The sequence below is a fragment of the Vipera berus genome (assembly GCF_964194415.1).
Source record: "Vipera berus genome assembly, chromosome: 5".
NCBI classification, from domain to species: domain Eukaryota; kingdom Metazoa; phylum Chordata; class Lepidosauria; order Squamata; family Viperidae; genus Vipera; species Vipera berus.
The window spans coordinates 52399024-52471112 of NC_138207.1; the positions used below are offsets into that span (position 1 = coordinate 52399024).

Sequence of the window (72089 nt, forward strand, 5' to 3'; positions counted from 1 at the left end):
TTGAAAGTCCCCCTAAAAAAATCAGCCAAATGGATTTTCATTTTAACTTGTTATCAGTTTATGCATTGTTATCTTAGCATGGATCAGATGTAATAATGTTAATTTGGAACAAGACAAGAAAAACAAAAGTGCATTTTCAGTCTTAGCAACTTGAAGGACACTTATTTTAATTCTTCTATTAAATTTGTTTCTAAGTAGGCATAGAGTCATTAAAACAACAAGTTAATTAAAATGTCAAAGATGAGTTCCTTTCATTTTCTTTGAAATTTTCTAATGCATTTCCTTTTTACTGCTATTGTAATTTCAGTTACATCTGGAAATCTCCCAGAGATATTGTGCTTATTTAAAACTTTTCTGCTTATGAAAAAGAGTGGCTCTTTCTGGGCTCTGAGAAAGTGTAAGGTATTGCCACTGTGGAATAACCAATTCTTCTGACATGGGGGTGACCCTATTGTCCTGTGCGCTCCCATAGGGAGGGCCTTCTCAGGGTGCCGGCGGTTAAGGAGTGCCGGCGGGTGATCCCCAGGGGGAGGGCATTCTCTGTGGGCGCGCCTGCCCTTTGGAATGATTTACCGGTGGAACTTCGGACCGCCCCCGATCTGCATTCATTTCACCAGGATCTGAAAACCTGGTTTTTTGATCTATCAGGCCTGGACTGAAGGGGTTTTAGCTTTTAATATTGTTTTAATTGTTGGGCTTAAGTAATTTAATCTATTTTAATTTATACTATTTTTATATTGTATTTTATGCTGCCCTGTAAACCGCCCTGAGTCCTTCGGGAATAGGGCGGTATAAAAATTTAATTAAATAAATAAATAAATATATTTTACATTAAAAAGAATGACTTAGATTTAGGGAAAGAAGTAGAAACTGTACATTTACAGATACAATAAGGTGGGGATAACTTTTATCTCCAACCAAACTTTGAGTTGAAATGCCCTCTGTTTTGTTCACTTCTAATTCCTTCTAGAGGGATGTTTGCAATAAGAATTATTTTTATCATCAGTCCAATTATATTTTTCATACAATGTGGCTGAACTCCTCTTAGCAAAGTATATTTACTCAGATAACACTCTTGGCTTTCATACTCCAAATCCAAGTTCAGATACTGTCACTCTCCTGTCCTGAAAAGTGATGCTTAATAAATCAATGTAGTCCCCTTCAAAATCGCTGCTATTCCTTTCTGCTTAAAATCATCCCTATGCTATTTAATGATCCTCTGGGAACATTAAGATGATCACCCAGAACAAGACTGGGACAAGATAAAGCGACATACAGATTAGTCCCATTTCTGGTTTTGATTAATTATTCTGACTGAGAATGCTTGCTTTATTCAGGGTATATTGTCATACGGTCTGGCTCACTGATATGAGACTAAACATGTAGTCTTACAAGCAGGGGAAGATATGATGTAGTGATCAGCAGGCCATGAAAAGTGGCAAAGAGGGACTCTGCTTCAAGGATTTCTGCAAAGTATCCCTTTGAAGCTGTCCCACTGGAACAATATGTCCTCTTGGGTTGTGTTGTTCACAGCCCTGATACTTCTAACAAGCAGAAGAGTTTTTTGCACATGTGCTGTGCATACAGAGTTGGATTTTTTCCCCAGTGGAAATAGTGAAAGCATTTGAAGAAGCTTGTGTAGATACTCAAGACTACATGCAAAAAGACTATTTGGCCCATCAAGAATACATCAGGCTGTCAGTTGAGGTAAAATAGTTCAACAACACATTCAACAAACTGCACTCCCTCCATGCTTACTGGTCGCATTGCGATAGAATTTAATGTTTTATTGTTGTTAGCATATTTTAGATTATGTTTGTTTGTATTTTTTATACCCTGTATTCAGCTCTGGGAAGTCGGGGAGGGGGGAGGGGAGGGGAGGGAGGGGTTGGGGAGAGGGGAGGGGGAGGGGGGGTTTTGTATTCAAAAATGTATTGTAAAACTTTTCAATAAAAAAAATAGTGAAAGCATTTGAAGAAGCTTGTGTAGATACTCAAGACTACATGCAAAAAGACTATTTGGCCCATCAAGAATACATCAGGCTGTCAGTTGAGGTAAAATAGTTCAACAACACATTCAACAAACTGCACTCCCTCCATGCTTACTGGTCGCATTGCTTCAGTGATGCAAAATGATTTTTTTGAAGTAATTACTGCCAACTTCACAAAATGCCTGGTGATTAGTGCATCAAGCTGTGAAGATCTTTCAGAGCTTCGTTAGTCATGTGCTTTTACGGCTTGACTCTTTCAGAGGAGCAGTGAAGAAAATGTGGAAGAATTTTCCCCAACAATTCTTTTGAGAAGAGTAGGAAAGCAGCATGAGAAATAAATGAACTTTCCCTTTAATGGTGCTTTTCTATTGTTAATGTGTGTCATATTTTTCACCATGCCTTTTTACAATAGTATATATTTCTGATACATTAAAGATATATAGGGATACAAACTCTTTAATGAAAAGGTTGTGAGCTTTCAAATTTATATTGGTGTTTGTTTACCTCATTTATTTATTTTATTTATTTATTTACTTTATTCATTCATTAAATTTGTTTGCCACTCATCTCACTACACAGCAATTCGTGCTTTGCTTTGAATGCATAGGTATTGGAATCAGATCAGGAAAGATAATTTTAGCCAGTGAAGTCAAACCACTGCTCAGTAAAGGAATTCAAATTATGCCTTCCTCAGTAAGGAATCCCTGACAGATGGCTGGTTAGTGAACGGAACCTAGTAAAGACCTAGTGAAGGGGGATTTATCATTTCTAATAATTAGTACCACTACTTGTTAGGAAATTTTTGCTATGAGTTGAAACTGATTCTAGTAACCTACATAGAAATACTTCTTACAATAGTCTCTTATATGTCTGTTAAATTTCAAATACCTCATGCTGGCATCCTCTAAGTCATCCCCTAAGTCATCACATTAACAAACTTGAACTATTTAGAATTTGTGTTTTTAATTAATTGATACACATGAATGTTAACACAGTCCTCCACAGAAAAGTGTGCTTTAAAACATGCACAAATTGTACTAGTGACCCTTCCCCAATCTGGAACACATAAAATGTGATAACTCTCATCATTTCCAGTATAGCCAAAAGAGTTCTGAGTTCTCTCTCAGGAACTATTTCTGCAGATCCAGGATGCTCTTAGCGCAGAGTTGCATACAGAGTAGCCGCAAAAGAACATGCACTAAGTTTTGCCCAGCTCCTTTCTCATGCTTTGAAACACCTGAAGAAAAGTATCATCTAATTTAATCAAAGAGATTTGACATTCTATTGACTCCCAAAGTTATCACAAAAATGTTGGACTAAACTTTTCAATAAGGTGTCAACACCTGAAGGTCCTTGGAGCTCTTGCAGACTAAAAAATAAAGCCCAGAAAGAATTTGTTCAAACATTCAAAAGATCCTTACATTTGCTGATACTATGTTTACTTATTACACACATTTAGAAACCAAATATATAGTCATGAGAAAATTTGGTTGTGTTATATTGCATGCTTCAGCAAGGTGGCTATTATCTCTGTCCAAAAGTTTCAGAATTTTTAATGTACTAAGAAAAAAGAAAAAATTACATCCCATTCCTTGGTATTACTCAGTTGCAGATTGCCCCATTTATTATTTATTGAAAATAAATTGCTAAGTTAGTTGAGATGGCATGAGGCTATCAAGACATATTCTGCTGAGGTTGCAGTCATGTTTTGGAATAAAAAAAAAACTGAATGCAATGGACTGTCCAGAGAAGACAGGCATAAGGATACAGCCTGCATGCACTGAATGGTATATGATCTGTGATGAATGCTTCAAAAATGCAATGTATTGTTTGGCACTTCCTTTATTGAAGGATAAAAATGCAATAACTAGTTGCCTTTCTGAAATGTGAGATGCAGCAAAGCCAGATGCTAAAATCTTTCAGGAATAATTATGAGAAATTCTATTTTTCAGGAAACCTATGCAGGCACTAATTTTAGCAGATATGTTTGCCTTTGATGCAATACCATTCCTCCTTAACATTTGAGAAAATTGCCACCAAGAGCCAACTTACCTTATGGCAGATTTTCTTACTTTCATTGTTTATATAAGCAAATTGAGCAATCTGATCCAGAGATTAGTTTCACAGCCCTGAGTTCTTTCCCACTAACCCATATCATTGTTTAAGACACAGATTTCACAGCTCTGAATTTAATTTTGTTCATTATCAAAAGAAAAAACAGAAAGAACATCACAGGGGAATAAATCCTTTCACCCTCTATCTTGCCCTTTGATCTTCTTCTATTTCTCTTGATTTATTATTCTTTTAAAAAATTCATGCCTCCCCCAAATCGTTATTGTAAAGCGAAAGCAGTCCTGAACATGGATTTTTAAAAAGGAATTACATCCAAAAATAGAAATACTCTATTAGTGTATTTTAGAGATTGGCTCTGTTTCTCTAATGAGCCACTGAAGGGCCTCATGTCTTCCTTGTTGTTCAAGTTCTGCCCCAATCACTTCTCTGCATTTTCTGTGGTAGTCATTCAGCCAGTCACACTAAAAGGAAGGAAAAAGAAAAAAACTGTCTTGAAAAAAGATTTAAAAATGGCAAACACAATGAAGGGAAGGGATTTCACTTCTCCTTCATCACAGGTTTGGGTGAAAAAAATGGTTCTTCACAGTCCTTCTAAACAACTGCAGAGGGGGGAGGAGCCAAATAGATCTAGGAGACAATCTTGTTTGACACAGGCACCACTACACAGAGAATTGTGGGGCAGGATATAATGTTAAGAAATCTGACAGAAATGTGAGTCTTCATTTATTGCATGTCACGCGATTTTGTCATCTATTTGTCTAGAGATGTATGTACACATTTGTTGATTCCATTTCCGATAGTCTATGATAGTAACAAAGATTTTATCTGATCCCATAAATTAGATGCATAATTTACATACTATGTATAGAAGACTGACTTATTTTATTTTGAGTTTGAGTTTTAAACTTGCCAAGGTTTACTATGAATAAATAGGAATTGTTCAGGCTCCTAATTACGGTACCTAGCCTTTCTTTCAAAAAATTCTGTTCTTATCCATTAAAAGCATTGCGTAATTTGCTGTTGTTTTGTTCACTGGATGCCTAATGCTCCCAGTAGTAGTAGTAATAATAGGCTTTTAGGGAGAGGGATCAAGATACAGTATATTTCATTATTAAAGGTTTCTATACTTCTGCAGGAAGTTTATAATATTTCTCTTTAACCTATGTCCTGATTACATGCTTAGGAAATCCAGGTCATTATAGTAAGATATAAGTGGAGCACATAATAATATTGTTAGCTCTAGTTAGGAATTGCATTCTTTTCTACTACATTACAATTCATAGCTTGCTAAAGTTTCAGTACTATTGGCAAACTTTCTGTGGCTGTTATTCATACATAAATCTACTCACATTGCATAAGCCCCTCCCCAAAGATGACTCTGCAGTTTCTCATTAAGATCTCCAAGTTTTTCCCAGCCTTTAGTAGGTATTAACAGCATCATTACAGTTGTCTAGCTCCTCCTTGGTAGTTCAGCAAGTGTATATATTGCATGATAGCTAAATTATGTTTGGTAACTTTTATAACTTGAACCTGAGTTTGGATAAAGTATCTCGAAACCACTACTATACAATAACCTCAGTAGCTAAAAAATACCTCATATAACTTGCAAATAAATTTAATAAATAATTTTAATCTTTGTTTTAAACTTTGTATATCTTTTGTTTGTTTTGGGTGCTTGCAGCATAGAAAAGCAGGGTAAATACCAATGTGTGATGTGGTTTCAGTAACATAAGGTGTGTGTCTGTGTGTGCGTGCACATGTTTTAAACCCCCTTAATTTCACTCAGAATAGATAATGGAGTTCTTATCTAATCTTCTTTGAATTGGTCATCTTAAAGTCAGGCCTGTCTTCCTTTATATTAAATGTAATACACTGTACTCCTGAACTCTTGGTGAATTAGGAAATTTTCCTATCCAACCACCTGATGTTATTGATTTCATCTTCATTTTATAACAGAAATGACTAAGATCAGTTTGGTTGTAAACAAGAGATAAATATGGTCATTTTGGCTTGATTTCAAAGTTCAGAATAAAAGCTTCCAAATAAACCACACTGCAATTTATTACTTCTCTTACCTCTTTTTGAGTCAGTAGATGAACAAGTATCATTTTAGTTTGGATTGGGACCAGGGTCAAGGGTTCAAAAGTCAAACTCCCTCTGTTGCTGAAGTTATACTGTGAAGAAGAAAAGGCTACTTGGTTATAGGAGGGGGTTTTTTCCCTGAAAACTTCACATCAAGAGGAGCAGATATATATGTATGGGTAATTGCCAGACTGTCTTGCCCTTTTCTAAAGAATACACTTTAAAACAAACATTAATAAAGTTTCCCACTTGTTAAAAAAATCCCACCAAGGAATCTAGTATGAAAGTATGTAGGCATAGTGAAATTAATATTTCTGTTCTGATCAAATGTAAAATGTATGGGTTTTGTCAGCAAATAGGTAAGTTGAATAGTCAAACTCTGTGAATTAGTGAGCATACAGGGTCATGTTAGAGTGCTCTGACAAAATGGTTATCATGCCAGCTTCAGAATCAGTTTTGATATTGTTTTTTATGACCTGCTTCAATCTCAGCTCAGCTTACTTTGCATGTTCTTAATGCATGGAACTATAATAGTTAGCCACCATATTACCTTCTGTGTAATGGCTTCCAATTTCCCACTAATTTTCTTAAATAAAAAGAATCAAACTTAACAGGCATCAAAGGAGATGTTCAAATGCAGTTGGTATCCAAAGCCTTCGTGCTGTGCATCCCAGAGGGAAGAACACATGAAAAGTAGAGTACATTCCCAAATCATGTTGTCTTCTGAGCCATGTGCTGGGAACTAAGTATACTGTTACATTAAAGCAGCAGCCCCCAACCTTTTGGACACTAGGGACTGGTTCTGTGGAGTGAGTTTTTTTTTCTGAAGACTGGAGTGGGCATGGTTTTGTGTGTGGCCTGCATCCTGTGAATGGGGTTTTGCTTGTTTGCACAGACCGGTTTCTGGCATGCTGTGGACCAGTGGCAGTCCACCGACTGGGGATTGGGGAACCCTGCAGTAAAAGGCTTATTTATTGTGATTAAACTTCTAAATAGACCATCAGGGAGGCATTGCACATTAAAATCATGTCCTGGAGATGCTGAAGGATCAATTACCTTTGTTTTAGCCGGAACAACAATGACAACATTTTCAATTCGGATCCCAAAAGAGCCATCTTCATAATAACCAGGTTCTATAGAGACACAATTAAGGGGGAAAAAACCCTTTAGAATAAAACTCTCACAAATAAGAGCAAAACTCTCATGAATAAGAAATATTCAAGTATTTATTGGCCAATAGCTCTTCAAATTTCATATAGTTGATTAAAAAAAGTTAAGTTTAATAAATACAGGATCACGTCAGGCCTCAGTGCATACAAGATGGGTAGACAAATCATTCCAGGGATAAACATGTGACCTAATCTAAGAAAACATCTTTGAGAACTCTTGTCAGAAACTGAATAATTGACTTTACAAACTATTTTACTGATTATTGTGATAAAGTGCATACAAAAAGTCTGAATATTTGAAATAAAAAATAATATAATTGCATTATTCATGTTTTTGGTATTTTTGAAAAAATACCACTGCATTCTTTTCCTTCCCTATAAAATATGTGGAACCAAAAAGTATGTAAGGGTTAAACATTCTTATACATATATTCCAAAAGTTAAAAAAAGGAGCAGAACACATTTGCCCAAAAGAGTCTGTACGTATTTTCATATAACAATCAACAGGGATACGTTACCATCAGAAACAATCATTCCAGCTTCCAGAGGTTCATCTGCAAATGTTTTGTAGCTAATGCCGCATGGACCTTCATGTACATTGAGGAAAGCACCAACTCCATGACCTGTACCATGCAAGTAATCTAAGCCTTGATCCCACAATGCAGAGCGAGCAAAGGAATCCAGGAGATGACCTACATATGAAGGCAAAAGTTACCAAGATACAAATATAACAACTCCAAGCTATCCTTTTTTCTAGTTATATTTTTACTCTATAATCAAGAAGATTGTAATAGGAAATGGTTTGGGGAACATTTTTTCTCCTCTGGCACCTGTTGATCTGGCCATTATGTCTACTGATTTTTCCCTAAATTAATTCTCTAAAGTAATTGGTGATGATCTGGTGATTTTTCTCTATATTAATTATCTGAACAGAATTTGTGATACTCTGAATTTAGTATCAGAGATGAAAGATGGCCATGTACCACGCCTAGCATCACAAATGATTTCTAGTTTAAAGAATTAAATTTGGAAAACTTGCCAGAATTGCATGATCCAGAGGAGAAACTAAATATTGTGGAATTCTTGGAAGTTCCAATCCTGCAATAGGAATTGCACATTGGTACAAAATAACAAAGACAAGAGTTTACTTTATTAAAATTTCAACGATAACATACTAAAAGTACAACACCCAATATACACACCAGCTAAAAGCTTCTGTAACAGTCTGGTGAGATGTTACTGTTTATAAACCCTAATTCATATTTTAATGCAGTTAATCAATTCTGGCCTAGGAAAAATATTGTTAATGGCTTAATACAATGAGTGAATGCACCATGAGACACAATAGGAGACCAAAGTCACCAAGTGAATCATTGAGAGCTGAGTCACTCAAAGCTACTCAGGAAACGAATTAAAATCTATTGACATATGTACACTTCCAATCTCTTGGACTGAATGCCCTGAATACCTTCTTTCAATTCCAACTAAATAATGAAAATGACATCACCACAGCTGCTGCTGATCACTTTAACAGAAGATACTGAAAAATAATTTTAAAAAACCTCAACCTTTGGTTCCATTAGGAAATATGGCCGCACTGACTGCTATGTGGCCCTTCAGTACGTAGGTAAAACACTCCTGCAAAAGAAAGAAAAAACAGTAAATAAATCAAATTAAAACAAATGTCTATTTGTGGCCCAGCCCATTTTATAAACTTTTCTGGGCTGATACCTGTCAATATATTTGAAGTTGCAGATATTTTTGATGTATAACAAACATCAAAACAACAGTACAATCCACAAATCTCTCTAAGACTAATAGGGATGGAGGTTGTGGACTAAAAGATCCAGCTTTTATACAATCAGTCCTTACATGGACTTTCCAAAAAAATGTTCTCCTTGGCTCTGCTATATATTTGTATTAAGAATTTCTGTCATTGACCAGAATAAAATTATTAAGTTATGCAAGTACACTGCATATACGTCTTGATTTTAGAGATATGGCAATGATGCATTGGTTTGTGAAGTGGGTGACTAAAGCCAAAGTACCTTGAAATGATTTGAGGATGCAGAGAGGATGAATGAGGTACAAATTGCAAAGAATGAATGGGTTGAGAGGAAGGGGGGAAACCAAGGCAGTCATGATTAGTTGGAGTTGATGAGTTCCTCAAAAAGAGAAATGAGACGTTTGCCGGCGGGTGACACCCAGGGATAGGGCCTTCTCAGTGGGAGCGCCTGCCCTCTGGAACCAGCTGCCGGTAGAGCTGAGTACTGCTCCCGACCTCCGATCATTCCGCCGGGGCCTGAAGACCTGGCTCTTTGAGCTCTCGGGCCCAGGCTGAGGAGAAAATTTTAACTGGGGTTTTAATGTACAGGGTGAATTTAATGCTTTTTAATTGGTTTTAACTTTTGTATGTTTTGATTTTTAATTCCCTGTAAACCGCCCTGAGTCCTCAGGGAAAGGGCGGTATACAAATGCAAATAAATAAATAAATAAATAAATAAGGTGCTATATGGATGCTGAGAAAGCAAGGATGATTTGCAATAGCTAAAAAGATACAGAGATATAATAAATTAAGTGTGTATAAACTAGTTTTAGATGTATTTTTTGTTACCTTCCTTCAATTTTCTTTTCTGACTACATACTTTTTCTTGATTTATATAATGTTGCTTGGACCAAAAGAATAGCACTGAATGTGTTAACAAAAATAAAAAAATAGGATTCAATAAATTATAAAAATGAAGCCCTATCTAACTTGCTGCATTTCTTCAAAGTAGGTGCAAAAATAATTAGCTTAATATCTACTGGAAAGTAGAAAAAACTGGAAACAAATTGATGTATGCTGATTTTGTTTTTAGAACATCATTTTTCCCCAACACCAAACTGTAGCTACATTGTTGGAAAAAATAGAATTTTCTCTTCATTTTCTTTCTTTTCTCTTCATCTTCAGTTATTTGTCCAAAGATTTGAGTTAACTTCAAAACAAATCATGGACCAATTGCACTGACAAGATCATTAATGTCAAACTGATCAAAATAAAAGGTAAATTGTAATGCCCTATGGATAAAAATGTTGTAGAGCTTATCTTCAGTAGTGCTGAAGAAGATCGAATAATAAACACACCACCTGGGCAACACAATAGCTAGGAATCTGTGAATCTACTACTGACATAGTCAGCCAATCAATTATATATACAGACAGAGCTGGGCTAATACAGAAATGCTGCAACAGGATGCACTTGTACATATGATTTGGAAAAATGTACAGTATACTTTGAGGATACATGATATAAGCTAGCTAGCTAGCTATAGGAGGACATGGGAGTGCATAAGATACCATCGTAACTCTGTTGAGTTACTTGTTTGCTGTTTCCCTAGTTTAATGGTTTCCATTCTCAAATATCTTTCAAAGAATCACTCCTTCCTTATGGAAGCTGGCATCCATGTTGGTCAATGGCCTTGGATGCCTAAGGTTGGTTATGTTACCTATAACATTTAAGGGTCAATTCATATTATCAGATTGGATTTTCAAATGGTTCCCTACGTTAAATGAAGGCAATCTAGCAAATTAGGGGAAAAAGTTTTTAATACCTTCTCATACATAGATGGGGTACCAAAATGCATGGTCCTTGTCACATCTGTAGTTCCATCCCTTCAATAAAAAAGAACAAAAAGAACTTCTAAAAAAGATGTTACCAATATTATAAGACTGAAAACCAGGTTCAAACTCTAATAACTAATAATACAGTAAAGGAAGAATATATTTTGTGGATGTTTTCAAACAGTTTTATAGAATGAATAAGATTCCACAAGAATAGTCACTACTTGCCCTGATCACTTATAAGAGGCCTTTTCATTACTGAGAAATAGTGCTATATAATGAAATTATCTCACAGAGACACTGAAAGACCACTGGCTCTCCTTCAGCATTTTAGAGTTTGAATAAGATTACTCATAAAGGAACTCTGTGCATCAGTCTTCCTTTGGAAACTAAAATGTAGAAATTGTCTACCAAATGGCAGAATAAATAAATAATCAATAGATACTGTCATGCTTATTTTTCTACTTTGCATTACTATTATTAACTTTATAATATTTTTATTTTTTCATATGGCTATGTTCCTATCTTTCACAAAATACAATTTGTTTTAATTGGACTTTGTTACCAGTCATGCAGCCTGGTTCAGGCAACATGCTAAACTATAACAGTCATTAGAAACAACAATGAATGGATGTTTGAAACATACTAAGCCAAAACAAACAAATAACATTATGGCTTAGCATACCATATTTTTCCATGTATAAGACACTATTTTTTCCTGCACACACCCTCTTCAACAATCTGTCTTATACACAGAAAAATAATGGTAACCTCCGCAGCCCAGGGCATGCCTGTGTGCGTTGCCATGCCACCTGGTGCAGGTATCAAGTCCCTGTGGGCTTGCCACTAATGACACGAAGAGCATCTTATAGAAGAGTGCATCTTATAGACGGAAAAATACAGTAATATGCAAATCTAGTCAATATACTTGAATTATTTTGATTTATAACTTGGAATATGCCTAACAGACCTTCAAGGTGGTCTAAAATGTAAACACAGAGGGTGGAATAGCAAAATAGAAAAAATAACTGCAGCAGTATTAATTTTCAACACATATTAGCAAATGATCTTCAAACTCCTGAACTACAATGTTCCTTCAGAATTCTGAGATGCCCTATCGATCCACAAATAGTTCAGCTACAAGATGATACTGAAAAAACTTTTAAAATTAATTTTAAACACATTTTAAAAATGTAATACTACAACTTCCAAAAAATTGTCTTCCTCCTCCCTTAAACTGGTATGCTCAAAAGTACCTCCTTATTAGCTTATCAGTATACTAGAACAAAATAAAAAAAGAAAGGAAATTCTATTCTAACCAATCTATTGCATAGCCCTCTGGCCTTTTTGGCATTGGCATCTTTCCTGCTCTCTGCCTATGGAACATTTCAGTCTGGAAAGCTGTCTGCATGTTCTTGTTGTTAGCCCAAAGCTGTTCAGAATGTTTAGGAGCAAGAGACTTGGCTTCAACACAAGAAGCTGTACTGAATGATTTAAGTTCTTCCTAATTCTGCAACGCACGCAAGGATGTCTCTTTATGTAAGACTACAGCAGCATTTCAGACCAGTTATACGATTTGGCACTCATAAAGTAACAGCTATACAATAAATTGCCTTGTGTTGAACTAATCAACACTGAAGAAACAAATCATGTTAACATAGTATAAAGGGAAAAACGTAGGGACGTCTGCTTCCACAGATCCCAAACTAAATGTGTAGGAATTATCTGTGATCCAAAGTGTTGATTTGATTTAATTACATTTACTGATTCTACTTGATTCAATTCCAAAAATCAACTGCTCAAATTCAAAAGTTTGATGGAATTCCACCAAATTCAATTTGGAAATTTAATCCAAATTATCAGTTCAAATTCAATAATTACATGCGACTTAATAAGATTACAAAGCCAGAAGAATCTAAGCAGAATTCTGATAATCTACAGCAGTAGGGGATATAAGTAGGTGTATAACAATCACCAGTAGCAAACAAAGTAGAAAGCAAATATTACATTTCTTCAGAATATATTGGATGTTTGGCAAACAGTAAAAAAGAAGTGGATGCAAACACTTGAACATCTGGATCCAGTGGGAGAAATTTTCAAAGTTCGGCTAATACTATTGTTTTGTCTACTTGCTGGATTATTCCTAGAAATAATAGAATCTTGCCTTAATCTTTATTTAGGAAACTAGCCTTGTAAAAGCAATCCTTTCATCTTTATGATTCCTCAGAAGCCTTTACTAATCTGGTATATTTTGTATGGCCTGAACAGCAGTTGTAAAACTCAGTGCGGATTCTAAGGACTGTTACCAACCTATTTGGGAAGTAAGATGTTAGGAAGGGCTCTTTTGTAGGTTATACACACTTTGGCAAAAAATGTGTGACCTTAAGTTAATTCAGTCCACTTAGCACTTCATCAGCATGGATGGACATTAGACTGAAGTAAGAATTTTTTCCAAGTTTGTTATATTCAGAGTTCCAGGAACTCTGCCTCACTCAGGTCATGACTTGACCTGAAAAGTCCTGCCATTAACTATGCAACCTCAGCTAGTTCAGTTCTGCTGTCCTTACAGCTTGGAAAATATTATGGATGGCTAACTCATTATTCTCAAGTGGCTGCTTCTCTTTGTAAATCTGAAGGAACCAATAATTAGACTGTCTGAGAAGAGAAAGATCCCATTGTATGTCTTATCAAAGAACATTCACACAGCTCCCATTCAAAGGCCTGCTAAGAATGTTGGCTAGCAAAAATGCCAAAATTCTGAAGAAACAATTTGCTCCTGAAGAGCAGGTCAGGTCTGCAACATTCTTCTTCAAACTTGAGTAAAACAGTTTAAATCTTTATTAAATCTTTCCAAAATACTCTAAGATAGTAGGCTACAATTCAAGTCATCCTCAGGTCAACTCTCATTCTGCCATGAACTCAGTAGATAGCCTTGGGAATGTTGGTCTCTTACCATCTCAGTTTCCCATATGCCATAACAAGAAGATTGTTTTTTGCAGGATTACAACTAGAAGATTGATGGTAAATACACTGAATGCTGAAATGCTACAAATGTTAAGCATTCTTCGTGAGCCATAGTGGCACAGTGGTTAAAATGCAGGATTGCAAGCTAATTCTGCTGACTGCCAGCAGTTTGATCCTGACCAGCTGAAGGTTGGCTCAGCCTTCCATCCTTTCAAGATCAATAAAATGAGGACCCAGATTGTTGGGGAAAATATGCTGACTCTAAACCACTTAGAGCAGACATGTCAAACACAAGGCCCGGGGGCCGGATCCGGCCCGCAAAGTGGTTTCATGTGGCCCGCGAAGCCATCCTGGAAACAGTGAGGGAACGGCCCCCACTGCCTTAGCCCTGGCCCAGAGACCCTCCTTCTGCCAGAGACCCTCAGATCTGTCCCACTCCTGCCCAGGGCCCCATAGGCACCCTTGATGCGAACGATGTAGAGCTGGCCACGCCCACCCAGTAGGCCATACACACTCTAGCCAAGCCCACCCAGTAGGCCACGCCCACCCTGGCCATACCCACCCGGCCCCCTGAGGGCAACCACAATGCTGATGCGGCCCTCAATGAAATTGAGTTTGACACCCCTGACTTAGAGAGAGCCATAAAGCACTGTGAAGTGGTATATAAGTCTAAGTGCTATTACTATTCTATCCTTAACCAATCTTTAACAAATTTATATTTCTCCATCAAACTAACATCATTAAAATCTCTGTATGTTATCCTAGGAACTAGGGTCCTTTTAACTGTAATATCTAAGCAGATGTTACTTCTATTTCAAACTTGATCCATCATAAGGAAAACAAAGCTAAAATAAAAACAAAATTTAAATTAAAAGGCTGCCATAAATTTCAATGGAAATTTATATTGTCTGCAAAGTTTGATTATGTCTTTCATTAAAATATCTCAGATGTTTCTCTACCATTTATAGCCTCACTCTACCTCTTAAGCATCCCTTAAGCTAAACTTAAGCAAATAATGTTAGTCTAATGTTTTGCCCACTGTGATATTTTATTATTCTTTATTTACAGGAAACATATGTTCAGGAAAAAAATGGTTTCTGATATTGCATCATTTTAGAAATATTCTAGTATGGCAAACATCAACATTTGCATTCCAACAAAATAAATCAAAAACAAAAAGTCTGCTAAAATATTAACTGCCCAGTCATTGGAGTTCAAGTCCAGCATCCATACAAAGAAGAAGTCATAATGGAATAGAAGATGAAATAAATTAATTACTAGTTTAAAAAAAAACCTTTCCTCACCTTTGTCAGAATAACAATAATTGAACTCATTATTTTTTCACTAAGTTGCTTCAGAACAAATCTGAGATTATTTAAAGAGTTCATACCTACTTAATATAGATCAGAAAAGGGACTTAATGTTGTAATAGGTTTATTGGTTTAAAATAGGAGCATAAGCTGTAAGAATAATAACCCACTTACTTGTACTGAGCACCAGAATCCAAGAGATAGATCTCATTCAAGGACAAAGTTCTATTTGTTTCAGGAGAAGGCCTAAATAATAATAACAACAACAACAAAATTTATTGTTTCAACGTTGTTTCAAGAATGCAGCTTGTGAACGTTATTGCTTAAATTATACAGTTAAATGATTAATTTTGCTATGCATGTATCATGCTTAGCATTAACACAGTTGGTTGGTATGTTACATATAATAGTCTAGGTATCTACAAAGTTCATGTATAACTAAGACCTGGATGGCTTGGAGGGACTGTTCTCTCTCATAAACCTGACATCAATCAAAAGTTCAGGGCACAGGTGGTGGAATAGCTACTATCATCTAGTACGCATCTGTTTCCTTGAGGAAGAAACTTGTCCTGTTGATGTTAAATAAAATAGTGGTTAGCACTTTCCTCAAGAAGCCATCATTGAACTCAACCATATTGGAAACTTCCATCTTGTTTCCAACTTTTTCTTTTGGGGAAAGGTAGCTGAGAAAATGATCGCCCTCAGTGGTGGGATTCAAATATGTGAACAACCAGTTCTCTGTGTGGATGCCACTTCTGGGAGTCCATTCTGGGCCTGGGCAACAAAAAATTAGCTACCAATTCTGCTGAAATGGTGCGAACTGGCTGAATCACACCACTGGTTGCCCTGTAGCTTCAGAGGACCCTGAAGGAAGTAAATTATCGGAACCCCTTTTAGTCAGGTTTCAGATCTTGCTGATTAAACAGCATTTGCTGCTCTTGTGGATAACATTTGGCAGGAACAAGATGGGTCTGGTGTATCTATCCTATTCTCCTTGATCTCTTCCTTCTAGGTGAGGTGCCTCAGAGTTCAGATGTCTCTCTTTTTCACTTTAAAACTATATAAAACTTCTGGGGGATTATCTAATGTCCCTGGTGAAATATGATAAGTATGCTGATGATACCCAGTTTTACATTTCTACCATAGGCAACCAAGTGAGGTTATGGATGTATTGTCTTGGTGTCTGGAAGCTGGGGTTGGGGAGGCAAATGGGGAACTGTAGGCTTTAGCTTAATCCGTAGCAAGACTGAGTGGCATTGTGTTTGAGGGTCCTTAGAAATGGTGATTTTCCACTTTGGATTCCTCCTTGACTTGCTCTTAAAGAAACGCATGGAAACTTTGGCTAGGAGAGTTTTAGCACTTCTTTTTCTGCACTAATTGAATTAAGAGGCACTAGTTAGTCAATCATGGCCTGGTCAAATTTATAGCTCTCCCAGGTAAACCAAATAAGAAATAAAATCAAGTGATGTAATTACATTTTATTCCCAGGCTACATTAACAGAATCTTACAAGTCTTTAAATTCAAATCTCCTGCCATCACTTTTAACAGTCTTATTAGGGAAGATACTTTTAAAGTTTCTTTGCCCATTAACCATTGAGAGCTCCTCCCCTTTTATCTGCTCAGGTCCTAGGCCAGTGATGGTGAACCTTTTAGAGACTGAGTGCCCAAAATCCACCCGGTCCCCCGCCCGCCACCACTCTGCCCCCTGCTCCACCCCCCTCTACCTGCCCGCAGGGCCACCCACCGCCTCCACGGCCTGCTACAGCAGATCGCCCAGACTGCCCTGCAGCGCCATGGCGACCACGCTCTCCACCTGCACCCCGTAACATCGTCTCCGTGCGACTGGGTGTCAGGGTGGAGTCTTCTCCTTGCTGCTCGACTGCCATGTCCTTGGCTGCGCTGCTTTGCATAGGCTGCACCCAGGGGCAACTCTCCTCTGGGGGGGCTGCTGGTGAGGAGGGGGCTGCAGGGGGAGGCAGGGCTCAGGCGATGGTGCGTTTGCCCACAGTGAGGGCTCTGAGTGCCGCCTCTGACATGCATGCCATAGATTCACCACCACTGTACTAGGCAGTGTCTTTTCCCCTTGTCCCTCAAAGTCATTCCATCATATAATTACAGAAGGCTGCCCACATGAGGCTGGCCTTGAACAACATCTGGGAGCTTCAACTGGTTCAGAATGCAATGGTGTGGGCAGCTATGGGCTCACTTTGATGTATCCATATTATACCTTCTGCACTGCTTCTGCGTCAACTCAAGATGATAGTTATCATTGGAATTGGAAACTTTACTATGTAATAGTGATGATCATAGTATTGTTAAGGTTTACAAAATGTTATTGAAATTGAATTTGGAAAGTGAACATGTAAAACATTGTATGATTCAGTGGGCTAGGAACTTGGGGTATAATGTGATGCTTGAACAATGGGAGAATATATGGACGAAAGGCTTAAAATTCACACTAAATTACAATTTAAAAGAAAATTTTTATAAGATAACGTATCATTGGTATTTAACACCAGATAAGGTATCTAGAATGTATGAAGATATCTCAAATGAATGTAAAGAAGGTGCTTTTTATCACTTATGGTGGACATGCGATAAAGCAAAGAAATATTGGAGTAGGATTCATATTCTAATACAGAAAATTCTTAAAGTGAATGTGAAGATAAAACCAGAAACTTATGGGCCTAATGGAAAAAGACTTGGGGGAAACAAATGGAATTCTGATTTTATATATGTTGACAGCAACAAGATTACTTTATGCACAAAAATGGGGAAAAAATGTTTCAATTCCCACCATGGATGAATGGCTACAAAAGTTGATGGAGTTAGCAGAGATGGCTAAATTGACTATTCTGATCAAAGAAAAGCATACAAGTACTTTTGCCTCTACTTGGAAGGCGCTTCTGAACTTTGTGCTTTGATTTTGGGTTTTACTGATTAGATTGATTTGTTGTTATAGAAATGGCTAGTTCAGGGATAGGCAACCTGGGCTCTTTTATGACTCGTGGACTTCAACTCCCAGAATTCCTGAGTCAGCATGGCTCAGCTTGGAAACCTCTCTCTTTCCCCTCAGCATGGCTGGCTCAGGAATTCTGGGAGATGAAGTCCACGAGTCATAAAAGAGCCAAGGTTGCCTACCCCTGGGCCAGTTTATACTATTATGGAAAAGTAAAAAGTTGAGGTTCGATGCTAATGCCTTATTTTACTGCAACAGAGGGAGTCGGAGGTCAATGCCTTTTTTTTTCTGTTTTCCCTCCTATTCCATAGTCTTTTTCCCTTCCCCTTCCCGTTGTTCCCTACTACCTGCTTTTGTGTTTTCGTATTTTATACTATAAGCTAATAAAAAATAAATATGTTGAAAGATGGTAGTTATCATTTTTAAGTTCTTTTGCAGCATGAAGCCAGATTATTAGTGCGCTGTTTTTTTGTTTATAAAATGTATAAGCCACACGGTAACTCCTCCTGATCTTTTCTACCAATCCCTTTCAATCAGGCAGGAAAGACATTCTGTGGCATTCTTTATCTTTTGGAAGAATATCATGTTGTGAGGCCCAGAAAGTGAGATTCTTCTGTCAGAGCACTTGCCCTTCAGAACATCTTATCTTCCAAGATTAGATTAGCCATGACTCTTGCAAGCCTTCCAAAAAGCTTTAAAAATTTGGATCTGTTTCCGGGCACTGGAGTTTAGGTTAGCTGGACTCTGTGAGATGTTCATAGTTTATCAGGTGTGTTTTTTTATCTCAGCACTTATTCTAAATTTTCTATATTTTTTATTTACGTAGTTCTTATTTTGTGAAGTGTTTTTACATGTTGTTCGCTACCCAGAATTGCTATGATGAGATGGGAGATGAGAGGCTGTAAACATGTAAATAAATAAATATTGACAACTTAATTCCTTGGATTGAACTGTCATGTAGTATATTGTATTTGCATACTTTGAAGAAATAGGTAAATAGAGAGTAAGCAGCCTAGGCATGGTAGTTCCTTTTCCTTCATCTTTAACCATCATCTAAATCTGTTTTAGTTTCTCTTCTAAAGCAAGCTCTCTGACCAAGACTCAGCTGTTCACTGAAACTATTTTTAAGCCTTCTTTTAAAAGGGCAGTTTTCCAAATTCTAAGTCACGCAGTCCTTGGCAACAGGGATAAGCCTTTTGGACTTCTATGGCAATAATCACAAGGATTCCATTTTGACAGTAATAATTTTGAACACACAAATAGCTAGAAGATAAAGCAACCAAATCTTAAAGCCAGCTTCTACCTCTACCTGATTATGGCACAAGTCAGATTCTTCTTTGCTATTTCTTCCACAAACAGGTATAAAGAAAGTCCAAGACAGCATGAAGATTCTAATTCAATAATCCCCACATAAACTAAATAGCCAGAAGTCTAGAATAAGGCTACCACTGATGGAGATTATCATTTCAGGTCTAAGAAGCCTCAAATGACATAAGGATTATATTTGATGAGATGGAATGTGAGGAAAAGGTTTGCTCATTGCAATCCAGTTATAGTAATCAATTTATCTCTTAATTTGAACTAAGCTGCTAGATACTATCATGCTAGCTGTCCTTTAGGTTATACAATCAGCAGTGAAGTGCAAGGACTTTTATTGTTCTTACTTGTAATGAATGATAGCACCATTTGGGCCTGTACTTGAAATGGTAGCAAAGCTCAAGTCAACGAAGTTCTCTTGCTGCCTGAAAAAGACATACATGTCATGAAAAAACCCAAATCTCTGGGAAAGGCCTCAGATTCTTCCTAGTCATATTTCCTTCAGCTGCCTCTTTTGTATCCTATTTGCCTGTTCTCTTTCCCCCTTAGCTGGGTGGGATTTGAAATGCTAAGAACTATTATAGGGAGAAGGTACACAATTATGAATACTAAGAAACCAAGGCCAACCAAAGTCTTCACCTTTCACTACTCCGGTTCAGTGAGGACAGTTTCCTGGAGATGTAGAACCTTACAACTTAGTCATACAGCTTATTTTAGAACAGTGGTTCTCAATATGTGGTCCACGGACTTCCAGGACAGGCCACAATGTCTTCATTGAGGTTGTGTGAAGGATTGAAGAAATGTTATGATTTAAGTCTTGGTGCTCCTTGGCCGTGGTCCAGGGCCACAAAAGGTATTTAAAGGGGGCCTGTGGTGAAGAAAAGGTTGAGAACCACTGTTCTAGATTAATAATAAGGTAGTAAATCAACCAAGATTTGGAAAGCTGAAATGAAGGGGGAATTAGGCACTAGATTAATGGTCCCTTTAGGGTCTCCATCCACTAACAACAGTTAAATGTTAGCTGGACTGTTTCAGAATAGGGTCTATACTCAAGTTTATTAATTTTGTCTTAAAAGTAGAGTTTACAGTCCACAAAACATTCTAACTTCTAAAATTAAAAATGGCTGAAATCTTGAAAGACCGCCAAATGGCACAATATATCTTCTCCCACAGGAAATCTCGTGAGATTTCGTGGCTTATTTTTAAAAGAACAATGTCATTTTTTTGGCATGTGCAAATGTTTTCATTTTTGGCATGTGAAATCATCTAATAGTCACTGCCACCTCTACAGTTGGCTGAACCTGGACTGCAGTAACCCAGGACATCCCACATGAGTCTTTTTCTTACCTACGAAATTCCTCTGCTTTATCTGCTGCTATGATTTCCGTAATGTTGTCTTTGGGAACCTGGCAAGGATCAGACAAAGTTGTATTAAATCAATATAACAGCATATCCTTAGTCAGACTTTTTTAATTTTTTACATACCTACATTTTTTCTGATATGCCACTGTTAGCTTCCCTCCATTACATACTAGTATTCAATATGTGAACTAATAATTACAAAATGTCTATGCATCAATTATTTATTTATTTATTTATTTATTTGTTTGTTTGTTTGTTTGTTTGTTTGTTTTTATATACCGCCCTTCTCCCGAGGGACTCGGGGCGGTGTACAGAGTAAGGTAGGTATACAGTTAAACAATAGTAAAAAACAATAGTAAAAAACAAATGAAACCCCAAGAGCTATCAGGCCAGGCCGGACTGCTGGAACAGGTAAGTTTTTAAGTCGCACCGGAAGGTGCGAAGGTCGGGGGCCATCCGGATTTCGGTAGGCAAGCAGTTCCAGAGGGTTGGCGCACCCACTGAGAATGCCCTCCCCCTGGGGGCCACCAGCCGGCATTCTTTGAGCGGTGGCACCCTGAGGAGGCCCTCTCTGTGGGAGCGCACAGGACGGAGGGGTGTTGATGTTGGCAGAAGGTGCTCCCGTAGGTAATCCGGACCCATGCTATGTAGGGCTTTGTATGTCATTGTTAGCACCTTGAATTTCACTCGGAAGGCAACCGGAAGCCAGTGCAGCTCACGGAGGAGAGGTGTGATATGGGAGTATCGGGAGGCCCCCAAAAGTGTTTGTGCAGCTGCACTCTGCACCAGTTGAAGCTTCCGAGTGGCTCTCAAGGGCAGCCCCATGTAGAGAGCGTTACAGTAGTCAAGGCGGGAGGTCACAAGTGCATGGGTGACTGTACGTAAGGCATCCAGGTCCAGATAAGGTCGTAGTTGGCGCACCAGTCGAACCCGAGTGAAGGCCCCCTTGGTCACAGCTCCTATGTGATCTTCCAAGGATAGCTGTGAGTCTAGGAGGACACCCAGGTTGCGGGCCCTATCAACAGGGGGTAATAACTCATCCCCGATGTTAAGGGATGGAATGTTCTGAGTATCCTGGCATGCCGGTATGTACAGCCATTCGGTCTTGTCCGGGTTGAGTTGAAGCCTGTTCCTCCCCATCCATTCCCGGACCGCTTCCAGGCAACGGGACATCACGTCGAGGGCATCACTGATGCTGTTTGGAGTTGAGATGAAAAGCTGGGTGTCATCAGCATACTGATGGTACCCTACTCCAAAACTACGAATGATCTCACCTAGCGGTTTCATGTAGATGTTGAACAGGAGAGGCGAGAGAACCGACCCCTGAGGGACTCCGCAAACGAGAGGCCTCGGAGTCGACCTCTGTCCTCCTGCCAACACTGACTGCGAGCGTCCCAGGAGAAAGGAGGAGAACCACCGCAGTACCGTGCCTCCCACTCCCAATCCCCTGAGGCGCCGCAGCAAGATACCATGGTCGATGGTATCGAAAGCCGCCGAAAGGTCTAATAAGACTAGGACAGAGGAATGGCCCCTGTCCCGGGCCCTCCAGAGATCATTCATCAGAGCGACCAATGCCGTCTCCGTGCTGTAGCCCGGCCTGAAGCCCGATTGGCACGGGTCTAGATAATCCGCTTCCTCCAGGACCTGAGGAAGCTGATGCGCCACCACACTCTCAACAACCTTCGCAAGGAAGCGAAGGTTGGAGACTGGACGAAAGTTATTCAATGAAGCTGGGTCTAAGGTGGGCTTCTTGAGGAGAGGTCTCACCACCGCCTCCTTCAAGGAGGCGGGGAAGTGACCCTCACTCAGAGAAGCAGAGATGACCGCCTGAAACCAGCCTCGTGTCCCCTCTCGAGCTGCATAAGCCAGCCAGGAAGGGCACGGGTCCAGTAAGCATGTGGAGGAGCTCAACCTCCTCATAATCCTGTCCACTTCCTTTGGAGTCACAGGATCAAATTCCTCCCAGATGACGTCGACAAGACTGTCCATGTCCTGTTCCTCAGACTCTGCCCAGTTGGAGTCCAGGCCGGTTCGAATCCGAGCGATTTTATCCAACAGATATTGACCGAATTCCTCGGCTCGACCCTGTAAGGGTTCCTCCCTCACCTCTTGGTTCAGAAGGGAGCGAGTCACTCTGAACAGGGCAGCCGGGCTATTATCTGCGGACGCGATGAGGGTGGAAAAATAATTGGATCTCGCCACCCTTATCGCTGCGAGATAAGACCTGGTGAGGATTCTTAGTCGCAACCGGTCGGATTCGGATCGACTGGATCTCCAACGGCTCTCTAGGCCCCGTCTCCGACGCTTCATCTCCCGGAGCTCCGCAGTGAACCATGGGGCTCGCTGGGATCTGCGCCGGGTCAGGGGCCGCAGGGGTACAACTCGGTCAAGTGCCTCCATGGCTGCCCTTTCCCAGGCTTCCACTAAGGCGTCCGCCGAGCTGTGAGCAGAGAGTGCAGGTGGGTTCTCAAGCGCTGCCTGGAACCTATCCGGGTCCATTAGGCATCTGGGGCGGTACCATCTGGCTGGTTCCGCGCACCCACGGCGGGGCGGGGCAAAGCGGAAGTCTAGCCGTAGGAGGTGGTGGTCGGTCCATGACAGGGGCATAATGGTTGGGGAGCCCCCAACGAGATCATCACGCCACCGTCCAGATAAGAAAACCAAGTCGGGGGTGTGGCCTCCCTCATGAGTCGGTCCTGAAATTATTTGCGACAGGTCCATGGCCGTCATGGAAGCCATGAACTCCCGAGCTAGTTCGGACGATCCTCCTAGGGACGGTAGGTTGAAGTCGCCCAAAACCATGAGTTTGGGGAATTCAACCACCAACCCTGAGAGGACATCGAGTAGCTTAGGCAGGGCTGCCGCTGCGCGATTAGGTGGAAGGTACGCCAGCAGCAGGCTCAACTGCGCCCCCGGACCGTATCTCAGAAAGAGAGACTCACACCCGACTATCTGAGGGACGGTGGTCTCCCACGGGCTAAGGGTCTCCATGATGATTACTGCCACTCCTCCGCCCCTACCATGGGCCCGAGGCTGGTGCAGCACCTGGAAACCAGGCGGGCAGAGGTCAACCAGAGGGACACCACCCTCTGGGCCCAGCCAGGTTTCCGTGATGCAAGCCAGGTCCGCGCGCTCCCTCTCCACTAGGTCTCGAACAAGGGGAGCCTTGTTAGCAACGGACCTGGCATTTAGGTAGACCAGCCTGAGCTCAGGAGGCTGCACATCTTCGCTCCCGGGTCCTTGGGGGAAGTACAGAGGGTCGGAGCATCTCACCGCTTGTAGAGAGCGGAGATGACCCTCCCGGTGTCGATACGGCCCTCTGCTTGTGCACCTTCTGCCGTTCCCCACCATCCTGGGAATTGGTTGTCCGTCAGCTCGCCACTGGGCTTTGTCGGCGACTGGACCCTGTTCCTCACCTTTGTGAACGGTCGTAGGCCTGGCCTGCGCTATGGTTGATGGAAGGCCCCCCTTCGCCGAACCACCATAGTCTTTTCCCACCCCCCTCCCTAACCCGACAAAGAACTTAATTAAGAACTTAACCAGGGGCCTCTTGGTCTTATGCTGGAGGCCCCTGATCCTGCCCGGCCATCTCTCAGAGGCCCAATGGTCGGGCCCATCATCGAGATTGGATGTAGCGTAGGCGGGTCGCACCCAGGAGAGGGGGGAACCCCTGAGGGCGTGCAGGTCTGTGCTGGAGTATTGGAGGAGCATAGAGTCACAAGGGTTTTGGGAAGGCAGTCCCCTGGATGGAGAATTAGCAGGAGGGTCTAGTCGGGTAGGTGGGTATCTGGACCGTCACCCAGCCACTGCCACTTGGCTGGGTGAACCCCAGAAGCAGGCCACTCCCCATCCTCTCACGATGGGTTGTGACTCTGCTTCCGGAGGTGGTCCAGAACCCACTCTGGGTGAAGCATACCCCATAGAGCTCTCACCTCTATGGGGCTGCAGGTGTAAGGTCAAGCCACTCTGCCACCGTGGCTTGTACCCAGGCCCATCATGTCCTGTGGGGAGAGGGTGGGCAGGGAAGGTTGAGAGTTGGTAGAGGCAAGGTGGTGTCGGCTTCGGTGGTCCAGTCGCCGCTGTCTCCACTGATCAGCTGGACCGTGGCGTCTTTTTTGGTTGAAGATTATGAAGAATATATCTCAATGACATAATTGGGAATATTCCGTATTGGACATGGAATGAAAATTGCATTGGTTGTTCTTATGGATGACTTGTGGCAGGGCTTGGAGAGAGGATTGTGACTATTTTTATCCTGTTGGACATTCACTACTACTAATACTAATAGAACAGCCTTCAACACTATTGACCACACTATCCTTTGGCACCACCTGGGAGAGTTGGAATTTGGAAGCACCATTTTACAGTCCTGTTCTTTCCTGAATTGCAAATTCTGTTCATCATGAAAGGAGGGGAGAGGACAGTTCCTTATTCATTTTCTTGTGTCCCAGAGTTTGGTATTTTCTCAACTCTTAACATCTGCATAGCTGGATATAAAGACTGGAAGTGTCACCCAACATTTCAGAATGAGGTATCATCAATATGCAAGTGATACCCAGTACCTCACTGTGTGCCAAATGAAAGATGGCAGAACACACAATGCCTGGAACCCTTCAGGATATGAATGGGGAGAAATAGGTATAGCTTCAACCCAAACAAGACAGAATGGCTATTTATTAAGAAACTTACTGATTGCAGGATAATAGGTTGTACTCCCCCAGAATGTAGGCCCATAACTTGATGCCCCTTCTAGACTCAGAGAACACATTACACCTCTGTTCAGGACCCACATTAGTCATTACCCATAAAGGCCTACATGGCTCAAAGTTGGTTATGTCTTTCCTAGACCCAAGATACTGTTGTGCTATTTATGTAAGCGTTCACTCCAAGTAATACTCCTGTCATAACAAAAGTCCACAAAACCGTACCTCCTTCTCCAGCCAATTAAACAGCTCACACAATGCAACAGCATCTTTAATCTGTTATTAAAAGAATGAGAAATAAAACAGTTAAAATTGTACAAGAATTTGGAAAAATCCACCCAGTGGTTACCACATATTTTCAGCAATCAATTGCAATCAAAGCAATTCTTCCCACAATATCTCATTATTTCAGCTTTTTGCACCGAAGGCTGTTGCTTTGGGAAACTGGGAAGATCACTTACATGAGCTTTCCTCATGCCTTCCGCTTCTGTCACATTCTTCACAGCTTTTGCTATACAGATGGGAGTATAGGGGGTGAGGTAGCGGTGATCCTGAAACATGGACAAAACAAAGCAGAGTTTGGTCAGGCCTCTTCCTAATAGTCCAAGTGTGGCATGGTATGGTCACTACAGTAAGCTACATTTTCTTCAACACCATATCTGTGCTTGGATCAAAAACTGGTAATTTACTCATTCCTAGACTCTTATCTGTTTTGCATTTATATCCTTCTTGAGCAAATCTCAAGAGCATCAAAATGCTAAAAGAAAAGAAACAAAAGGGTGGAGTTTTTAAAGTATTTTGGTGCATTTTTCTCCCATGTGTAAGAGGTAAATGTAAACAGCAGAATAAAACAGGAATATTAAGGCTTGAAATTGAAAGACATGATCATGGAATAAATCTTTAATCAAAAATAATTTAAATTCCCAAGGTCAGAAGAACTGCATAATACGCTGCTGTAGGAACTTGCTAATGGCTTCACCAAATCTTTATGTATCATTTGCAAAAATCCTGGAGAATTGGCAGACAACTAAAGGAGAGCAAATGTTGTTCCTATATTCAATAAGGGGGAAAAGAAAGATCCAAGGAATTATGAATCTAGAACATACCACAAATTAATTTGCATACATCTTGAAAACTATGTGGTAATTGCCAGATGCCAACATAGTTTAATCAATGAGGATTACCAGGTCAATTTTACCTTGTTTCTTTTTTCAAAAAGTCAGATAACTTTTGTTGAAATTCTGCAAATATAATTAATTTCAGGAAGGTATTAAATACAGTTCTTCATGATGTTCTGATAAGCGAACTAGTTAAATGTAAGCATTAATTAATTAATTAATTGTAAGCATTTCAATTAAGAAGAAACAGGTTCAGGCCTTGGTCATGTAACATTTTTTTTATTAATGACTTAGTGAAAAAGGAGGAGATGCTTCTTCCATCTGCGAATGGTAGAAGTTGGGTAAAAAACAGGTAAAGAGGGAATCAAAATCATCTTCATAGATTAGAGGAAAGAGCTGAAGGTAAGAGAATGACATTTGAGACACAAAATTCCAGACTAAGGAAATCAAGTGCACCAAGAATTTGATAAGAATGTTTGTAAAAAGGGTTTGGGAAGTAGAATATGGCGACAAAAGCAGACAAAAACTCTTTTCTCTCCCTTTGTGTCTGTCTCCATCTCTCTCTGTGTGTGTGTGTGTTTTAGATGCTGATAATCTCATCTGCCCATCTTTTTCTAATCCAACACACTTCTTCGATAAATTATTTTAATTTATTAGTCACGTCATCCATCCATCCAAAAAGCCTTAGCAGCTTCTGAAATCTTGGCTTCAGACATAAATTGCCTGTTAGCAGGGCTTTTTTTCCTCATAGAATGCTCAGAACGGAGTTCCGGCACCTTTTTTGGATGGAACCTTGTAGGGTAGGCAAGGCGGGTTGTATGACATGTGTGAGTTCCGGCACCTTTTTCTTTTACAAAAAAAGCACTGCCTGTTAGTATGTACACACCTTGGGAATGGCCTGAGTCAGAGCATAACTGGCTTTATCACTGAGCCAAACTTTCTCATATGGAGAGAGAGATTCACAAATTGATTTCAGAACGGTTAGGACGGAATCGTATGGCAGAACTTGTATGTGTAATTCAGGGTCCTGAGCGGAATCCAGAAACAGATGCTCTCTCATATTTGAATCTATTAAGCGATTGCCACCAATAAACAACCTAAAAGAGAAGAGAAAAGAAGCAAAAGATGATATTTCTGGGATAATCTACCCCTTTAATACAGGGGAGACAACTGTGTCTTTACATTTATGGAAGGTCACTGAGAAAGTCTTAAAAGAGTTTGATGTCATTTATTCATAAATTACTATATTACCTTTAAGATAATAACTCTCATAAAAGTAAATTTAAGAAATATTAATTAGGGATGATATTCAAATCAGAATCTATTCAGAGTACAGTTTAACCTTTGTTCAAACTTTAAGTTTCATACCGTACATAGCATTCTGTTCAACTCGCCCTAAAGCACACTTCTTAAAAAGCAAGCGATATAATGTTGTATGGTAATTTTCTACATAAACAACGTTTGAGTAAAAAGTGGTGAAGTCTACCAAGCGCTGGAGAGTATTACTGTTAATGAAAGCTAAGTCAAACATGAAGCAGAAATTAGTACAGAAAATCAATCAAGAGCTTCAAAGAATAAAATAAAATTGCTTAATGGGCTTTAAAGGCATCATATATTATATCCATTAATACTGATTTAGATATACATATGCCTGTTAATAGGAACACTTTGTTTTTAAAGATTTTATGCACATTTTAAAAATAAAACACCACTCAGTATTAGTAAAATTACTGAGAAAGCTGTAATTCTTCTTACCTGATAGTGTCTATCCCTATGATAGCATAAGCAAAGAACACTGGACTGTATTCCACATCAGACCCTCTAAGATTAAACAGCCCTGCATCACAATAAAAAAGGTAGCGTTACAGCCTTGATTAACATCCAACCAGCCTTTTAACCAACATCCTGATCCAAATAAAATTTCTGGATCCTTTCAGAGCTTCTCCCACAAGATGGCACTATCAGGCTGCACTGAAAACTGCTTTCAAGTTGTGTTTAGCACAAAAAAACCCACCATCCAAGGTTGAAATGCTTTTGCTCGACTCAAAATTAAAATGAGATGGCATCATACTTAGTTTTGTTACTGACCAGCTAGATTTTCATACCGTACTAAGTCACAGTGTGGTTCATTAGATCTAGAATGATGATGTTATGGAAAGACAGCTATGTGATTTATAAATCTTGGTTTTAGGCAACACTATATTCCAGCTTCTGCCAACCTAGCAGTTCGAAAGCACGTAAAAAATGCAAGTAGAAAAATAGGGACCACTACGGTGGGAAGGAAACAGCGTTCCGTGCGCCTTTGGCATCTAGTCATGCCGGCCACATGACCACGGAGACGTCCTCGGACAAGCGCTGGCTCTTCGGCTTTGAAACGGAGATGAGCACCGGCCCCTAGAGTTGAAAACGACTAGCACGCATGTGCGGGGGAACCTTTACCTTTACCTTTTTTTTATATTTTATGAGTTCAGCCTATTATGTGTTTTTTTTTCCAACAAGTATGAGTCGGCAAACTATGGTCTAAGAAAAAAAATGGAGTTGTAGTCCGGACATATTGCTGGACATATTTTCACTGCCACTGCACAGAAATTACTCAACAGCAATAAAATAATGCCGAATGTCCCCGTACTGATACTCACAAGCCACATCATCCAAAGCTGTCACAACAAACCAGAGAGCCTTCCTCTCGGCCATTTTGCCCCGCAGAGCTGTAATCTTTTCTTTCCAACCGATTCCTGTAACATGCAACTGAAATTAGTACTCAGCCAAACTGGAATTCAGAACAACAACAAAGGACTTCTTGCTGCAAATGGACAGCGTTACCTATATTTCACAGCTATTTTTAAATGAGTTAGCAAATATTAAGGTCACAACAGTGTCTTCAAAATCTCATGCTGCCCCCATCCCATTTCCTGTGCTTCTGAAGGTCAAGATAGAATTAAAAAGGAGCCTGTTGACCGGATGCCTGCCAGATGTTGGCTTAAAAAAAAATCAGAAAATTTGGAGGGTGTCATATTAGAAAACCATGTTCAATGCTGTATCTGCAAACATAATTAGGTTCCCCTTACCTGTGAAGCTAAGATCTAGTGTCATCAGAGGCTTACAAGGTCGTGGTGGCCGATCTGCCCATATGGCATCAATCAAATTATCTTTCACTGGCACAAGAACATGGCCAGCACATTTCAGAACTTTGTTCATCCTCTTCCACTGGTCTGAAAAATGCAGATAAAAAAAATCTGTTATGTAATGCATTCTTGCCATACGTATACATAATCTCTATCTAAACCTGCTGTTATACAAACTGCATTGGTCGCCAGTTTTCTTCTATCACCTATAGAGCCCTCCATGGCATGAGACCAGACTACCTGAGGAACCATCTCAAACCAATGGGATTGGCCCACCCAACTCGCTCCAGCAGATGGGGCATGCTACGGAACCCATCCTGCCAGAAAACTGTGCTCTGCTGTCCATCGGCCAAAAAGAAAATTACCGTATATACTTGAGTATAAGCCGACTCGAGTATAAGCCGAGACCCCCAATTTCACCCCCCAAAACTGGAAAAAGTTATTGACTCGAGTATAAGCCGATCCGCCGTTCTGCAAGCCTGAATACACAGGAATACCCTGTGTGGCCGCGGCTCGTCGGCAGGTCTCCGTTCCTCCTGCCGACCTTTGGGGAGGTTTGGGCGCCTCCCCAAACCTCCCCAAACGTCGGCAGGTCTCCGTTCCTCCTGCCGACCTTTGGGGAGGTTTGGGCGCCTCCCCAAACCTCCCCAAACCTCGGCAGGTCTCCGTTCCTCCTGCCGACCTTTGGGGAGGTTTGGGCGCCTCCCCAAACCTCCCCAAACCTCGGCAAGTCTCCGTTCCTCCTGCCGACCTTTGGGGAGGTTTGGGCGCCTCCCCAAACCTCGGCAGGTCTCCGTTCCTCCGCGCAGACCTGCCGACCTTTGGGGAGGTTTGGGCGCCTCCCCAAACGTCCCCAAACCTCGGCAGGTCTCCGTTCCTCCTGCCGACCTTTGGGGAGGTTTGGGCGCCTCCCCAAACCTCGGCAGGTCTCCGTTCCTCCGCGCAGACCTGCCGACCTTTGGGGAGGTTTGGGCGCCTCCCCAAACCTCCCCAAACCTCGGCAGGTCTCCGTTCCTCCTGCCGACCTTTGGGGAGGTTTGGGCGCCTCCCCAAACCTCCCCAAACCTCGGCAAGTCTCCGTTCCTCCTGCCGACCTTTGGGGAGGTTTGGGCGCCTCCCCAAACCTCGGCAGGTCTCCGTTCCTCCGCGCAGACCTGCCGACCTTTGGGGAGGTTTGGGCGCCTCCCCAAACGTCCCCAAACCTCGGCAGGTCTCCGTTCCTGTTTGGGGAGGTTTGGGCGCCTCCCCAAACCTCCCCAAACCTCGGCAGGTCTCCGTTCCTCCGCGCAGACCTGCCGACGTTTGGGGAGGTTTGGGCGCCTCCCCAAACCTCCCCAAACCTCGGCAGGTCTCCGTTCCTGTTTGGGGAGGTTTGGGCGCCTCCCCAAACCTCCCCAAACCTCGGCAGGTCTCCGTTCCTCCGCGCAGACCTGCCGACCTTTGGGGAGGTTTGGGCGCCTCCCCAAACGTCCCCAAACCTCGGCAGGTCTCCGTTCCTGTTTGGGGAGGTTTGGGCGCCTCCCCAAACCTCCCCAAACCTCGGCAGGTCTCCGTTCCTCCGCGCAGACCTGCCGACCTTTGGGGAGGTTTGGGCGCCTCCCCAAACGTCCCCAAACCTCGGCAGGTCTCCGTTCCTGTTTGGGGAGGTTTGGGCGCCTCCCCAAACCTCCCCAAACCTTGGCAGGTCTCCGTTCCTCCGCGCAGACCTGCCGACCTTTGGGGAGGTTTGGGCGCCTCCCCAAACGTCCCCAAACCTCGGCAGGTCTCCGTTCCTGTTTGGGGAGGTTTGGGCGCCTCCCCAAACCTCCCCAAACCTCGGCAGGTCTCCGTTCCTCCGCGCAGACCTGCCGACCTTTGGGGAGGTTTGGGCGCCTCCCCAAACGTCCCCAAACCTCGGCAGGTCTCCGTTCCTGTTTGGGGAGGTTTGGGCGCCTCCCCAAACCTCCCCAAACCTCGGCAGGTCTCCGTTCCTCCGCGCAGACCTGCCGACGTTTGGGGAGGTTTGGGCGCCTCCCCAAACCTCCCCAAACCTCGGCAGGTCTCCGTTCCTGTTTGGGGAGGTTTGGGCGCCTCCCCAAACCTCCCCAAACCTCGGCAGGTCTCCGTTCCTCCGCGCAGACCTGCCGACGTTTGGGGAGGTTTGGGGAGGCGCCCAAACCTCCCCAAAGGTCGGCAGGAAGAACGGAGACCTGCCGAGGTTTGGGGACGTTTGGGGAGGCGCCCAAACCTCCCTAAAGGTCGGCAGGTCTGCGCGGAGGAACGGAGACCTGCCGAGGTTTGGGGAGGCGCCCAAACCTCCCCAAACAGGAACGGAGACCTGCCGAGGTTTGGGGACGTTTGGGGAGGCGCCCAAACCTCCCCAAAGGTCGGCAGGTCTGCGCGGAGGAACGGAGACCTGCCGAGGTTTGGGGAGGTTTGGGGAGGCGCCCAAACCTCCCCAAACAGGAACGGAGACCTGCCGAGGTTTGGGGACGTTTGGGGAGGCGCCCAAACCTCCCCAAAGGTCGGCAGGTCTGCGCGGAGGAACGGAGACCTGCCGAGGTTTGGGGAGGCGCCCAAACCTCCCCAAACAGGAACGGAGACCTGCCGAGGTTTGGGGAGGCGCCCAAACCTCCCCAAAGGTCGGCAGGTCTGCGCGGAGGAACGGAGACCTGCCGAGGTTTGGGGAGGTTTGGGGAGGCGCCCAAACCTCCCCAAACAGGAACGGAGACCTGCCGAGGTTTGGGGACGTTTGGGGAGGCGCCCAAACCTCCCCAAAGGTCGGCAGGTCTGCGCGGAGGAACGGAGACCTGCCGAGGTTTGGGGAGGTTTGGGGAGGCGCCCAAACCTCCCCAAACAGGAACGGAGACCTGCCGAGGTTTGGGGACGTTTGGGGAGGCGCCCAAACCTCCCCAAAGGTCGGCAGGTCTGCGCGGAGGAACGGAGACCTGCCGAGGTTTGGGGAGGTTTGGGGAGGCGCCCAAACCTCCCCAAAGGTCGGCAGGAGGAACGGAGACCTGCCGAGGTTTGGGGAGGCGCCCAAACCTCCCCAAAGGTCGGCAGGAGGAACGGAGACCTGGGGAGGTTTGGGGAGGCGCCCAAACCTCCCCAAAGGTCGGCAGGAGGAACGGAGACCTGCCGAGGTTTGGGGAGGTTTGGGGAGGCGCCCAAACCTCCCCAAACAGGAACGGAGACCTGCCGAGGTTTGGGGAGGCGCCCAAACCTCCCCAAAGGTCGGCAGGTCTGCGCGGAGGAACGGAGACCTGCCGAGGTTTGGGGAGGTTTGGGGAGGCGCCCAAACCTCCCCAAACAGGAACGGAGACCTGCCGAGGTTTGGGGACGTTTGGGGAGGCGCCCAAACCTCCCCAAAGGTCGGCAGGTCTGCGCGGAGGAACGGAGACCTGCCGAGGTTTGGGGAGGTTTGGGGAGGCGCCCAAACCTCCCCAAACAGGAACGGAGACCTGCCGAGGTTTGGGGACGTTTGGGGAGGCGCCCAAACCTCCCCAAAGGTCGGCAGGTCTGCGCGGAGGAACGGAGACCTGCCGAGGTTTGGGGAGGTTTGGGGAGGCGCCCAAACCTCCCCAAAGGTCGGCAGGAGGAACGGAGACCTGCCGAGGTTTGGGGAGGCGCCCAAACCTCCCCAAAGGTCGGCAGGAGGAACGGAGACCTGGGGAGGTTTGGGGAGGCGCCCAAACCTCCCCAAAGGTCGGCAGGAGGAACGGAGACCTGCCGAGGTTTGGGGAGGCGCCCAAACCTCCCCAAAGGTCGGCAGGAGGAACGGAGACCTGCCGAGGTTTGGGGAGGCGCCCAAACCTCCCCAAAGGTCGGCAGGAGGAACGGAGACCTGCCGACGTTTGGGGAGGTTTGGGGAGGCGCCCAAACCTCCCCAAACGTCGGCAGGTCTGCGCGGAGGAACGGAGACCTGCCGAGGTTTGGGGAGGCGCCCAAACCTCCCCAAACGTCGGCAAGTCTCCGTTCCTCCGCGCCCTGCCTGCCTGCTTCTTTCCGCTGCGGAAAGAAGCAGGCAGGCAAGGCGCGGAGTTTGGGGAGGTGCGCGCGCACCTCCCCAAACCTCCCCAAACTTCGGCAGGTCTCGGACGGCGGTGGCTTGGGAGAGGTGCGGGCGATCCCGGAAGCACCAAAGCCTCGGCCGCGCACAAGTCCTCGGTAAGTTTTTTTTGTTGACTGGAGTATAAGCCGAAGTGGAATTTTTCAGCCCAAAAAGTGGGCTGAAAAATTCGGCTTATACTCAAGTATATATGGTAGCAATACTTTAAATAGGACCCAGACTGTTGGGGGCAGTATGCTGACTCTGTAAACCACTTAGTGCTGAGTTTAAAGCACTATGAAGCAGCATATAAGTCTATGTTCTATTGCTTTTGCTCTATACCACTAACTGCAGACGAACAAAGTTGATTGGGGTCCCCCTGAAGGTGAATAGCAGATTGGGGCAAGGTGGAAAAATTTAACCCTTTACACTTAGATGAAAGCACTTGTTCAAACTCACCAGCAGGAATAATAGAAGGATCCACTCCAACTTTGGAACCGTGAGGAAGTACACTTACAAGCCAGTCCTCTTGAGTTGGAGTGTCTTTCAGTCCTAAGGAAAGGAAAACCCCAAAGACAAGATTGGAAATATTAAAACAAGGCCAGCTCAAAGCAAGAGAAACTGGATAAGATAATTGCACTGCTTCCTACAAGGAAATCATTACATTCTCTTGGATGGACAAAAGTGACCTGAGAAAGAAAAACGCAAGCCCTATTTCTGTAACATTCACATGAACTAGCAGTGTCAACATTCTGTTTTAAATATGATGATGATGATGATGATGATGATGATGATGATGATGATGATGATGATGAATATTAATTTGACTTACTTTATTCTGATTTCTGCCTGCAGGCCACTCAGCATGACAAAACTGGAATTACATGTTGTCAACTAATAACAAATGCAACTCATTAACTGAAGAACTTACGTTTACATAATGTAAAATACTGTTTCAAACAAAGCAGGTATTCATTAAATTAGGTTTAAGGCCTTCACTGGTCTTGTAGCATGTCAGAGAATAACTTTACAAAAAAACAGGTAGCACTAAGTTAAAAGTCTAATTTCACTTACATGAATTCTATTACTTAAATAGAATGTATTCTATCCTTAATAATTATTCCCTTTTCTCGTGTTACATATTAGAGTTTGATAAATAATAGTTTGATGGCGTGCCAATAGAGGTTTCTCAGTATGACCCTGTTGGGCACTCCTCAGCTAAAATAATTTTCTGGGTAAGATGAAATAAAACCCTGGTTTGGGCTCACACACACCCATCTTCATGAGTGTCCAATTGGAATCCATTTGTTGAGATGCCTGAAGGAAATAGCGTCCATCCGTCCACATGGCTGCATGTTGCTCTGTTATAATGGCAGTTCCTGTCAGAAAGAAGAGAAGATAGCAGAACTGAAACTACAGATACAATGGCAGACATTGCTCTCATTTAATAAATCCAGGAGAAGAAAATATTAATCAGATGTTAACACAAAACATCTCAAGCCCAGATGGAGTTTTGGAGTTCTTGTTGAAAAAAAGCTTAAGAAGGAAGCTATTTCTCTTAGCCTGCTAAGCCAAACCAGTGACGACACCAACCATGAATGCCTGGCAGTATTAAAAAAAGAAATAGTTGAAATCATTTTTTTCTAAATCAATGGAATATTGGGTATATGAAAAAAAGAAATGCTTATCCTGTAAAACAAAGTTCTTTGTGCCAGGTAGAAGAAAAGGCTGGAAATAAAAGATAATTAAGGCTGGAAATAAAAAATAATAATTAAAAGTATCTGAATGGTCACTGGAGATCAAACCATTAAAATATTTCACTTCAGCAAAGTAAGGGGAAAATACCATTGTGAGAGCATTGTGAGAGGCACTTTGCTCTATGACTGAAGGATAGGAATCTATTGGATGATTTGATTTCTTATAATTAGAGGTCCACCAGAGCTATATATACCTGACTTGTTAATATGTTAATCTTATTTTGCTTAGCAGGCAAACAGGAAGCCCAAAGAAAAGGTGACTTGACAACGTTAGCACTGCCTGTTAATCAGTGGCACAGCTTGAAACTAAACCCAGATCTTAAGGCTACATTGCAATGCTTGAAGCCACAGGAAATGTTGCTAAACTGAACATGCTGTTCTGATGCAAGACTCACTCTCTCACACGCACACAAACACAGAGAGAGAAAGAAAGTGTGTGTGTGTGTGTGTGTGTGTGTCTGTGAGTGAGTGAGTGAGTGAGTGAGAGAGAGAGGGAGGGAGGGAGGGAGGGAGGGGGAGAGAGAGAGAGAGAGAGAGAGAGAGAGAGCATTAGTGTTCAATGCCCAGTAATTTCAGATGCAGAAAATGTTTTTTAGGGAAACTAAACTTGGCTAACTGATATTGTTTACTGCAAATCCCTGAGTACAAGTATCCTATTTTCATAGGCCTTGGACAGAGAAAAAGGAAAGCTGCAAGTACTCTATGAAATAGCCAACAGGATTTTTGTTTTATTGGAGAGTCATCTAAGGGTCAGCAAAAGCTCATTACTACTCTGGTATTACATCACCAGTCCAGCTGGTGTGCACGCTGAAAGGGGAAGCAACAATTCAAATCTTTCAAAACTTTTTCTGCCCAGCATGTAAACTCCAAAACCAAACAGTTCTTCAGAAATGAGCTACTCATTGTTTTTCTCTTGTATGCATAGATACAAATTATTATCAATAGTGTTGTAATTTCTCCTTCTCAATATACACAGGGAAAAGGGAAAAGTGGAAAGGGGGAAGGAAAGGTCTCTAACTACCGTATATACTTGAGTATAAGCCGACTCGAGTATAAGCCGAGACCCCCAATTTTACCCCCAAAAACTGGAAAAAGTTATTGACTCGAGTATAAGCCGAGGCTGGGAAATGCAGCAGCTGGAGGCTGGATCCCCCGAAAGACGTCTCTGCTGAGATGAGAGAACGGGGTGGCAAGCCGCCGAGAGAATGGGGCGGTGGAGTGCTCCGCTGAGAGAATGGGGCGGCTTGCTGTTCTCTCGGTGCAGCACGGAAGAGGCTGGATCTCGCGAAAGAAGTCTCCACTGAGCGAGAGAATGAGGCGTCTCAGCGCCCATTTTCTCGGCGAAGACTTCTTTCGGGGGATGCAGCTTCTGCCGCCCCTTTCTCTCAGCTGCCCAGTGGAACAGCTTGCCACCAGAAATCAAGAGTGCTCCATCACTGGAGGTTTTTAAGAAGAGACTGGACATTCACCTGTCTGAGATGGTATCGGTCAGTGGTGGCGAAACTTTTAGAGACCGAGTGCCCAAACCGCAAGCCAAAACCCACTTGTTTATCACAAAGTGCCAAGGCAGCATCGGCATTCTGGTGCCCTCGGGGGAGGGGACAGGGAGGCGCCTCTGAGTGCCGCCTCTGGCACGAAAAAAAAGGGGGAGCAAAAAATGGGCCACTGTACCGCAAGGCACAAAAACGCCAACCGCCGCGCCGCAGGGTGCAGATACAAGGCACCGCACCACGTGAGAACGGGGCTGGGCTAGTGAGTATCACGCAGGCACTAGCCCCGCCCCCTTTGCAGCATGTGCCTGCTCGTGGCCCCGTGCACGCATGCACGCATGTAAAATGCTTCCCCCTCCCTTTTCTTCCAGTCCACCAACCGACAAGGACCTGCTGCTGGCAGCGGTGGTGGCGCACGTGCCAACAGAGAGGGCTCTGAGTGCCACCTCTGGCAGGCGTGCCATAGGTTCACCACCACTGGTATAGGTCCTCCTGCTTGAGCAAGGGGCTGGACTAGAAGACCTCCAAGGTCCCTTCCAGCTCTATTCTATTCTATTCTATTCTATTCTATTCTATTCTATTCTATTCACTTTCTATATTTCTATTCTATTCTATTCTATTCTATTCTATTCTATTCTATTCTATTCTATTCACTTTCTATATTTCTATTCTATTCTATTCTATTCTATTCTATTCCATTCACTTTCTATATTTCTATTCTATTCTATTCTATTCTATTCTATTCTATTCTATTCTATTCTATTCTATTCCATTCCATTCCATTCCATTCCATTCTTATTACCATTCTCTATTCTATTCTATTCTATTCTATTCTATTCTATTCTATTCACTTTCTATATTTCTATTCTATTCTATTCTATTCCATTCACTTTCTATATTTCTATTCTATTCTATTCTATTCTATTCTATTCTATTCTATTCTATTCACTTTCTATATTTCTTTTCTTTTCTATTCTATTCTATTCTATTCTATTCTATTCTATTCTATTCTATTCACTTTCTATATTTCTATTCTATTCTATTCTATTCTATTCTATTCTATTCTATTCTATTCTATTCTGTTCTGTTCTACGTTCTGTTCCAATCCATTCCATATTTTCTATTCCATTCTGTTCCACTGTCAGAGCCCATCGGAGGCAACCCAGTCAGCCCACACAGGAGTTACACTAAGGCTACGCAGCCTCTCCTCTCAACCTGAACCCCTCCTTACCTTTCCTTTTATCTGCATCCTATTTTTAACTGCCGGCTCTGCCCAGCCCTATTTTGTCCTTGAGCACTCGTGAGCTCATCAAGAACAGAAGGTAACCGTGGGGGGAAAGGCAGGGCAAGATCTGCAAGATCCCCATTTGCATTTGACTTTGCCATCCCATCTGGTTCGAGATAACACACCACAGAGAGAGAGAGAGAGAGAGAGAGAGAGAGAGAGAGAGAGAGAGAGAGAGAGAGAGAGAGAGAGAGAGAGACGCACACCTCAGCAAAAAAGAAAGAAAGAAAAAGAAGTAGTAGAAGAGGCAGAGAGCCCCTGTGGGTAGGAGTGAGGATGGGGAGAAACAGCAAGAAGACCGGGTGGGGTGGGTTAATCACTAAACCTTCCAGTGTTTAACCAAAGCAGCTTTTGCATTTGTCAAGCTCTGCTAGCAGGGCACTGGACGGGCCTGGCGGAGCTGCTGAAGGTGAACGGGAGAAGGTGAGTCTTCGCCGAGAAAATCTCAGCGCCCATTTTCTCGGCGAAGACTTCTTTCGGGGGATGCAGCTTCTGCCGCCCCTTTCTGTCAGCTGCCCAGTGACAGAGGCTGGATCCCCCGAAACAAGTCTCCGCTGAGACGAGAGAACAAGGCGTTTCTCTCTCCCCCCCCGCTTTTGCCGCTTGTGTGTGTGTGTGTGTGTGTGTGTGACAGAGGCTGGATCCCCCGAAACAAGTCTCCGCTGAGACGAGAGAACAAGGCGTTTCTCTCTCCCCCCCCCCGCTTTTGCCGCTTGTGTGTGTGTGTGTGTGTGTGTGACAGAGGCTGGATCCCCCGAAACAAGTCTCCGCTGAGACGAGAGAACAAGGCGTTTCTCTCTCCCCCCCCCCCGCTTTTGCCGCTTGTGTGTGTGTGAGTGTGACAGAGGCTGGATCCCCCGAAACAAGTCTCCGCTGAGACGAGAGAACAAGGCGTTTCTCTCTCCCCCCCCGCTTTTGCCGCTTGTGTGTGTGTGTGTGTGTGTGTGTGACAGAGGCTGGATCCCCCGAAACAAGTCTCCGCTGAGACGAGAGAACAAGGCGTTTCTCTCTCTCCCCCCCCCCACTTTTGCCGCTTGTGTGTGTGTGTGTGTGTGTGTGTGTGTGTGTGACAGAGGCTGGATCCCCCGAAACAAGTCTGCAAGCCTCTGCCGGCTGGATCCGCGCCCTGCCGCCGGCAGAGGCTTGCAGAGCGCGGATCCACCCTCCGCCGGCATGCAGGCAAATCCTGCTAAAGGGCTTTTCCCCCCCAATGGATCCGCGCTCCGCAAGCCTCTGCCGGCGGCAGGGCGCGGATCCAGCCGGCGGCAGAGGCTTGCGGAGCGCGGATCCACCCTCCGCCGGCATGCAGGCAAATCCTGCTAAAGGGCTTTTCCCCCCCCACTGGATCCGCGCTCCGCAAGCCTCTGCCGCCGGCTGGATCCGTGCCCTGCCGCCGGCAGAGGCTTGCGGAGCGCGGATCCACCCGCTTTGTGTTACCTGCCATGAAACCAGTCCTTGCAGGCGTCGCACTCTATCATGAAGCGGGTTACATCGTAGGGCAGCCAGGCAGCGGAAAGAAGCAGGCAGGCAGGGCGCGGAGGTCTGGAGACCTGCCGACGTTTGGGGAGGTTTGGGGAGGTGCGCGCGCACCTCCCCAAACCTCCCCAAACTTCGGCAGGTCTCCGGACGGCGGCGGCTTGGGAGAGGTGCGCGCGATCCCGGAAGCACCGAAGCCTCGGCCGCGCGCAAGTCCTCGGTAAGTTCTTTTTTTTGTTCACTGGAGTATAAGCCGAAGTGGATTTTTTCAGCCCAAAAAGTGGGCTGAAAAATTCGGCTTATACTCAAGTATATACGGTATATCTAAGTGTTCAGTCTGACGTGTACTTACGCATTCTGGATAGACATTCTGGATAGAATTGTACAATCTCATTCACACTTCTTTAGTAATAATCCCAGTTAGAGATTATTTTGAATAAATATACATAGAATTTTATTTGAGCAAAAGAAAAAAGAAAGCAAGATTGTTGGAGACGCATATGAATGTGGCCTGGAAGATTTGAGTGTAATATATCCAGATATGCAATGGATACACAATCTGAAGCCCAGATGTGATAATCCTTAGGTCATCTGGCCTATTTGGTCCAACACACTGAAAACAAGAGTGATCTAGAAAGATTTCGAAAGTGTGATGTGTTTCTTGTCTGATTACCTGTTTTCTATCAGGAATCAAAAAGAAAAAAGAAATGGGTGTGGGTATGGTTAGAAACAAAGAAAACAGATGGTCCTACAGGCAATCCTACTTATAGGATGTCCATCATGAAGAGTCAGAAGTGAAAAAACTCCCCATCTTTCATCCTGTTTTTGTCTGCAGCCTGTCCATCATTGGCCCATGGCCTTAACAGATTATCTATTATATGTGACCCACAAAAATATTGAAAGATTGCAATCTATCATCATATTCTTCAAGCAGGAAGCTCACATCTGGTATTCAAGAATGTTCTCTATTTACTTCAATCACTGAATACGGAATTAATACAACATCAAAGTCTCTGAAAGAACTTTAAATAGTCAACTTGTATGGATAATTCTCTATGATCAGCAGAGATTTTATTGTAATAAAAATAAAATAAAAATAACAAAAAAAACCTCTATCCGATTTGATGTATAACTTAACATTTTCCCAGTGAGCACATGGGATTGCCAAATGTTAAAAACAGATGACTAGAATTTTCGCTTAATGCATCTAATGTATCTATATCACTCCACACATAACTAAATACATGTCAATGTCTCAGTCCATACCAGTGGCAGCATAAATAACATTTATGTATTTTATTCTATTCCACTGAGTATAGAACAGTTTATGCAGAGAGCATGCAAACTTTTGATTTTCTCACTTTAGTCAAAACTGAAATTAACCCAAAAAGAAAAATAAAACATTTGGGATGCATGTTCTTTTTTTTTTAATGCTGATATTTTGGGGACCATATTTTACAGGTGTCTGTCTGAACATCTATATGTAAAAACAGACAAAGGAAAGGATATTCAAAAGAAAAGAAAAATACTGAAGTTTAGCTTGTCTCTATAATTTAATGAGAAACACAAAGGTTCCCATTAAGGGCTCCATTCATAGGAAGAAAGATTTGGCGCTGGATACTACAGAGCTACCAACTTTAATAGAGTGGACACAGTTCTAGAAACGTACCTGCAGAGCCATTAAAGCCACAAATGAATTCCCTACGGCAGTCACAAGGTGCAATGTATTCACTCTGAGGAAGATAAAAATAAAAAACAAAAATGATGATGATCAAAAGGATGCAAAGTAATAGAAAAACAAATAAATTAGCCTTGATTTCCAGCTGTTATTCTTTCAGTCTTGAAATATGCACAGAAAGACCTTGGCATATTCCTCATCAGATGTCTTGTATCATTAAGAATATGGTTGAACAACACCAAAAAGAATACAGTACTTCCATTGGGTTGGATCTGTCTCCAACTTTCCCTTTTTCTTTCAATGTCAATTAACCATGTAGCATTACAGTTGATCCCTATATGGTAATTAATCTTAACTATGATGATCTGAAACATATTTATATCATTTTTAAAAAGTTATTTTTACCAGCAATGATTAAGATGTAGAATTCCCTACGTTGCTAGTGCTGGAAAACCTTAGCTTGCGTTGCTTTGACAACAGATCTGGAGTAGCCCAGAGTTCATGGCTGCAATGATAACCATAAACCTGATCCAACTTATTGTGTTCTGCTTTCCATTGAAGAACTGTTCATCTGCAAGGACAATGTAACTGTATGCAGTGAGGAAGTCTTTGCAAGCTTGAATACCAGTCATGTGATACCTGACATTGCATGGAAGCTTCAAATTTAGAATTCTATGTCAAAAGGCTACCTCACTGAAATTGTACCTTGTTAATGATCACTGATATCACAGCACAATTTACAATTGGGAACCCTGTTCATTGCAGTCTGTTTGGTGAGAATCACAGTTTTTTTTTCTATTGTCTGAATTACTTTAGTGTTTCTGAATGGTATTTCTCAAGCAGAAGACAATCCAATACCTGATGAGCATCTCCTGAGGGCACAATGTAAGCTTGAATGGGTTCAGAAACATATTTGGAATTTTTCATCACTTGCCGAAGGTGCTTCAGCAGTTCTGTAGTTATTTTCGGAAACATGGTCCTACTAAAAAAACAACAAGTTAAGAACTGATTTGATTTTCTACTGAAGATTTAAAATTCCAGAAAATTATCAAGTAGAAATTTTTTTCAATTGAAATCACTTGATTCTATATTTATAGCCCTTCCCAACCTTGCATACAGTACAGATCGGATGAAATAGCAGCCTATGGAATTACCACTCCTTGTGGTCTTGACTTGCCTTTGAAAAGACTTTGTGCGTGTGCGTATGCCTTTGTGTCAATCTTGATTCCAGGTGTCCGAAGTTTTGACAAGTCCCTGCAGTTTTCCTGGTAAGATTTCAAAACCAGTTTGGCATTGTCTTCTGCCTAGTGCTGAGAGGAAGTGACTGGCCCAAAGTTACCCACCGGGCTTTGCGCCTAGGACAAGACTAGAACTCAGGATTTCCCAGTTTCAAGAGTAGTGCCTTAACCACTAACCCAAACTGCAGATAAGAAAGAGAGTTCTTAGAAACACATTCTATATATTTGGGGCACAATAGAAAAGGCATCAAGCTTCTCCAATCAGTAGAAATCTTTGGGTTTTAAAATTCCACTGAATGCCCAGTCATAGAAACAATGGTGTGGTTCATCATGGACCAAGGCTGGTTGCACAATTACTTCCTTGATAAGCTCTCATGGATCTTACATTAATCATCTTGAATTATTTGGCAGTGGATAGCTGAAAGGGGGCAGCCTGGAAGAAGCTATATGTAAGGAAACATTTGGAGTTAAAAAGCAGCAGATGCTTTGAGATATGAGAGAAGGGCAAGGACGCAGAACAGGAAGGAAATAATTCACAAGCTGCTGCTGTTTTCAGTCATAGGGAAAGTTCTGAGAGCCATCACCTCTTCCATGTTACTACGTTTCCTTGCCAGGAATAAACAACAAGCTCTACCAGCCAGGATTGTTCAAGGATTATTCTCCATGGTAGGGGTGAATATTTCTTTGTTCTGAAAGTTTCAATCTAGCATTGTTAGCCATATTACATTACACAATCTCTTCCAAATTCAAGACAGCATAGATTAGTACTTAACGTGCTGATCAGCAACAATCAGGTGAACAGTTTGCTATATTAAATACCATTGACATATTTTAAGACATATCTGCTGTGCATTCTCAAATGATTCCATTGCCTAAATGGTATAGATTTCACTGGACAATCAAGTGAAATGTTTGCTACATTAAATACTATTGACATATTTTAAGATTAATTGAGGTTTGTATCAGAACAATTAATTTGGCAGGTGGTTGATACTTCTTCTAAAAGCAGAAGACAGGGAAATCTGCCATAAACAACTTAGTACTCACACATTTATTGTCCCTGAATAAACCTCTGCAAAGTCACTGTGTTTTCCCTACCACGGTGCATTAACTAGACGGCATTTTTTCCCCTAATTTAATAATTTTTTTATCACATCAAGATAATTATAAGACAACTTTTCTGTCCCTTGCAAAACTATGATGTTGTAAAGTAGGCTTGGAAATGGTTAGAGGGTGTTACTCTAATAATGCAAAAAAAGAAACTGCCAGACCAAATTCATTCTTCTTCAGACCATTTAAAAGAGATTCTGGAAAATAAACTTCTAACAATATTTTTCATTAGCTGGTGCTCCCTAAATGTAGAAGCTTCAACTTCAACTGCCAGAATTACCGGTCTCATCTCAACAGATTTAGTAAAGAAAGGCAGAAAAGTCTGAGTTAACATCTTGCGTTTTTATCAAGTTTTTCCAAATTCAGTGGCAACCACCATTACATCTTTTTTTTTCCTGCGTTCCCTTTCAGGATTCTATTTGTTATCCCTATACAAGTTACGGTGCCTCAACACACATTAGATCAACTGAAGCAATTGCTGTTTGACAGAAATTTCACTGCTGATAAATCTGATTGCAAGTCTCCACTCCAATATGTACCATGGCCACTGATCAATTAATGAAGCAGAAAGTGCCTCTGGCAGGCAAGCATCAATTTGAAACATGGCATCTACTATACTGTAACCATGTTTTTTCTAGCACACTGCCAATAATGACTGAAATACAATTTCAAAATTGAGGTACTAGCTTTTGCTAATATGAAGAATCTAATCCTTCCCATCTTCAGAATAATACTTTAATTTAGTAACATTGTGAAAAATATGATAGCAAATAAGCTAGGCATAAGATTAATGTTTCAGTATCCTTCAAATATCTTGTATAATTCTAACTAGTTTATCCATTAATGATATTCTTTTTTTCTCAAATTAGTCTACTTTAGAACCATACTTTATAACCAAGTCAATATTCTACTCCTAGATTCCTATTTATACAAAGTAGGCACATAACATAAAAGAAAACAAACCAGTGGTCTTTCCTTTCGTTTCCTTAATATTATTTTATTTTACATCTTGGAAAATTATACCCTTAGACTTCTATCTCAGGTTCCTGTTCATGTTCCTTGGGCTTATAAGACATTGTCCCATTTTTCTGCCAAATGAAAAAGCACAACTTTTCTCACAGATTCTTAGATCTATTTTGGAAAGGAAGGAAGGAAGGAAGGAAGGAAGGAAGGAAGGAAGGAAGGAAGGAAGGAAGGAAGGAAGGAAGGAAGGAAGGAAGGAAGGAAGGAAGGAAGGAAGGAGGTTTCCTTTCTTTTATGTCATATGTCTACTACCTAATCTGCATCTTGAGAGGACACATTGACTTCAAATGATGTATCTCCAAGGCCTCTGCCATAACACTATTCAATTTCTAGCAAAAGGGCTGTCCTTTTTACTCCCTTTCCATTTCTTTGGAGTGGGCCACTAGACCAAACATCTATATTCTGAAGCATAGAGATGATCTCCCTCATTTCATACTATCCACATTGCAACCAGGTAATATGTTTGATATTAAAGCAACAAGCAATAATACAAACAGTAAGTCAAACAAAAATGAAATTAAGTATTTGTGTCTCTATAAAATAAACCTTCCCAAGCATTATCCAACATCATCTATATGGGCCATATTTTACCTGTCCCAGGTAGGTATCCCTCCAAAACCCAAATTTCCCAGCCTTGGATAGTGAAATCACGTCTGTGTTCTGTTCTTGCTCTTCATTAACTCAGCAATACCTGACAAAGCAAAGGGCAAAACTTCAAAGGTAAGCAGACTTTGGCCATAATAACCTCTTTCTTCTCATAATGGATAATTGCAGATAATGACTGTTGCAAAAATAGACTGTACCAGTTCACAATAGCAGAACAGAAGGCAGCATGACATTCAGGGGACGGGGGGGGGAATAGGCTGGACTTCAGTCGAGATTATTCAGCCAGAAAGCCCAAGGCATGTCAAACTCTTAACATATTTCACAGGATTAGATTGTTCAGAACGTAATAACGATATGAACTCCACTCAGTTGCCCAAGGCTACAGGCATATACACCAGCCTTGGATCAACTTGGATCATCTGTCATAATTCCAACCAACAAATCAAAAGGGTAGCATGCCCGAGAGCCTAAAACTCATATGGAAAAAAAGAAAACAAATTTGAAAGAACAAGGTGTATTCTATAGGAATACACTGTGACCTATTCGGAAGAAAAGAAAAGATACAGAAAAATACCTATTCATTAACTTTTGTTCTAGGAACAAATACCAGTTGATATGCTACCAGTAGGAAGAATTTCACACAAGGGGTATTTTTTTCCAGGTTTCCCACTTGAACCCAAACCTCTCACTGCTACTGCAACTACATGAGGAAGACATTCTCCCCCCCACCCACATAGTACAATCACTACATTCTTTCTTTACTGCAGCTCAATTTATCATCCTCTCAAGGAATTTGGCATAGCCTTCTACCTAGCACTTGTAGCCTCTAGGAAGTTTCTTTAATTTGAGCACTTCCTACACAATAATTCCATACTTCTTTGTGAGTGTCCTTTTTGCTCTCCTTGGAATGGGGATAGTGAGAAGAAGATAAAAAGGCCACCAGGAGGTCAAAGGGAAGAGAAGAAACGTAGCATTCCAGCCACCACCTAGTTTTTCTAGTAAAATAAAAAGTTTTCACAGTGAAGCCAAAGGGGGGGGACTCCCAATTGCTCCTGAAGAAAACAGCGATAGTGCAAAATGCAATGGCACTTTGCTTTGAAAAAAGGAGGAAGAGGCAAATCTAAGAGAGCTAGAGCTTCATTTGATCCGGGGAAAGCCCTCCGAACCCAACAGGAGAGAGGCTAGCGTGAGATCAGCGTCTAGCCCAAGCTGCTTGCAGCTGAAGTCCCAGAGCATGAACCTAAACATTGGTGAACAGCATGCTTGGAATTGGTGACTGATCTTCTTTCTTCTGTCTACTATTTAAATCCTTGAAAAGATCCCCAAAGCAAAAAAACCTCCAGAAGTGAAGGGAGGGGACTATATCCCCATTCCCTTGCAGACGGAAGCGGTGAATTAACATAAAAGGTGAAGAGATATACTAAAATTTGATTTAAAATATTTCAGTCTGGACAAATCTAGCAAATAAAAAACTGTCAAGATTATTCCCTAAAAAATTTCTAATGGAATTATAAAAATATATAACAAAAATAACTTTTTGATTGAAAAAAAAATGAAAAAAGAAATAACTGCTGGCATCTAGTGGAAAATCAGAGAATAGAACACTAACGATAAGGACTCAGAAATTGGCAGAATGCCCAGAAACAAAGAAAAAGTTGTTCCTTTGAATTGCAAATAACCTTGAAGACAGCTGGGAACAAAGGACGAGCCAGCTATAAGATTAAAAAGTGTTTGAAAGAAAAAAAACAAAAAAAACCACCTGGACTGTTGCTTAAATTTAAGAACTGTTTATGGGAAGAAAAAAAAACACCCTTGGCTTTTTGGCTAATCTTGTAGAGGAGAATTTGCAGGAAGGATTCAAAGTGGCTTAATATACTGAATCTGTAATTTTGAGTGACTGATAAATTGAATTAAAGCATTGATGAAAGATTATTTGAAGGGGGGAAACAACATGGATATCACATATGTATCAAAAAAATGACAGGATGCCACACTCAAAATTTTCTCCTGAAGGACTTAGCCTGGAAAATGAAGGGCCTCCAGAAACAATACTTCAAGGTAAGGTAAATACTTTCCCAGAGGAAATATATGTAATGTTAGGACAAATACAAATGACAATAGATTTAAACCACGACAAAATTCGAAAAAACTTTGAGGATTTAAATAAGCATATTTCCAATCTAAATCTACAATTAAAAAATACCCAGGAAATAACAACAAAGGAACAAATAAATCAGACAGCAGATTACAAACTAGAAGAATATGAGCAAGTTGATGAAATAAAGGAAAAGAATTACAATTTGACACAAACAGGAAAAAATCTACAAGGTTCTGATACAAGAATGGAATTATTAGAACTATTAAAGCTTGGGGGACAGAAAGAATTTATCTTACTTATTTCATCTTTTGTATTCCCAACATTTGTAAAAATACAGGAACTGTTAGGTAAGTGGATTACACCAACTTGGAAAATTACTTGGAAAAAGAAGATCAGAGACAGATACAAGAGATTTGACTCGCCCTACCAGATGGACTATTACATGAATAAACATTTGTTTGAATATGGCTAAAAGAACAGACAATATCAAACATAAACGGGCCTTATAACAAGAAAGATAATGAGATTTAAGTAATGTAGTATGTTTTATAATATATTAAATGTTAAAATAGTAAGTTGATGTAACCTTCATTAATATATAAGCAAAATATAACTGATCAAAAAGGATGTTATATATAGATACTATAAGACAGATAAAAAGTATAGTATTTTTATAATGCATGATATAAAATATTGGGATGATGTAGCTAAATGGGAAAATTTAGACAGTGAGATGACTAATATGAAGAAATTATGACTGATAAGAATTGGATTGAATATAAGGAAATCTAAGCAAACAAAAATTATAAAAATAGGATGTATGCTGAACTAATGAGATGATGGTTGTGAGAATATAAGCTGAAAAAATGTTATATAAAGAGATTATTATTTGTATAAATATAAAAAACACGTATATCTAATCATTTATATATTGAAAATATTAAGAATTATACTTTGACTAAGGTTGAAAAAGGAAAATACAAATGGGAGAAGTGAAGAAGAAGAAATGTATTAATTTATTAATTATGGAATTATCAAATTTAATCATTATTGACAATTAATTATTACTGTCCTTTTTTTCTTAATAAAATATAAACCAAGACAACAAACTGTACACCAGGCACTGGAGATTGTTATAGTTAAAAACCAATAAAATATCTATAAAAAGAAAAAGAAAAAACTGTTATTTAATCCTTTCGGTATTAAAACCAATGAAGAACCCCAAATATGAATATTTCCTCAGAAATATTGCATTTCAAATGTTTATTCTTAGGATACACATTGTTTGTTTTACAATGGAAAGTTAAGGGTTTAAATTGATTAATTAGTCATTTAAAACTGCATGTTTCTGATTTCTCTATTATGAAAAGTATGTTGAGAACTGAAGTATAAAAGTATGGAATTAAAGTAAACCAAGTGAGGGGATCATATTTGTTTATAGTTCAGTATTGTAAAAAAAAATAATTAATGCTAGAGCAGATGATTTTTTTAGTTGTGTTTCAGGTACTAGATTAGAAAACCAGGAGATTACAAGTTCCACGCCTTCCTTAGGCTCCCTTAGGCTTGAAAGCCGGCTGGGTGACTTTAGGCCAGTCACTCTTTCTCAGACCAACCCATATCACAGGGTGATGTTTATTATTTGTTTAAGGTCCTGCTTTGTTTTGCTTATTTTGTTTATTAGATGATTTGAGCTTGATCTGTCTGTCCAATTTAGTGTTTATAGCTGTTTTTCATGTGTTTTCTAGTTTTGTATGCCATCCCAATGTGGGGAAGTTAATAAATTTAATTATATTCATCACTCAGCCAGATGTTTAGAGTGGATTTGGTATTTTTTATCTACCTGGCGAGTCCTTCTCAAAGGCCTGGAATTCACAAATGTTGTTTGACTATGTTTATGGTACAAATGTTTGACTATGTTTATGGTACAAAAACTATCCATATGGTGTAATAACAGCAACTTGCACCTAAACATCGGCAAGACGAAAGAGATGGTGTTAGACTTCCGGAGAAAAAAGGAGGAACCTGCCCCACTTTACATCGGGGAGGACTGTGTAGAGAGAGAGTTTCCTCCTTTAAATTTCTGGGAGTCTACCTCTGTGAAGATCTGACCTGGAAAGTTAACACAACCCAGGTGGCTAGAAAGGCCCAACAGAGGCTTCACTTTCTTAGGGTCTTGTGGAAGAACAGGGTAGAACAACAGCTAATAACCCTCTTTTACCAGTCTACTATAGAGAGCGTCCTCTCATATGGTATTGTGGTTTGGTATGCTGGTCTGACAGCCGCGGACAAGAAAGTATTACAGAGGGTAGTGAGCACAGCACAAGACATTGTGGGCTGTTCCCTGACACCACTGGATGACATCGCCAAGGCTCGTTGACTTGGAAGAATGAGGAAGATTCTCAGGGATGACTCACACCCTGGACGTTATCTCTTTACTCTCCTACCATCCGGTAGGAGATATAGGAATATAGCCAGCCGTACCAACAGGCTGAAAAATAGGTTTTATCCGTGGGCTGTTAGGCTTTTAAATGGGACATAATCTTATGCAGAATTGACTTGGGAGGCCGGTGTGTGGTGTAGTTGGTTCACATGGTGTGGTAGGATGGAGGGTTTGTTGACACTGTGTGTTGGGGGGAGAGAGCACGGGGGGGAGGCTCAGCTAATCTCAATGTACACATGTTGTACTTTGACAATAAAGGTTTATTATTATTTATTATTATTAAGGTATTGTCGCAGGATGCAAGGTGATCCTAGAAAGTGTGTATAACTGATCATTGCAATACCAGGGGAGAGTAGAATAGAACAGGGCTTTTCAACCTTTTCACCCTTTGTACCACTTTTAGGAGATGGCAATGTCCGAGTACCACCAGTCACCTAACAAGGTGTCAAAAACGTGATGACCAAAAAATAAAAGGAAAAAAGTGATAAAGTACAGATAGTCCTCAACTTACAACAGTTCGCTTAATGACTGTTCAAAGTTACAACGGCACTGAAAAAAGTGATTTATGACCATTTTTCACACTTATGACCATTTCACTATTCCCAGGGTCATGTGATTTACATTCGGATGCTTGGCAGCTGATTCATATTTATGATGGCTGCAGTGTCTCAAGGTCATGTGATCCCCTTTTGCAACCCTTGACAAGCAAAGTCAATGGGGAAACCAGATTCACTTAACAACCATTTTATATTGGGGGTGTCAATTCCACTGAGGGCCACATTAGCATTGTGGTTATTGTTGGGGGAGGTTCCTTCTTTCCTTTTTCCCCTCCCTCCCAACCTGCTTCCCTCATTCTCATTCCCATCTCCCTCCTCCTTCCTTCCTTCCTTCCTTCCTTCCTTCCTTCCTTTCCTTCTTCCTTCCAGCACTGATCCTGGCATTTCTGCTGAGCCCTGACAGCTGATCGGAGCTTCTGCACGGCTTTCAGAGCTCAGCAGAAGCGCCAGGATCAACACCAGGGTCCAGCTGATCAGTGATTCTGCAGGGCTCAGCAAAAGCACCAGGATCAGCACCAGGTTCCAGCTGATCCTGGCGCTTATGCTAAGCCCTGCAGAAGCACCGATCAGCTGGAGCCCAGCACTTATCCTGGTGCTTCTACTGAACCCTGACAGCCCTGCAGAAGCACTGATCAGCTGGAGCCCATCGCTGATCCTGGCGCTTCAGCTGAGCCCTGCAGAAGCGCTGATCAGCTGGAACCTGGCGCTGATCCTGGCACTTCTACTAAGCCCAGACAGCCCTGCATCTCCAGCCAGCTCTCATTCACACTTGTGCAGTGTTGCCGCCACTTCAGCTCATTCCCCTCTCCTGCTACCACTTCTTTAGGACGGTCACATACCACCTGCCAGGTGCCAATGTACCATCGGTTGAAAAGCCCTGGAGTAGAAAACAAAGAATTGGAGGAGAACCCAAAATATCAAGATCTGAAAAATAAATTGAAAGATGCATTTAGAAAATCTGTGCATTGACAAAATTTTCATCTGTCAATTACAAAAGGCTAGTTGCTTGGATCCGCATATATACTAAATCAATATATTATGAAATACTACATTCCTTGGAAGAGTTCAATTCATATGAAGGCAAATGCCAGCTAAAGAACTGGCAGCTGTGACTTTACATTGTTATGTATATAATAAATAATATCGCAGGTCCTCGAGAAGGACTTAATAGGTGGTTAAAAATGCCATATCCAGTCTAAACATCTGGCTGGCTGTGTAACCATCCATAATACTAGGTAAGTTATATCCTTATAAAAATGGTAGGATATAATACAAGTAGTCCTTGAGTTATGACCACAACTGAGACTGGAACTTTTGTTGCTAAACCATGCAGAGGTTGAGTCATGCCCAATTTTATTACCTTTTTTGTTGTGGTCATTAAGCAAATCACATAGTCATTAAGTGAATCCAGTTTCCCCTATTGACTTTGCTTGTGAGAAGCCACCTGGGAAAGTTGTAAATGGTGATTATGTGACCCTGGGATGCTGCAACAGTCGTAAGTATGAGCACTGATCATAAGTCACTTTTTTCAATGCTATTGTAACTTCAAACGGTTGTTAAATAAGTGTTTGTAACTCAAGGACTACCTGTAATATTAATAAGATTTAACAATTGTTGATAAGAAAAACAAAAAAGTCTGGATAGGGATGCAATACCTGGAAGCAACAGAAGAGAAGAAAAATAACTGAGGAAAATCACAAGCTAAAAGAGCTGTAAATAAAAGTAGAATGACTTTGGAAAAAAAAAAAGCGAAGATACTACCAAAAGGAATAGGCTCCGAGTGCAATCCCAAAACATCTTGAGCACCTCTTGAACACTACTGACATTGAAAATCACCACCAGTCAATTGCAAAATGCAGTTTTACTTGGAACAGCTTACATTCTGTGGTGATAGCTTTAAATACCATCAAACAACATCTGCCTCTCCCAGGTCCTTGGGAAAGACTTGATAGGTGGATAAAAATTCCAAACCCTAACATCTGACTATAATAACATATGCATGAAATCTTTTACCAAAAGCTAATTTTTTCTGGGGTTTTTTCAAAACTAGTGAAATAGAGGAATTAATCAGTGGAACAATTTACCTCCAGAGGTTGTGGGTTCTCCAACACTGGAGGTTTTTAAGAAGAGATTCCACAACCATTTCTCTGAAATGGTATAGGGTTTCCTGCTTGAACTCCTGCTCCAAGGCCCCCTTCTAAGTCTGTTATTCTATTATTCTCATATTAGTCTGGTAGTATTGGTATCAAGATATTTGGCACTTTTATCTATTATTTATATTTAACAGTGGGTTCACATTCCTAACAAATCAGTAGTGGCTCAAGAACATCTCATATTTAGCCCCGATTCTACCAAAAATGTCTAAGGCTGCTTCAGATATCTTGGTTCATATACCAACCTGCAAACCAAGAATGCCCAAACCTGAGGCCCACAAAAGTTTTGCAAAATCTTTGCAAATGTTGACATCAAAGGGAATGGAAATGGCTTACAGTAGATATATGAATAATTATGTTTATCACATCTAATTGATCTGATCCAAATTAAATTGTTTCTTCTACTCACTTATCTTGGCTTCACTTTTTTGCATAGTGCAGGTGGGGGAGTAATGAAACAAGTGTCATAATGATGCAAAAAATAGAATTTACCTCCTTGCATCAGATGTCAGGGTGCCTGGACATAATGGCAGTTTGGGATCATGATGTGCATATGTAAACTTTCTGACATAATGTAAGGTTATTAAGCGAGCCTCCTGGAACCCAACTTGAATCGCAAATTTACCTTCGGCCTAGAAAGTACTGTGAGCCTTTCCACAACCCAACTTGTGCAAACAACAATGGCGAGGTTCATTCTTTCAAGTAAGCCAAAATCTCATCTTTGAACAGTTAGCATTCAAAGGAAGCTTTTTCTGGAAGCTGAAGCTCGCCAGCAACTTGAGAAGTATTTGGGAAATTCACTTTTCCGGAAGAAACGTTCAATCAACGACGTTATTTGAGCAGGCAAAGGCCCCATTGAAGTTTCTGAATATATTTTTTTGAATGAATACACATAGAATTAGAGAAAGCTATTCATGCATATGGTATTTCTGGATGTCTTGGGAGAAATTTAGACACTACCATTTATCTGAAGCCTCAGCTGATTAAAACTCTTCCGATTTTCTGTGAACGCCTGAAAGCTTAGCTTTTCTACTCCAGTCGCTCCAAATAAGCTTCATTTATATAAGCCCTGCACTCCATCTGGTTTATCATTGTTCAAGCCTCATTGCCAGGTTGCCCAGGAACCCCGACATGTGCTTCTTCACCAGCTCGCGAACACATCCCGTCCCGTTTGTGAAAAGCAGCATCGCTCCCGCCTCAACCTCTGAATTTCTCACCTGATACTTTGCAGGAAGGGGGCTCTCATGTCAGCGGTTCCGGAAACTGCCATGCTCTACTGACGTCTCGGACCTCGTGAACACCGGAGGGAGGAGCGATGATTCCCAGCTTCCGAGGAAGTCTTCGCTTCCTCGGCGGGAGGTGTTCCCCTTGTTCCCATTCATCTTTTCCCCGGGAGAACGTTGGGATCCACAGGTGCCCGTCCGCTCCGTCTGCATTCTTTGCTCTTTCCACCCACCCCCCGTCGCTCTTTAAGAAAGCTGCGGAATTACGTATTCACATTTAAAACAAAGCGAGCGATCCCGGATGATCAGATGGAATCCGGGAAAGAGAATCAAAAGCCAGCTATACTTCAGCTGTATGTCTTGTCTGAACATAGCCTTTGTAATTTTTTAAAATCAAAGCTTATGGCTTTGTGTTTTATACCCACTCTATAGCTTGGTCAACAAAGCAGGATTAAATGAACCATCATTTAACATATTGTGTTAACCCGCCCACGTTTCCGCCTAATGTGTTCTGTAGGCTGAGATTTAAATGGAGGGGTATTTCTTTTTGGTGTCTCCCCTGCTGTCCATGCTGAACGTCTATCTGTTGCACTAAATTGGCAAGGCAGGCTGCTCCTGGAGGACACTCAACATGGTGTCGTCCAAATATATTGGATCAGAACTCCCATCATCCCAAACTTCTTTTCCCAACAGGTTAACCCCAGCTAGCATAGGATTTCTAGGAAACATCAGGTTGCTGTAATATTTCTGAAGCTGTGCCTCTCATATAATATTCCTTGATTCTGTAAGTTGAATTTATATCTATTAAGAAAAAGGATAAATGTATATATTTGAGAGGCAAAGCATTTGTATTTAATCAGTCATTCCAAGTACAGCTAATTCAACTTGAAGCATAATATAATTACATTCTCCTAGGTCAGGGGTAGGCAACCTTGGCTCTTTTATGACTCGTGGACTTCAACTCCCAGAATTCCTGAGCCAGCCATGCTGAGGGGAAAGAGAGAAGTTTCCAAGCTTAGCCATGCTGACTCAGGAATTCTGGGAGTTGAAGTCCACGAGTCATAAATGAACCAAGGTTGCCTACCCCTGTCCTAGGTTCTAACCTGGTGCTTCAACCAATAAACTAAACTGGCTCTTTTTCCTACAAAACTATCAAATGCTCAGTTACTCAAGCCCTAGTTATCTATCATCTGGATTACTGCAATGCCTTCTACGTGGGGCTACCCTTGAAATCCATTCAGAAGCTTCAGCTGGTGCAAAGTGAGGCAGCAAGAGCAGTCTTTGGGGTACTAAGGATGGCCCATATTGCATCTCTGCTTTGCAAACATCACCGTCTGCTTCCAAGTGGAGTTAAAGATTTGGTTATGGCTTTTAAAGCCCTTAATGGCTCCTTGATGAACTCTCATCCCACTAAGACAAGCCCATCCTTCTGCTGGCAGAGAGGGCCTTCCCTGGATCTCAACAGTCAAAGAACTCCAACTATTGGGTTCCAGAAAAAAAAGCTACTGTGTTTCAATGCTTGCCCTTTTGAACATCTTAACCTTTGGGTTAAGAATTGTCCCCATCGTCCTATCCTTCTGCAAGAGCCTGTTGGCTCTGCTGGCTGGCTTGGGGACCAAATGGAGGCATTCCATACTGGACGTGGCTGCTGGATCGATGGCATACACCATTCCGTCCCCCTTGCTTTCTGCTTTCCACCCATCCATCTTTTTGTTATTATATTGATGTATTATATTGATGTATTTTTTATTCCATTAATTTATTGTTTACACTTCATTTTCCCTTCTTACTGTTGTAAGCCACCCTGCATAGCCCCACAGCGAGATAGTTGACAAATTTTACAAATAATTAATCAAGAAGCTCACTATTGTAAAAGTACTAGATAATGTCTCGAAGACTTTCTGCCTGTTTTGCTAACACACTACAGTATTTTACATTTAGTATACAGTTGTGATGTATGAATTGCAAGGATTTTGGCAACTGCTAGATGCTAGATGCGGGTCAAGAAGCAACAGTGAGAACTGGACACGGAACCACTGATTGGTTCAAAATTGGGAAAGGAGTCCGGCAAGGCTGTATACTGTCGCCCTGCCTATTTAACTTATATGCAGAGCACATCATGAGAAAGGCAGGGCTAGATGAATCAAAAGTTGGAATTAAGATTGCCGGAAGAAATATCAACAACCTAAGATACGCAGATGATACCACTCTAATGGCAGAAAGTGAAGAAGTACTAAAGAGCCTCTTGTTGCGGGTGAAGAAGGAGAGTGCAAAACTTGGGTTGAAACTTAACATTAAGAAAACCAAGATCATGGCATCTGGCCCTCTCAATTCCTGGCAAATAGATGGGGAAGAAATGGAGGTAGTGACAGATTTTATTTTCCTGGGCTCCAAGATCACTGCAGATGGGGACTGTAGCCAAGAAATTAAAAGACGCTTGCTCCTCGGGAGGAAAGCCATGGCAAATCTAGACAGCACACTAAAAAGCAGAGACATCACCCTGTCAACAAAAGTGCGTATAGTCAAGGCTATGGTCTTCCCAGTTGCAATGTATGGCAGTGAAAGTTGGACCATAAGAAAGGCTGAGCGCCAAAGAATTGAGGCCTTTGAACTATGGTGCTGGAGAAGACTCCTGCGAGTCCCTTGGACTGCAAGGCGATCAAACCGGTTAGTCCTAGAGGAGATCAACCCTGACTGCTCTTTAGAAGGCCAGATCCTGAAGCTAAAACTCAAATACTTTGGCCACCTAATGAGAAGGAAGGACTCACTGGAGAAGAGCCTAATGCTGGGAAAGATCGAGGGCAATAGAAGAAGGGGATGACAGAGAATGAGGTGGCTGGATGGAGTCACTGAAGCAGTAGGCGTGAGCTTAAATGGACTCCAGAAGATGGTAGAGGACAGGAAGGCCTGGAGGAATGTTGTCCATAGGGTCGCGATGGGTCGGACACGACTTCGCAGCTAACAACAACAACAAGAAGATGCCATCAAAAAGGTTCTCTGTTGCTATATAGTGGTTTCTTGGATTACTGTGATCCAGATAACATTCCAAATCTGGCTTACACCTTCATTATAATTGGCATGATTGCAAAGCATGCCTAGCCAAGCATGGTTCTATATTTCTACTGTTTTGGGTATTGGGATGTGTACTGTAATGCTTCCAGCTTTGTTAGAAACTTGATTAATTACAGCAGCCCGTGCGGGCAATATATATTTCCACTGGAGAAGATTCTTGTTTCATCACATTTTTTCCTTTGGGATTCAATCAGTCTTCCCCACAGTCAATCTTTCCCACTGCCCAATTGAATTGCAGAGGCTTGAAATATATGCATATACAAATAATTCAAAACTGATCTTTCTGCATTTTCCTCTCACACTGGTTCTCACCTTACCAAACAGATGCAGATCTAGATCCAAAGAACACAACTCCACAGGAGACCTGTTTTGTGTTTCTCAAATAGCAACCTGCTTTGCAACTATATAAACCATAGATGAAAAAAAAATCTAATGAGAGATGTAAGTGCTGCTAGGCATAGATTAAAAATACCATTGGAAATAAGCAATTGTTAAACATTTCTGAAATAGGACTTAGTATTCTGGTCTCTTGCAAAGGAAAGATGCATGTCTCCAAATATAGGAAGCACATAATAGGAAGACAAATCTAATCTCATTTCCTTAGTAGTTCAGTTTACACACTGTGGTAAACTGTGCTATACTGTAGTTTGGTTTGGGCTTATTGGGATGCATAAACTAGTTTTATGACTTGTAAATAATGTTTTATGGTCCAGAGTCCAGACAACTGTGGCTTATTGTCAGACACGAAGAGTCAGTTCCACACAATAAGTTCTAGTTAAGCTTATTTATTGCATCCTGCCTATACACAAGAATCTAGTCAACTAATGGTCAGCACTAAATTGGCACTAGATAAGAGTTAATGGAATTCAAGAGGGGTTTATGAAAACATAACTCCAAGCCGATTGCTCTCTTGACTTCACCTCCAAGCTCTGCTGTGCTTCTCTTATTCAGAGAAGCAAATCTAGCAAATATGTTGCCCAAGGTATTTAGAACCCATCTCTTCATCCAATTACATCAAACATAGATATACAGTATTTGTAGAGAATGAATCAATCATTACTGATAGTTCAATTTGTGACTATTAAGAAAATTCAGTAAGTAAGTTATCAACTGAACTTTCTCAGATTAACCCAACAGAACAGTATAGGATTTCATCTGAGAAAGAAGATCAGGTATTATATAGCTAAATTAGAGTCAAGAAGCTAAGGTTGAATAACCAAGTTTCATGTCTCTTCAAACAATAGCATCAGGTGACTTTGAATTCTAATCATTTGGATCAATGGTCTCTCAAAGAAGAGGATTGATGTATATTCTCCCCAAATGGCCACAATAGAAAACTAGCCAGTGACAAAATATCCACTTATCAAGAAGCAAACTTGTGACATTGTGTTCCCCCATCTAGCCTCTCAAAGTGCTCTGTATCACCTCCATTTTTTCTCTTTTTTTCTGGGCAGTTGGTGCATTACTAAATAATACAGTAATGCACATTTCTAAAAAAATATTTCAGAAGAATTGCTTTGGACCTTTCATGAGAAGAGCAATTCTCTGCTATTCCTTAAAGCAGCCTCTTTTTTCCAGACCTCCACACCAGCCTGAAAAAAGTGCCAGCTGCATGATCACCTTAAGTAGTGAGTAAACGTCTTAAGCAATTTCACTGATTTCAGGTTTGTTCAAAAGCCTTTTAAAAAGTCTATTTTATTGAACAGAAGAGAGGCATGATACTTCTATGAGGCCCCAAACAATTTTTCAGACACAGTTCTACTAATTACATCATTACTGTGCTGCCTCTTATTTTAATTTTCTGATGATTCTTCTAAAGTGTATATGCAGGGCAGAGAAGAATTCTGGAAAATAAGGGTGATGCTGAAAACTGGCCTTACTTTCCATGTCATATTTTAAATCAGTGTTTTTCAAACTCATCAACTTTAAGATGTGTGAACTTTAACTCCCTGAGTTCCACAGGCACCACCAAAAACTGATGGAAAGCCATGAGCCGTGTCACAGAATATTATAACAATGGATTTCTAGTGTCTCTGTTGTGCTAGACTCTGTGTTTCCAGACTGAGACTGCAGAACACCTCTGTGTTTATAGCTGAACTATACAAAAGTACATCTTTGAATCTGAAGAATTACCTATTATTATTTCCAGGGCTTCTTCACCCTGCCACTTTTCTACTCAGGGAAAAAATAGGGTTATGGAAATAATTCAGTCCACAGGTTAACATAATTTCTCCCTAAACTCCTATGAACAGAAGCAAGCTGAGTTTTGTCTTTGATATTTCTTATTGAATGTAGCAGAATGTGTCCATTTGTTAATTATTACAATAGTGTTATTGGCAATGAATGCATTGCAACATTTACAATAATTTCTGAATAGGAATAAATATGTGTTCATGTTAGAAGCCCGTATTAACTTGAAAGGTAGCACTCTTCCCCTGCAAATATTTATAGGTGTTTCAGAGAGTTTCATTATTTGCTGAGGAGCTTAAAAGATTAAAGGTATAGCATAGGCTTATAGGCCATAGTGAGGACCCAGGCAAGATAAAAATAGAATAATACAGCCTGTAATGTATTGGGATTTTTACTTGAACTGTTCATGTGTCTGTTTGAATGCTGCTTAAGGTTGCTCAATGGTGTGTCTGTGTAACAGTCACTGACTAAGCCAAACTTGTTGTCTCTAAGAAGATTTGGGGCGGGAATGGGTTCCTTTAAACCTATTGGCTGCCACCTAGTGGCCAACTGTATAAGTAGCTGCGCAGCAGCCTCTGTTTCAGTTCTGTTACTGTTTGCCTCAATAAAGCAATTTTCCTGTTTGCAACCTTCCATTTCGCTTATTGCCTGCTAAGAACCAGCTACACAACACAGCCCTTTAATATTGTTGAAAGAAAAGTCTTCATCATAGTTCCATCCAAGCCAGGGATAAACAACATGGCGACTGCTTTGGGAAGAGGGTTACAGTTTATTGCAGAGGAAAGCCAGACAGGAAGATGGATCCAGAAAAAAGGACTGACCACATGTGGGTAGTGGGTTTTTATACCCCTTGGACTCTATTGTTTGGTTATTTCCTGTTCCTGTTTGAGGCTATTTCCTGTGTGTCCTTACTCCAGGTGGCCCCCTCTAGGAATCTTGCTAGGAATCTTGCTGGTTGTGGGTATGGTATGTCCCAGCCCCTGCTTCCCTGGGGCTGGGGTATGTCTTTGTCTTTCCTAAGCATCTAGCTCCAACCTTCTTGATGGCTCACATTTGCATGTTTATAGAACTGGTTTTCTGCTTGGGGGGAAGGAGACCTGAAACTATTAAGAAAACTCAGCATGCTTTCCTGGTTCTTCAATTTCTTTTTAGGAAATATATTTTCTGCACTTTTAATATTTCCTTCTCTGGGGAGCTGACTTCCCTCAATATGAATAAGGAAATAATACTTAATCACAAGCAACTGTGAATGATGGAAGTGCTTTGTGTGCTTTGAATAATATGTCTTTCTTTCAGCAAAACATAAAAATTGGAAGGAAAAGTGATTTCCCAATCAAAGAGATGCAGATTGTTTCTTTGAAAATAAGCAAAGAGTTACAATGCTGTAGCTATTAACTAGGGAGTAAATCTCACTAAAATCTGAAGTCTGTAAATATTCACACTTAGTCATTGGCAAATTGTTCAAGGCAGCCAACAATGAAAAGAAAATGCATCAGAATACAGTAAAATGGGTTACTTTTAAATCATAAAAATGACACTGCAAATGGAGTTCTAAAAAGCAAACACTGAATAATCTCTGCCAGCAAACTGACCAAAACTCTTTTTCTAGAGAAAAACAATGGGTGGGTAGAAATCTTATGGAATGAGTCAGAGAAAAGGAAAAACTTCTCCTCCTGCAGCCTTCTCTTTTCTAAATCCTCTTCCAAAGCTGTGTTGTTTTTTTTCTCACTGGGAAAAGCAACCATCTGGTTTTTGTCACATGCATATGTGAATGATGTGCAGTTCCGCCTGGTATATCAACATTGCATTACGATTGTCACTTGAAATAAATTTAGCCTAACCTTCTCCTCCCACAGTGTTTCACTTGGTAGCTCCTCATTATTTCCATCTTTTAGACATTTTGCTCATGATCTTTATTCCTTAAAAAAATATAGTATCTCCACATTTCAGGAAAATGTAAAACATAGCTAAGTGAATAGATTGTATCAGAGCTTCTAACTTATGAAAGGACTGTAACAAGCCAATATATTTAACAGATAGCTCTGGGTACAGCTTAAAGTTATATTGTTTCCTCAGTGCATCTGCATTGTTCATTGGAATGCTTCTAGTACATCAAAGCTTTTGAAAAAAAAAGCTATTTGTCTCCTTTTGTCCAAAGAGCTTTAAAGTTATACAAGGAGATACAATAACGTGGTTTCTGTGGTGCAGTTTGTGGGCGTTTTATATAGTTCTTCCTCCAGCATAGTTCTCAATTGTTCTTTTACTGAATAGCTTTCCAGTGGAATAAAATATGTTTTAATAAACTGACTTCTGCAATAAAACGTTTAATAGAATTTCATGCCGAATATAAGAATCTGGAATTGGTTTAAACATTCATTATACGGGTAGCACATTATATGAGGCAAACATGTTATTTCATTTAAGATAATGAAAATTGAACTGAATAAAGAGGTTGCTTTTTTTTCTGCTTCAAAAACTGAAATATGGGTCCCCAAACTTTTTTTTGACAGGTATGAGCCTTTGAAATGTTACCTACATGTTGTTGGTATTTTTGCAAAATAGCTGCTAAGGGCAGACTTTCTCATTCAGGAAATAGTAGACACAGAATTTTTTTTTCCTTCTGTTCAGTCATGTCTGATTCTCAGAAAATGCCTGGACAAGTCCCTCCTGTTTTCTTTGCAAGGTTTTTCTAGGTCTTCAAATATAGATGGAATAAATGAGTTGCAAAACCAAATTAATAAGTGCCTAAACAATAAAGGATAGAAAATTATCTAATATTAGCTCATCAGCAAACTATGACTGGCAAAGAGAGGATTTAAAAAAAAAAATGGTAGCATCCTGCAACAAATTTAATATCAAGAAAATTAGATAGCACACAACTATCTTTGAGGGCAAACTGTGGCAAATTTCTGTTCTTTCATTGTTCAAATGGTACACAGGAACCGAGCTATTATTGATATGAAAATCATTTTGCACAATGTGTATGAAAAAGAAACAGAACAGTTTTTTGCCCTTGAATCTAACACGGACAAAAGGATGAAAACTAAAAGAAAGGAAGGGCTGTAAAGTGGGATTAACTAACAATGATTCAGTTGGTTTAATCTCTGAGGCAAGAGTGTTCAAATGCAGAGAGAAAGAAAGGGAGAGAAATGAATTTGTTTTACAGCTGAAACAACTGATATACAATATACTCAGAGAACAGAACAGTATTCAGAGATTTCCTCATACTTTGAAAACATATCTAAGTACCTAACTACTTAAAATCATCATATTGAGAAACTGACTAACATTCAGTAAAATGTCCACTTCATTTTTACGATGAAACATAATTTCTGATTTTAAGGCATGGAAAAATATCTACCAAGTAATTAAAAACTGTTTTACACAACTTGGTGATTATACCACTTTTTTTTTACTGTTAACCGTTTTAATCTTTTATGGATGATAGCACCAATTCAACAGGCTAGCCAGTGTTTTATAGAATAGAAAAAGCTGGATTTAACTTTGTAGAACAGCAAAAAAAAAAAAAAATAGAAAGGGCAGGTCACAGCGATCTGATCAAATGGGCCGACATTACAGAAAAAAGTCTTGTTAAAACTTTCATTCATAGTTTCTTGGTTAGTTTACTAAGCTCATAACAGTCTCATTTCTTAATTTCTTAATTTGTAACATGACCTTCAACTCCAAGAAACTTATTTTCAGTTGGGCTTTAGCTGCTATGACACAATATTAATTAAGAATACCAAAGTGAGACTAATCAAATTATATAGGTTAACTATTGTACCAGTGACAATTGCTTTAATTTAATTTACCTTGAAAAATACACAACTGATATTTCATAAGGAAAGAAACAACAATATTTAGAGAAGAATGATGAAATTGCTCTGATTCTTTATAGTGACTCAGGTAACTCAGACATACCATAAATATAGGGCAGTGGTGCTGAACCTATGGCACATGTGCCACAGGTGGCATGCAGAGCCCTCTCTGTCGGCACGCGTGCGTCGCCCAACTCTTAGGCCTTCAGCTAGGTTTTATAAAAACTTTTCACTTTAGGCCTCTGCCGCTGTGTGCAAAAAAAAAAAAGACGATGTCCATTTTGCCCTATCAGTTCAAGGTGCCCAAACCCTAACCCTAAGTGAAATTTTCCTCCAATGGGATTTTCCCATGTATTTTGCCAGGAAACATAGGGCAGGCTAGAAAAGTAAGTGTCCTCCTAACCGTACCCAAGAACTCCGAATTTGTTGGCAATGTCCATTTTGCTCTATGAGTTCATGGTGACCTAACCCTAAGTGGAATTTTCCTCCAATGGGATTTTACCATGTATTTTACCATGAAACATAGATAGGGCAGGCTAGAAAAGTAAGTGTCCTCCTAACCGTACCCAAGAACTCCGAATTTGTTGGCCATGTCCATTTTGCTCTTTGAGTTCATGGTGACCTAACCCTAAGTGGAATTTTCCTCCAATGGGATTTTACCATGTATTTTGCCAGGAAACATAGGGCAGGCTAGAAAAGTAAGTGTCCTCCTAACCGTACCCAAGAACTCCGAATTTGTTGGCAATGTCCATTTTGCTCTATGAGTTCATGGTGACCTAACCCTAAGTGGAATTTTCCTCCAATGGGATTTTACCATGTATTTTACCATGAAACATAGATAGGGCAGGCTAGAAAAGTAAGTGTCCTCCTAACCGTACCCAAGAACTCCGAATTTGTTGGCAATGTCCATTTTGCTCTATGAGTTCATGGTGACCTAACCCTAAGTGGAATTTTCCTCCAATGGGATTTTACCATGTATTTTACCATGAAACATAGATAGGGCAGGCTAGAAAAGTAAGTGTCCTCCTAACCGTACCCAAGAACTCCGAATTTGTTGGCCATGTCCATTTTGCTGTTTGAGTTCATGGTGACCTAACCCTAAGTGGAATTTTCCTCCAATGGGATTTTACCATGTATTTTGCCAGGAAACATAGGGCAGGCTAGAAAAGTAAGTGTCCTCCTAACCGTACCCAAGAACTCCGAATTTGTTGGCAATGTCCATTTTGCTCTATGAGTTCATGGTGACCTAACCCTAAGTGGAATTTTCCTCCAATGGGATTTTACCATGTATTTTACCATGAAACATAGATAGGGCAGGCTAGAAAAGTAAGTGTCCTCCTAACCGTACCCAAGAACTCCGAATTTGTTGGCAATGTCCATTTTGCTCTATGAGTTCATGGTGACCTAACCCTAAGTGGAATTTTCCTCCAATGGGATTTTACCATGTATTTTACCATGAAACATAGATAGGGCAGGCTAGAAAAGTAAGTGTCCTCCTAACCGTACCCAAGAACTCCGAATTTGTTGGCCATGTCCATTTTGCTCTTTGAGTTCATGGTGACCTAACCCTAAGTGGAATTTTCCTCCAATGGGATTTTACCATGTATTTTGCCAGGAAACATAGGGCAGGCTAAAAAAGTAAGTGTCCTCCTAACCGTACCCAAGAACTCCGAATTTGTTGGCAATGTCCATTTTGCTCTATGAGTTCATGGTGACCTAACCCTAAGTGGAATTTTCCTCCAATGGGATTTTACCATGTATTTTACCATGAAACATAGATAGGGCAGGCTAGAAAAGTAAGTGTCCTCCTAACCGTACCCAAGAACTCCGAATTTGTTGGCAATGTCCATTTTGCTCTATGAGTTCATAGTGACCTAACCCTAAGTGGAATTTTCCTCCAATGGGATTTTACCATGTATTTTACCATGAAACATAGATAGGGCAGGCTAGAAAAGTAAGTGTCCTCCTAACCGTACCCAAGAAATCCGAATTTGTTGGCCATGTCCATTTTGCTCTTTGAGTTCATGGTGACCTAACCCTAAGTGGAATTTTCCTCCAATGGGATTTTACCATGTATTTTGCCAGGAAACATAGGGCAGGCTAGAAAAGTAAGTGTCCTCCTAACCGTACCCAAGAACTCCGAATTTGTTGGCAATGTCCATTTTGCTCTATGAGTTCATGGTGACCTAACCCTAAGTGGAATTTTCCTCCAATGGGATTTTACCATGTATTTTACCATGAAACATAGATAGGGCAGGCTAGAAAAGTAAGTGTCCTCCTAACCGTACCCAAGAACTCCGAATTTGTTGGCAATGTCAGTTTGCTCTATGAGTTCATGGTGACCTAACCCTAAGTGGAATTTTCCTCCAATGGGATTTTACCATGTATTTTACCATGAAACATAGATAGGGCAGGCTAGAAAAGTAAGTGTCCTCCTAACCGTACCCAAGAACTCCGAATTTGTTGGCCATGTCCATTTTGCTCTATGAGTTCATGGTGACCTAACCCTAAGTGGAATTTTCCTCCAATGGGATTTTACCATGTATTTTACCATGAAACATAGATAGGGCAGGCTAGAAAAGTAAGTGTCCTCCTAACCGTACCCAAGAACTCCGAATTTGTTGGCAATGTCAGTTTGCTCTATGAGTTCATGGTGACCTAACCTTAAGTGGAATTTTCCTCCAATGGGATTTTACCATGTATTTTACCATGAAACATAGATAGGGCAGGCTAGAAAAGTAAGTGCCTTCCTAACCATACCCAAGAACTCTGAATTTGTTGGTGATGTCCATTTTGCTCTATGAGTTCATGGTGACCTAACCCTAAGTGGAATTTTCCTCCAATGGGATTTTACCATGTATTTTACCATGAAACATAGATAGGGCAGGCTAGAAAAGTAAGTGTCCTCCTAACCGTACCCAAGAACTCCGAATTTGTTGGCAATGTCATTTTGCTCTATGAGTTCATGGTGACCTAACCTTAAGTGGAATTTTTCTCCAATGGGATTTTACCATGTATTTTACCATGAAACATAGATAGGGCAGGCTAGAAAAGTAAGTGCCTTCCTAACCATACCCAAGAACTCTGAATTTGTTGGTGATGTCCATTTTGCTCTGTGAGTTCATGGTAACCTAACCGTAACCCTAAGTCGCAATACATCGCAACACATCATGTAACGTTGCGGGTTTGACACCTCTGTGACTTAAAACAATTTAAAAATCTGTGACCATTCTAAAATTCCCTCTCAAAAAAATAGGAATTATACAGCTGACAGAAAAGGGGAGGTTAGGTACCGCCTGCAATTTTGGGGTGTAGGTTATCACCTTGACAGAGATTAAGAAAATTATCTACAGATAGAAAAGAATTAGATTATTTTAAAAACAAGCAAATGACTCACCATTGATTTGTCTGGTTGGAAATCATGTCCCAAGAAACTTCAGAATAGTATTGTAATAGGCTTTGATGGCTCAGGAACTGCCTTGCTAACATAAATTCCTTATTACAGTACTGAAAGTAAGTTTTTCATTAACAATTTTGGGAATAATAAAGACAAAAGTTGATATTACAAATGCTGGAATATTTTAATTTTAAAATGAGTATAGTAATTTCCATACATACAGTTGTTTTTATAATGCAGTCATCATTATTCTGTTTAATTCTGTTTAAGAATTATTAAATCTTGGATCATCTGATATAGACAAAACTAAAAGTTGCCTTCATAGAGTTTTGGTGTGGTGGATCACATTGTATTACTCAGAAGGTTAAGTTTTGATGGTGCAAGAGCTTACATATTTGTGTTTGATGCAGAGTATACAAAAAATGAAAGTTAAATATATTTTCCAATACATCTTTAATTTTAACTGTTTTGGAGAAACAGGTATTTTACATTTTTTAAAATGAAGAATTTTCTTTTTTGCTCTCTATATAACAGAAATAAATATAAGTAAACTTGTTATAATTTGTATTTCTTTCCACAATGATGTATATTTTGCCTTGATCTTTTTCTATCAAGGAAATATTCAATAATTTTAATCATATGGTTATTTGTTGCTAAATAATACATTATCTACCTTTGCTGCTCACTTTTTAGACAAGCTAAAGAATATTAAGTTCAGCAAGTCCTAAAATCTGACATTATTCACTGACATCAATTACAATGGCCAAGTCACAACACTGACTTGACACTGTAATGGGTTGTCTACCCAACAGACCTGTCTCATATTTATCACAAAGAAAGAGCCCCAAAGCTCTTTTAGTGTCTCTTCCCCCCAAAAACCCCATTTATTTTCAAATTATGGCCTTCATATTGCCCCCCCAAAAAAACGCAGAAAAACTATGACAACTTGCTGTCTTTTGAAATACTGTACTTCAATTTTTGCCTGGTGAAATAGAATACATCATCTTTATTTAATGGTAGAAATCATTCAACAAAAGTAGCAGTACAGATGTCTGTCAGAATAATTTGAAGTACTTTTCCCTTGCCTTGCCTGTTGGTTTGATTAATCATGTGCTATCTAGTTGGTGCCAGCTCTTAGTGACCACATAGAGAATAATCTGTCTAAGATAATCTTCCAAGCACCCACCACTGCTGTAATTAAGTCCATCTATCTAGCTACTGGTTGTTTTCTTTTTTTCTTTTCTCAGCAATATTTCTCATGTAAGGTCATTGAGCATAAACATTTGTGTCTTCTCCAGCATTAGAGTTCAACATTGTTAATGCTCTTTTGATCCTACATCTTCAAAGTCCATTGATAACAGTCTTAAAAAGAGACAGGACAGCCATTTGTCTAAAATGGTATACAGTTTCCTGCCTGAGCAGGGAGGTTGGACTAGATGACCTCGAAAGTCCCTATCATCATCATCATCATCATCATCGTCGTCATCATCATCATCATCATCATCATCATTATTATTATTATTATTATTATTATTATTATTATTATTATTATTATTATTATTATTATTAAACTTTTATTCATAAAACATGAAACTCAGTCAACTGAACATTCAAATTGACTGGCCCTAATGGTTGACACAGGCTGCTGCCAGCATCCTAGGTATCAACCAGGTATCTCCTTAAAATGTAAGATATTCCGAGTAGCACAGTTTTTTGTAGCTTTGCTGGAGTTATTGCAGTTATTGTATTTTGCAAAGTTTTTGGACATAGTCCCCAGTGCCCCGATGACAATGGGTATCACTGTTACATGTTTCATCCATAATCGTGCAGTTTCGATGGCCAGGTCACGGTATTTTGTAATTTTTTCCAGTTCTTTTTCTTCGACTCTGGCATCTCCTGGTACAACAATATCAATCAGCTGTACGCTTCGGTTCTCTACAACTGTGATATCTGGCGTGTTGTGTTCCAAATGGCGATCTGTCCATATTCGGAAGTCCCACAAGATTTTCACCCTCTCATTCTCGACAACTTTTTCCACCCTATGTTCCCACGACTTTTCGGACACAGGCAAGTCGTATTTTTTACACAATGCCCAGTGGATTAGTTTAGCAACTCGGTCATGTCTACCTTGTAATCAGTTTGCGTGATTTTGCTGCACTCACATATTAAATGTAAAACAGTTTCAACAGTTTGTCATTGCAAAGTCAGCAGTTTGGATTGTCAGTAGATTTTTGTATCTTCGCTTTCATGGCATTAGTTTGTAGTGCTTGTTCTTGAGCAACCAATATTAAGCCTTCTGTTTCTTTCTTTCCCATCTTAAGCCATGCTCATGTCAAGTTGTTATCACATTTTTCTTTAATGTTTTTCAAATGTCCATGCAAAGCTTTGGTTTTCCATCTATTTAATCTATCATCCAGCTGTTTTTCCTTATATTCTGCCTTTGTTTCTGTTATTTTGATAATGCTCTCTGTTTTCACAGCCTGCAGCAATTTTTCTGTACTTTGGTTCACATAGTCATTCAAACTTCGTTTTTCTTCTTCTATAGTTTGGTGGATTTGCAGTAGCCCTCTGTCCCCTATTCTTCTTGGCAGGTACAATCTGTCGATGTCACTTCATGGATGTAGAGCATGGTGCATGTTCAAAAGTTTATGCATTTTCCGATCTAGGTGTTCCAATTCGGCCAATGTCCAGTTGATAATTCCAGCTGGGTAGTGTATCACTGGGACTGCCCATGTATTAATGGCTTTAATTATATTTCCAGAATTCAGCTTTGATTTTAGTATTTTGCAGACTCTTCTGATGTATTCCTTTTGTGTTGACTCTTTGACTTTTCCATTCAAGATGTTATCTGCTTCCAATATGCCTAGGTATTTGTAATCATCATCCTTTGCTAGTGCTTTCATAACACTTCCATTTCCCAGTTCTATTGCTTCTATTTTTCCCATTTTTCCTCATTGCATGGATAATATAGCACATTTTCCAAGTCCAAAGTTCGTTCTGATGTTGCTGCTAAACAGTTGAACTGCATTGAGTATTGATTCAAGTTCAGTGTGTATTTTTGCATACAGTTTTATTATTATTATTATTATTATTATTATTATTATTATTATTATTATTATTATTATTATTATTATTCTCTTACCTGCTATGCTTCCACTAGCCCACAGCAAAATGAAACAGAAGTTGGTAGTAATTACAGTGTGAAAATAAATGGGGTCCACTTTTAATTGCACTAATAAACATATTGGAAGCAAAAGATTCACAAATACAGATACATGCTATATTAATTGTAATGTGATTCAGTATAAGCAAAGTTAATATGAATGATTAGCATGGATATAAATGAGAACTTGCTCTGTGATTAATGTTCCTTCTAAGAATTTACTCATGCAGTATTTGAATAAAACATGAAGAATAATTTAAATGCCTGAGAGTCGAATGAGATTTTAAATAAACTTGGAATTATTCGATGTTAAATTCTGTGCTTTTAGAAACTATGATAAGCCTAAGCGCTTCTGCAACTAATATAAAATTAAATAATTCATCAATCACATTTCATGATTTATTAGAATACAAATATTCTTTTAGAGCCACTTGATCTGAGCTATATCTGCAGACTAATTTTTAAGTTGTGTGTTTATATTGTATGTTTGTGTAGACCCTTATGTGAATGTACCAGTTGAAGCTAGGGAAATGAAATTGTACTTTTCCTATGTCATTTGGATTGTATTTTTTTCCCTAAAAAGCAGGATGTGATATCAGAAGATAATAATGTCCGGCATTGCAGAGGATGTTACCCTTTTGTTATCCTACCCATATCAGGAAATAAACAATTCCTTATCAGTACTGTTAAATGTCACACCTTTGTGACCCCTTTAAAAAGTACGTTCTAATCCCATCCCTCTTACTGTTGCAGCTCACTTCCAAATACCACCCTCCAAAATCAATACAGATGGGGAAAAAGTTCTCAAATATTTTTTCCCTCCTTATAGTGAGGGAAATGACTAATGGGATTTATCCTGCAGCAAGATTGTAAGCCTATTTTATATAGCTGTACATTTTGTTATTTGGCAGCAGCTAGACAATTTAACATCCTCAGAATCTTCCTTGAGAGGTAGCTTTCTAAAGCAGAATTTTATAGCTGGAAAGTTAACGATCTTAAGATTTGCAACTAATATTAGTAATAATTTCAGTTTAGAAAATGAAAGTTAAGCTGGCATCGGGTTTAAAAACATGCATTTCACGTTGCTTATTATCCTAATTGTGTACTGTATTACACTTCAATGAAGATCTTCAGTGCTAATGTGCAGTCTAGTTTACCCAGTAATGTGATACTTAATCTAACCTAACAGTCCTGAAGGCTAGATTTCAATAATTACATTAGTTATCTGCCTTCAGGATGCTTACATAAATCCAGCATCTATCATCATGTCTCACGTATTTCCAGCAGCCATATATTTTCCTTATTCCTGATCTGAAACAGTTTCAAAAAACAATAGGCACTGAACATATTACAGAAAAATAAGGGTTGTTTTTTTCTTCTCCTGCTTATAACATTGTCAACTTGTTAGAGCTGAGCACTATATTGCCTTTGATTCAGGAACCACACTGCACAAATGGCAAAAGGTCTCACATTGGGCAGTGCTATCGACAAATGAAAAGCCAATGTCATTTGCATAGTAAGGAGGCTTTTAGTTTACAATTTAAGTAAAGGCAGTACACATCTCTCAGTCAGATATCTCTAATATTATTCAAGAGTGCATCCAATTTCCCACCTTCATTTATAGTAAGGTAATTAAGATAGTCCTTTTAAATCAGAGCTTTTCAAACTTGGCCCTTTTATGACTTGTGGACTTCAACTCCCAGAATTCCTCAGCCAGGCACAATAGCTGAGGAATGAGAGTTGAAGTCCACAAGTAATAAAAGTGCCAAGTTTGAAGATCTCTGTTTTAAATGATCTGAAGTGCTTCTTTCCTGGTTTCTTTTTACCTGGGGTAAGTTGCCAGTTATGAGCTCAGTTGGCAGGTGACTCACTTGCTTAGCTTTAGTTCGTTTATGTCTGCTGGCTTCTATTTCTTTCTCAGCCTTCCTATAATCTCTCACATTTAAAATTACCTGATTTCAAGTAATTAGGTAATTCCAAGGACATCATTATACATGTTCTTTCTACCTGTCTAAAATCACTTGTATGCTGTTCAGTCCCACTTCATGATCAGCATTCAGTAGCTGAGCCAATTGATTCTAGCGGTGCAGTGCAGGTAAATTATATTACAGGTAATTTCCCATAAGTACACTGAAACTGCAGATCATCAGACAGTCTTATTTCTTCCTTGGTAAGAACTTTTACTGTATCCCACTATTTGAACCCAGGTCTCAAACCGCCCACTGCATGCTTTCAGCAACCATATTTTGCAAGTCTTTTAAGTGCAAGCACACACTTTTGGGTGTGTGTGCATTGTTAATTATCCCTATGTTCACACAAACATTAGGAAGTAGGCAAAATATCTTTGTAATAATGCAATTGAAGAGTGTTACAAGGCAGGAATGTTAAAAAAGCAAAATGTACAGTACCGTATTTTCCGGCGGATAAGACGACCCGGCGTATAAGATGACCCCCTACTTTTAAGACGTTTTTCAAGGTTTTTTGTCTTATACGCCGGAAAATACTTACATGCCCT

General features: G+C 40.7%; 1 protein-coding gene across 2 annotated transcripts; it reads right to left on the reverse strand.

Moving 5' to 3' along the window:
* Nucleotides 1-4163: 4163 nt before the first annotated feature.
* On the reverse strand, nt 4164-53986 carry XPNPEP1 (X-prolyl aminopeptidase 1). Of its 2 annotated transcripts, none has more exons than XM_081328185.1 (21): nt 53929-53986; nt 45449-45548; nt 42345-42465; nt 41478-41541; nt 35075-35179; nt 34260-34352; nt 29717-29860; nt 29288-29383; nt 28404-28485; nt 27535-27745; nt 25992-26081; nt 25756-25806; nt 20813-20871; nt 19813-19890; nt 15363-15434; nt 10905-10965; nt 8883-8952; nt 7833-8006; nt 7202-7278; nt 6139-6237; nt 4164-4524 (listed from the first exon to the last, which is right to left on the reverse strand). In XM_081328185.1, exons 3-21 carry the CDS (start codon nt 42459-42461, stop codon nt 4396-4398), a joined length of 1872 nt encoding a protein of 623 aa, XP_081184311.1. In that variant the 5' UTR covers nt 42462-42465; nt 45449-45548; nt 53929-53986; the 3' UTR covers nt 4164-4395. The 2 variants fall into 2 exon arrangements, with proteins under 2 accessions (XP_081184311.1, XP_081184310.1); XM_081328184.1 differs by having other exon boundaries at nt 42345-42468.
* Nucleotides 53987-72089: the final 18103 nt, after the last annotated feature.

Bases quoted from the DNA above. Each gene is read 5' to 3' on its own strand.
- XPNPEP1 (XM_081328185.1), bottom strand. From the start codon at position 42,461: ATGTTTCCGAAAATAACTACAGAACTGCTGAAGCACCTTCGGCAAGTG. The intron at 20,872-25,755 runs GTACGGTTTTGT...GATCCTTGCCAG, and splicing joins TTAATTGGCTGGAGAAGGAG to GTTCCCAAAGACAACATTAC. The intron at 19,891-20,812 runs GTAAGAAAAAGA...TGTCTTTTTCAG, and splicing joins AAAGCAGAGGAATTTCGTAG to GCAGCAAGAGAACTTCGTTG.